Raw genomic sequence first — 72,089 nt, forward strand, 5'->3', positions numbered from 1 at the left:
CCTGCTCATCTCTATTTATTTTATTATTAATTCTTGCATAATTTTATAATAGAAAAAATATTTTCAAGGACAAACATAAGTATCATGTTTTAGTTTGATAAAAAATAATGAGATGGATGATTTTTAGTTTTTACTTTTAATTTTAATTTGATTTTTAGTTTTTACTTTAAATTTTAATTTTTAATTTTCGCTTTTCATGATTTTTGGCATAATAGCCCTAAAATAAAAAAATGAATACTTTTCCGCATAACGGTCTGCGATGTCACAGCGACTTTTCGCAGCCCCTTCCACTGTTCACAGCCCTGATTGTTTCGTCTCTCACTCTCTCCCTTCCTCGACCGTTGCTGCTGCCCTTTCGTCTTCCGAGCATCCATATTGCCGTTGGTGCCACCGTCCTGGTCCCTTTTTCTCTCTTGAGTCTCACGTTACTCCAGCAGTTCGTGCACAGTGGCTGAGCGCCATCCGGACCTCGTCCCCGTCCCCGTCCCGTCGTTCTTTTCCATTCTTCGAGTGTCGTCCGAGGTCTCTCTCTCTCTCTCTCTCTCTCTCTCTCTCTCTCAATAGTATTGGCTGTTAAAGTGTGCCTGCAATGTTTTTGTGAAAATGCCTGAGTGAATACCATTGCATCAGCTATAACTAAATGGCTCTTCTAGGGCACACTCTGTCATGGCACCGACTGTCGAAGATTTCATATAAAGGACCCTTTTTTTTGTCTTTTTAGGTTAGTGGAGATCAGTAGCTTATGGAGCTGGGGGGGGGGGGGGGGAGGGAAAGAGGTTGCTGATGGGGCTGTGCGAGTGCATGGATATGGTGTGTTTGCGAAAGTGCTTGATTGTTACCCATTGCATGAGAGGGGGGCTGTGTCTGTGTCTGTGTCTGTGTCTGTGTCTGTTTTATACAATAAAGGTGCTTAAACAGTGAAGGTACTTTTGGGAACCCCTCGCATGTACCATAATCCCGAACCCCCCTCATCATTGCCTCCCTTTCTTTCTCCCCATTCAATTTGATTAGTGTAGTTCATTTAAGGTATAATTCTTGTCAAAGAAAAAAAATCATCTTTATCTTTTTAATAGAAAAATAACTTCACTAACATAAAAAAGAGAAAATTACAAAGAACGGAGGCATGTATATATAGTTACTATAAAGAGAGAACCAAACTTTATTGCATAATAAACATGGGGGTAGGGGGGGTTTGTTTTGTCATTAAAAGCTCTTGCATTCCTTTTGATCCGTGAAGTCCAAAAAAGAGTAAAAAAAATAAAAGGCTCATCTCCACAAGACCGCCCCATACTCCTCCAAAAACCTCTACACTGTACCAACAAAAAAGCGTCAATCCATGGCAACACCATTGGCTCATCTATAACTGAGAATAGATAGGCAGAAAGCTACTTAGCCAATGGACAATGGAGAAACAATGATCGCTAGTTTCACTCAACGCTAAACACATGATAAAAATATCCAGGCTGGTATATAATGTTTCCTTACCTGCAACAAATCATTAGTATTAAGCCTATTAAGAGCTAGAATCAAAATGAAAACTCTGATCGTGAAGGGAACCCTAGCCTTCCAAAAAAAATTATTCAACGGGAAAGAAGAAGAAGAGCTTGAGGATTTTAAACAATTGAGAGAAAAAAATTTCATGGTAAAAGAACAACCTTGATCCAAATCCTCTAGTCATTTCTCACTTGAAGAACAAAAGAGTCCATCACTCTCAATAAGATGGTTAGATCTTCAATCTCTTTCATAGAGATTTTTGAAAAAGTTAATCCCAAGAAAGCAGTTTCCCTCCTAAGAATAAAATGCATTCATTGAGGCATTATGAATGGATGACAATCAAAAAAGACAAGGGACCAAAGACTCCGGCAAAATCTTGTTGACCCAGTTATCCTCCCAAAACTGAATGAGATTAACTAGGGTAAAAAAATGAGCAACCTATCAAATAAGATTTTGATGATTTGCATGAGAAGCATTGTCACTACCTTTAGTATTTGAACCGTTCTGATGCAAACCATACTTGCAAACAATAACCATGTGCCATAACGAGTCAACCTCCATGACTAGTTCCAAACCAGAAAAATGTTTTTAGACACAACATTCCCGAAGCCCAGAGTCCCTTTAAATTGAGGTCTTATAGTCTTATTCCAACTAACAAGATGATCCTTTTTCTCTTACCCTATACCCGATCACATAAAATCTTTTATAAGCCTATTTAGGGCTATAGCCACACTTATAGGAACTCCAAAAAGAGAGAGAAAATTAATAGGAGCATTAAAAAATGCTGCATTGATGAGAGTAATGCAATCCCTTAATGATAAATGCACTCACTTTTGATCCTCCAACCTACTTCCTAGTTCCCATTCTTTCCATCACAGGATCCCCTAAAGGTAGAGGAATTAGGGTTCCCTCCAAGAGGAAGACTCAAATAAGTTAGAGGGAAGCTAAAATGCTGTGACAAGATAAAATGGAAAAACCCTTTAGCTCATTGCTCCTTGCATGAATACTTGCCACCCCACTCGTAGACATGTTGTTCTTCAATCTTAAAAATTTTCAAGGTTAAAAAAAAAAAACCTTTCAAAACTTCACTATTTTTGAGAAAAAGAAGGGTGTTATCAGAAAATTGAAGATGAGACACTACAATCACATCTTTCAAACCTTAAGGCCCTAAATCACATCAAAGCCTTCAACATGGCTAATCATCCTACGTAAGACATCTACTAATGTAAATGAAAAAGAGGAGAGGGGATCCGTTTGAACATTGTGAAGCCTTAAATCACACACTTTGGTCGACCTTTTGTGCTATTATAGATATAGACACCATGGGTAAACACCCTTTGATCCATTCCCTTAAGGCCTCTACAAACCCATTCTTTGCCATCATTTGGTGCAGAACGGCCCCACTAACCATATCATAGGCTTTTCCAAAATCCAGTTTGAGCAAAACCCCTCTCCCTTCCCTTCTCCTTACATCCTCCACCACTTCATTGGCAATCAAAACAATATCTAAATTCGTTTTCTGTATTAATAAATTAAATCTAAGTTAATATTTCTAAAGGATAATTCCTCAAACCCGAGTTTAATATAGTAATAAATTAAATATAAGTTAATACTTTGCTGATTACATCACTCAATTTTTCATGAAATTATACTTTGAGCAACAAGTTAGTCGATCATTCCCAGAAGTCTTAGTATTTCCAAGAATATCCGGTGATAATGCAGATTGGCTAGATAGACCATTTGAGGAGGAATTTTTGATGTCATACAAAATTTTAATGGTGATAAATCGCCTGGACTAGATGGATTTGCAATGGCTTTCTTCCAAGCTCGCTAGGGGATTCTCAAACCTGATCTTATGGCTGTGTTCCATCATTTTTTTGCTAAAGGCCAGTTTGAGAAAAGCCGGAATGCTACTTTCATCACTCTCATTCCTTCAAAAAAATGAAGCAATTGAAGTAAAGGATTTTTGCCCTATTAGTCTTGTTGGGGGGGGGGGGGGTTATAAGATCATTGCTAAGGTCTTAGCCACCAGACTTTGCACGGTTATGGAAGATATAATTTCAACTTCACAGAATGCTTTTGTGAGGAACAGGCAGATTCTTGACCCTGTACTTATTGCTAATGAATGCCTTGATAGTAGATTGAAAACTGGGGTGCCAGGGCAAATTAGATGTTGAGAAGGCTTTTGATCATGTAAATTGGGGTTTTCTTATGCGGTTACTAGAACGGGGTGGGTTCTTTGCCAAATGGAGGCGGTGGATTTTCTTTTGTATATCTACAGTTTGTTTATCCATTCTGATAAATGGCACACCTTGTGGGTTTTTTGAGAGCTCTAGAGGGTTGAGACAAGGTGACCCATTGTCTCCTTTGTTGTTTTTCTTGGTTATGGAAGCCCTGGGGAGAATGTTGGATAAAGCTGTCCATGATGGTCACATGACAGGCTTTGGTGTGGGGCGTATAGAGGGAAGAGCTTTGGTGGTGTCTCATCTTCTCTTTGCGGACGATACTCTAATTTTTTGTGACGCTGATCTGGATCAGATTTTGTTTCTCCATGTGATACTTATGTGGTTTGAGGCGGTCTTTGGTTTAAAGATAAATTTGGGCAAGTCAGAGTTGGTTCCTGTTGGTATGGTGTTTAATTTTGACTTATTCTTGAATGTCCTTGGCTGTAAACAAGGTAATCTTCCTATGAAATATTTGGGTCTTCCTTTGGGAGCCAAATTCAAGGATAAGACAATATGGAACCCAATTTTGGAGAAGATAGAATGAAGGTTAGTAGGGTGGAAATGTTTGTACTTGTCTAAGGGAGGTAGAGTCACGTTAATTAAAAGCACTTTATCTAATTTACCCACTTACTTTCTATCTTTATTTCCTATTCCTGCTGCTGTGGCTAACCGTATTGAGAAACTTCAAAGGAAGTTTTTATGGGGTGACATTGGTGATGAACCAAAATTCCATTTGGTTAAATGGGATACTGTTTGCTCTCTCATTTCTTCGGGTGATTTGGGGATAAGGAAGGTAAGACAGTTTAATGAAGCTTTGCTTGGGAAGTGGTTATGGAGATTTGGGATGCAGAAGGCTGCTCGTTGGAGGCAAGTGATAGAGGTGAAATACGGCTGTGAATGGGGTGGTAGGTGTACTAGGCCTGTTAATGGTCCACATGGTGTTGACTTGTCGAAAAAATATTAGTCGGCGATGGCCTTCTTTTTCTTGCTACGTTCTATATGATATTGGAAATGGGTCTAAGGTGAAATTTTGGCAAGACCATTGGTGTGGTGAGATGTCTCTTGCAGTCAGCTATCCTCATTTGTATAGATTTTGCTGAGATAAAGAAGCTAGCGTGGCTGAGGTTATGAAGTTTGATAATGGAGTCTTGTTTTGGGATGTAAGTTTCTTCAGGGGTATGCATCTTTGGGAATTAGAGGTCTTGATTGGTTTTATGGATACCATATATGGTGCATCGGTGAAGGGGTTCGGTGAGGATAAGATGTGCTGGAAATCTGATAGAGAGAAGGGCTTCTTGGTTAAAGGTTATTATGGTATTTTAATGGGCTCCAAAGATTGTGGCTTTCCTTGGAAAAGTATTTGCAAACAGAAAATTCCATCTAGAGTTGCTTTTTTCGTTTGGACTGCTGCATTAGGGAAATGCTTAACGATTGACAATTTACGAAAAAGAAAGGTTTGGATATTGGATTGGTGCTACATGTGCAAGTGTAATAATGAGATGGTTGATCATCTTTTTATTCATTGTCCGGTTGCAATGGACTTGTGGGTTATGGTGTTGGGTTTGTTTGGAGTGAGCTGGGTTATGCCACAATCTGTAGTGGGACTTCTAGCATATTGGCAAGGCAGATTTGGTCGTTATTGAAATGGGTTTATTTGGTTGATAGTTCCTCATTGTTTATTGTGGTGTCTTTGGAGGGAGAGAAATAGTAGGTGTTTTGAAGACAAGGAAAGATCCATTTCGGACTTGAAGCTATTTTTCTTTACAACTTTGATGGATTGGTTGGCTGCTTTGCGAAACCAATGATTTTCTTCTGTTTTTGATTTACTAGATTCTTGTAATTTCTGTTTTTGATTTGTTTACCCCAGTACACTCCTTGTGTACTTGGTGTTCATTTTTGATATCAATAAACTTATTACTTATCAAAAAAATAAAATAAAATGCTTCTACAAAAAAAATTAATTTAAATTTGATTTATTTCTATACTATTGAATGTTCTTTTGGCAGAGACACTTCCAAAATCCAATCCTTGCATTCTCATTGAAAGTTGGTACTCTTGTATGTAGCACTTAACTGCCTTCTCCTTCACTCCATTCTTAGTGAAAGCTGGGCCCCACCTCCTTAGATTATTATATATGTACAATAGTTATTTTTAAAAATGGAAGCTCTGATTAGCAATCCACATGCCCATGTGGCAACTCAAGTTAGTTTTTTTTTTAATATATATATTTTTCTTGATGAGGGTTGTGGGTTTTCAACCTTTTGACAAGTTTTGTGGCTCTTTAGAAACCCAGCTTTGATGTTAGTTGTTGCTCCTGCAATATTAACTCTGCTGAATGTTTGAGGACTCTGCACAAAATTCTTTGCATGATTGATTGACAGTGTGTTTTAAGCAGAACCATATACGGTGAATGAATTCATTCTCCTCCTCCTCCTCCTCTAATTTGAGAGTTATTCCATCATATCAATAAATAGTTGCTTCTTGATGGAAGTGACATCATTGAAGAATGACTTCAAAAAGTTTGTAAGAAAGCATTTGGAGGACCATTCCAACATAAGACATTTGGAGAACAATGCTGAGAGAAAATGCAAATCTTCCTTCATAGTCTTCTTATTCTTATTCTTATTATTGTTATATTACTATTTGCACTTCCTATTGATGGATGTTAGGATTTTTTTTTTATTTTTTATTTTTTCTCTTGGAATGATGCTGTTGTGAACTTGGATTCTAGAATTTTTGTTTTTCTCAAATTAGAACCGAATTGGATTATATCAGTTTGGTCCACTTTGAAACTTAGTTCAAGGTTGTCATCTCCCGGTATCGATCCAATTTCACTTGGATAAATATTATTTTGATCTTTATGAATTTCTAACATGATCTCCATTTTATATTTCTGCTAGGGTAAGATCTATGCTGGATTTCCTTTGTTAATTGATACACACTAACTTGGTTACTTGCAATTTCACTATTACTATTATTTTGTGAAGTGGGATGGGATTAATGAGCATTAGCACTATATTTTGTTTTGTTAATGTCTTTTCCAGTTCTTTTAATGTTCCCTAGCTGGTTAGAATATGTTTTATTTGCTTTTGTTGAATAATTGGGTAAATGGGAGGCCATCTAGTGATAAGTCTTTACCTTTATTTATGTTATATGTCAAGTACATTACATACCAATGACCATAATATCCTTACAATTTCACTTTCACTTCTATTTTATGAAGTGGGATGGGATTAATGAGCATTAGCTTCATATTTTGTTTTGTTAGTGTCTTTTCTTGTTCTTTTAATGTTTCCTAGCTGGTTAGAATATGTTGCATTTCCTTTTATAGTTTTGTTGAATAATTGGGTAAATGGAAGATCTTCTTCTAGCGATAGGTCTCTCCCTTTATTTTTAATATATGTCAAGTACATACCAATGGCCATAATACCCTTACTAAGTTACACTTACCAACATAACACTAGCACATACTAATAATGCTAAATGAGCAAAATAACCATTAGCGCTCCCCCTCAAGCTGGAGCATATATTATTATGTATCATATGCTCCTAGCTTGTTACAAATGAATTTAACACATGAATCCCCGTAGGCTTTAGTGAATAAATAAGCAAGCTGCAAATTTAACTCTTCATGAGTGGTTGTAATGATATTATGAACAAGTTTCTCTCAGAAAAAGTGGTTATCAACTTCAATGTGTTTTGTTTGCTCATGGAAGATCAGGTTGGAGGCATTAGTATCTTGTGTTAAAGCTTGATATGCATTGTTGCCCCACAACCTAACAACTTAAGCTTTTAGGTAAAGTGGTATCAAAGCCATGGTTGCTCGGAGGTCTTGGGTCTAGTTTTGTTGCCCGTGATCAATGTAAGTTTGTTAAAAAAAAAAGTGTGTTCCCCCTCACAACTTAAGCTTTTAGGTAAAGTGGTAATATAACAGCTTGATTATCACACACTGACCCTATAGATTGAGAATGTGGAAACCTAGTTCTTTGAACAGGTTCTTCAACCAAACAAGTTCACATGTAATGTGAGCCATGACCCAACACTCTGGCTCAACAGTTGGCCTGACAACCATAGTTTATTTCTTACTCTTCCAAGAAACCAAATTACTACCAACAAAGATATGATACTCGATTATGGATCTTTTGTCGGAAGGTGACCCGACCCAATTTTCATCTATATACCCTTGAATATGAGTGTGACCTTGATCTGGATATAAGAGACCTCTTTTAGGTGCATCTTCCAGATAATCCAAACCATACACCTATGTATATCACTTAGCAACAAGGTAGTCCTGCAATCAAGCCATGGAACCATCGGGATTTACCTTCATGGTATACATTTAGTTACAACCAACCACAAACTTATCAAGAGAAAGAGGTACCAACTCCCATGTATCATTATCATGTAGCGCATGCATCTCTTTAATCATTATAGTACTCCACCTAGAATGGGATAAGGCTTTATCAATAGATTTTGGAAGATAAACCGAATACAAGGTACTAAGAAAACAGTAATATAAGGGTGATAAGAAATCATAACTTGCAAAAAGAGAGATTGGATGTTGGGTGCAAGTGCGTTTACTTTTTTGAACAGCAATAGGAGGATCACCATCTTAGTAAATAGGATCATTTGACAAGGGAACCAGAGGTGTAGAAGTGGAAGCTAGAGGAGGTTCTCCTCCTTTGAGTCACCGTGTGCACACTTGTGAATTGAGACGATCCAAGCGAAGAGAAGAACTCAAACTGGATGAAGATGTAGGAGGATTGGGAGGAGATAATAGGCTAGGTTCTGGAAGACTGGGCAGAGGTAGGGACTCATCAAGGTTAATGGAACTCAAGGAATCATAATTGTATGGTGTAGACTCAAAAAAGGTGACATCAACACAGACAGAATTGATGTAAAGTAGGGCTATAACATTGATATCTCTTTCTGAATACTAGAGTGACTCAAAGTAGTTAAAAATCAACTAGCTTCATGTCCTGTGCCTATAGTCTTCCTAGTTTTTGTATCTTGAATAACAATGAAATTACAAAAGAAGGTTATAGAACAATTTAGTGACTCTGTAATTTTACTAATAGACATGAGATTTAAGGGAGACTCAACAATGTACAAAATAGAAGACAGAGAGATGGAGGGAGCAGGATTTGCTGTTCCTACCCCCTTCAGTGTAGTAGTGGACCCATCAACAAGGGTAACTTTTGGTAGATTTTTAGAATAGTAAGGGCAGAAAAGAAGTTGGTGACACCTATAACATGGTTAGTAGCAGCAGAGTCGACAACCTAAGGACTAGTGGGAGGGATATCAGATGACATATAGATGGTAGGATTACCCTTATAGGGAAAAGATGTAATGTGATGAGGTGCTTGTTGGGAAGCCTAACACTGCAGGAACCTTGAGTACACCTCCTTTGAGACAGTTATCGTGCTGTTCACCGAACAAGTGACTTCTGATGGAAACACACTTTTGGGATTTGGGGACTCCATCTCAATACACAACCTTGATACAGCAGCAAATCAGAAAAGCGAACAAAATGCTTTTAGAATTCACAGACTCTGTTCCAACACACACAACCGTTGACAACTGGAGCAAACCACAAGTTTCAGGCATTACCAAACAATTCTTGGAATGCCGCATGTGAGCAACTGAAAAAGGTGAGATCTTTCGACAAAAAACTTGACAAACAACTTTATATTATGGTCTAGGGGTGGATTCAAGACATTCGGGAGGAACCCAGAGCAAAAGCGCTGCTCAAAACACTCATGTGCTGGATTGTGAAGTCCAAGCTGCTGGTTTTCGACTGGTGTGTGGGGGCTCCTGTGGCTGTCAAAGCAAGCTAGCAGAGCGGCAGGTTCTGTGGCTCGTCATGTTTTTGGTTTTGCAAAATATGAAGTATTTCTTGAGGTTTCGAAGAGGACAACAGTGTCCAGGATTTTTTTGGCAACTGCAGTGTTTCCTGGGAACTCCTCAACCTGCTTCTGGTCTTTGGTGATGCTGATGAGTCTTTTACAGCAGCTGGTTTGTGTGCGATTATGATGCTTAAAGTTTGGTTTGGCAGCAGTTATGCAATTAAGGTTTGGGTTGGATCTTGCTCTGATACCATGTTGAATAATTGGTTAAAATGGAAGACCTTCTTCTAGCCATAGGTCTCTCCCTCTTATAGCATATGTCAAGTACATTCCAATGACCATAATACCCTTACCAACTTCTGTTTATCAACGTAACACTAGCACATACTAATAATGCTAAATGACCAAAATAACCATTAACAACTTCATACTCTTCTATGGTTTTGAAGGAAGAGAGGGTCTACTAGATTCGGCATCTGTAAGTAAACCATATTCTCTATCACATCATTAATGGAAAATTTGTTTATTCTCATAGATTTTATGCTAGAAACATTGCTTCTAGTGTTGAAGGGCTTTTTGTTCAAGATGTAATGTGCAGCAATTCAGCAAAGCTCCTCTAGATTTGCAATAAAAAAAATGGTAATTAAGTATCGAAAAATGTGTAGTTTATATTTCCAATATCAAATATTGTTTCATCTCATACAGTAATGTTTTTACTTTTTAGTATTCAATTTGTTAAATCATTACTCTTCTGTTTATTATGTTGAATTTGAGTAAACAATAAGATCTAATCAATGTTAAATATAGAAATGGATTAATTTTTGGGGGACTCAAAACTGGTCCAATGGCATAATGTTGTGTTTGTTTCTCTTATTGGAGACTTGAAGACAATGCTGACAAGCACATGCTTCTCCAAATGCATTTGTATTTATTTGCTAACAGTATGCTTGGTTTGCAAAATAGAATGGGATAGGAAATGAATGGAATGGTATGAAATTTGAATGGAGAACATGACGAAATCAAGTGATAAATTTGATTCCATTCCCGGATCCCATTCCATTTTTATGCACCAAACATACAGTAAGAGTTGTTTTGTTTTGTTTTGGATTTTATGTAGTTTAATATTTATTATGCGTTATTTAAGTATCGCCCTTTGTACTTGAAATCCATTTGATTTCACTGAATATTAAATTTTAAGAATGTTTTTGAATTTACATGCACACCGGAGGGAGAGATTGCAAATTATTTAAGAATTTTGGTGGTATTTCTAGACTGCAAATTAATTAAGACTTTATAGGGTTATCCTATATCTCACATGTTTATAGTCTTTGCTTTTGTTTTGAATTGTAGTCGTATTTGTTTTTTTTTTTTTTCCCCTGATTTGGGAGTACTCTTGGCATCAGGATTTTTCGGCATTGGAGTTACAGTTTGTTCAAAGATGGGCAAAGCCTCAAGGGATAAGAGGGTGTGTTTTGTACACTATTTAATTAGCAATCCTTTTTATATTTCTTAGTTTCTATTGCTTTTCAGATTTTAATAATGGGTTGACTTGGTGGCAGGATATATACTACCGAAAGGCTAAGGAAGAAGGCTGGCGCGCTCGAAGTGCCTTCAAGCTCCTACAGATTGATGAGGAATTCAACATTTTTGAAGGTGATTTTTTTTTTTCCAGCCTCTTTCCCCCAATGCTCCACCCCCTGCCTCTCCACGTCGCTCTTCAATCCACACATATTAAATGAATTGCCCTTTTTATTTATGACTATAATAAGGAAATTGTGTGCCAGGGGAAGAACCCGAAATTGAATATTTTACATTCACTATCAATTTTTTTATTTTCTATGAAGCAGGGATTCAAATATGGGGTTATTGGGTATGGACATGGGGATACATTGACATGACAAATTTTTAAAAATTGAGACATGATACGGTGGGATTATGTTTATAATACACGCACTCACTTCACATGTATATAATCAATTTTTGACCATGTTCTACCTAAAATATGTACAAACAAATATCAAAAGACTAAATACAATATGAAATAGGTAGAAGTACTAAGATTTAAAGGATGTTTTATTTCATGACTGTTCATTGCGTTGATTATAATTTTTATAAAATAATGGTTGGGACGGGTGGAGTTTGAGCTATGGATTTGGAATTATGTGAATTAAACAAAATTCCATACTGGAATTTCTTTAAACACACAAATTGAAATCGAAATATTCAAGTGCATGCTACAAGATGCAGCGTTAATGCTTAATGTCAAAAGACTCAAAACACTAGTTATCAGAGTCCCACATTGGATGTGTGCTATGGGGATCTTGGGCTTATAAGGTGGGTTGGGGCTCTAATTTATGTGAGTTGCCTTTTATAGAATAAAATTGTGAGGCTAGTGGGCCAAAACGTACAATACCTCATCAGAGTTGGGCTCGAGACTAACAAGGCAATCCCTTTTACCGTCCACACCAGACCAGTAGAAATTTCTCATAATTTCTCCAAGGTCCCAGCCACCCTAGTGGGAATTCTACAAAGGATACCTCCCCTCCCCCCAAAAAAAGAAAAAAAGATGAGCCCTGTTCCAACCTTCTAGCCTCCTTTTCACTCTCTCAAGCATGGGACCCTAAAAAGCAGCCGACAAAGGATTACCTCTCATGGATAACCTAGGTATGATAAAGGCCAAGCCAAATAGTCGCAAGAAGCTAGAGATCTGAAACCCTCTGACTCATTAGTACTCGAATTAATACCCGCCACCTCACTCTTTGATAAATTTATAGTCAACTCCTATATCTTCTAAAAAATTCTTAACAAAATAAGGACATTGCAGAATTTCTTAACAGTATTCTCGGGGAAGAAAATAGTATATCAGCAAACTAAAGATGAGACACCCCCACCACCACTGCCCTCCCAATCAAGAGGACCCTAATCACACCAACATCATGAGCCCTTGAAATCTACCTACTCTAATCATTGACCACCAAAGTGATAAAAAAGAAAAAGGGACAGCGGATCCCTTTGTCTTAACCGAGAAACTGTATTGAAATCTGTTCATCCTCACATAAGAACAAAATTTTTGGAGTAGCCACCCAAAACCCTCCTGATTTAACAAAACCAACTGGGTATGCCACATCTCAGCACCTAAAGATTAGGAATCCATTTTAATAGAATTTAATAGATTTGCATTCCTTACATTAATTAAAATAAGTTATATTTAATAATAATAATAAAAAAAAAGAGAATGGGAAGTATAAAAAATGTACCTGGAAATAGTGATGTGTTTAAGTATTTTGTAGTAATTGCTTTGCTTATATTTCCATCCCAAAAACCCAACGAATTGACATTCCATGCCAAAGAAGCTCTGTTTCCAATTTGCAAGTAGGAGAAACATCTTGCAGTTTTTTTTGTGTGTGTGTGTATGTGCGTGGCTTTTATGGCTGATATTTGGTACTTAGTTTTCATTTGGAATAATTTCTCATTTTAGCTATTGGATACCAATATGAATTGCAGGAGTGAAACGGGTGGTAGATCTATGTGCGGCGCCAGGTAGCTGGAGTCAGGTACCTGTGATTTGAGAGTGACAATTGCATTGTATTTTGGTATAAATCATTTCATAGATTATTATTTCTATGAAAAACACTTAAATGCGGGCGAATTAACATGGTTTATTATTTAATTTTGCTTTTTTACCATTAACTTTGTTACTGGCTGCTTCCACATAAAATGTTGCTGTATATGAATTCAAATTTATCATAATCTCATTAAATATTCTAAAGTAATCCTTGTACTCTGTTTTATGGTGATCTTTGTTAAATATGGAAGGTGAAAACCTTCCCATACATGTTCTCATGTTGCATGCGGGACATTTGATAACATGCCTTTAATCTCTGGAAAATGAGTATCATTTTCCCTTGTTTTCATGCTGTTTTAGGTGGTGATGTTAAAAAGTTTCAGCTAGTTTTTGTTAAGAAATGTCTTATGTGTAGGTGTTGAGTCGTAAATTGTATCTCCCAGCAAAGTTTTCACCTGATTCGAAGTAAGTTTCCTTCCTTATATTGAATGTTCTTGATATTATTATTATTTGCACTTCTCTACAAGGTCGGAGTTTAGCCATATTTTTCTTTAAATTTTTTTTTAAGAAAAGGAGGAGATATTTCACTAGAGAAGTATGTATGAAATGGAGAATAAGAAATCTTCCGAATCAGAAAAGAATACAAAAAATAAAGAACTACAAGGAAAAAAGCACAGCCTACCAATCTCACTGTATACCCAAGAAGTACGCCTCTTTAAACAGATGGATGCAAAAGACCAAAGCAAGGCCAATTAAAGACTCCTATCCCAGACCAAAGAACATGTCATCTTCTTCCTTGTAAACACACGTGCAAAGAACACCTTACCCCTAATGCTGAAGCTATCAAACTGATCTGACATACTTACCTCTCTCACCTTCTCTCTCTCTCTCTCTCTATATATATATATATATATATATCAATATTTGTGTGTGTGTGTGTGTGAAAATTAATTCAAGGATTGAAGTGCTTTTGTCTTTATGCTGTCTTCTTAGAGGATCATAGAGAATCCTTTTTTTTGAAAATCCTTGCTGTGTTCAGAATTTTGGTCAGATTTCTGTGTTCAGAATTAATTTTGGGTGAAGTGGGATTGAAGCTATTAATCTCAGTTCCAATAGAATTAACTTTGTTTGCTGGTTTGGAGTTTTAGATGGGCTTTACTTATTTGGTAATCCTTGATATTAGACTTTTGAGATCATGTGAATAGTTAGGATGTGAATTTGGGCATTAGATGTTGTTCTGGGTTCTGAGAGTCCTTGGAGGTTTATTTCACAACTTTACCCTTTATTCTTTCCTTGCATTAAATACAAATCGGATGAGAGCTCTCACATCTGATTTTGAGATGATACCTAGTTGAGTGATTTTGCCTTACCTAGTATTTTTCTTTGTCTTTATTGCCTTTCCATGATCCATAATGCCGTTATCCCTTCTTTTTTAATCCCTAGTGATAAATTATAGAAGTTTTCATCTTAAATGATTTGAAGGTGGAGGAGCTCTCTTCTTTGCTTTCTTTGTTGCAGTGCCACCCTTCAAACAGGAAAAATGTTTGGGTTTGGGATTTGGATTCATGGAGAGTTTTTTCTTGTAGAACCCCCTTTAATCATCTGATTAGATCTAATAGTTCTTTTCTGATCCGTTGTCGCATTTGGGAGGCCTAATTTCCTTTGAAGATTAAAGCATTCATTTGGTTGCTGGTTCTTAATAGAGTTAGTTCCAACAATCTGTTGCGGAATAGGAGATCTTGGAAGGCACTGTCTTCATATATTTATTTTTGATGCTTTAACAGTTCATAGACTATTTCGCATTTCTTTTTGCACTTCTCATTTACCTGGGGCATGTGGACCAGATTATTTGGACTTCTTGGAGAAAATTGAGTTTGTCTGAAGACATTAGAAGATCTTTTGGCCATTTCTTTTAAAGGGTCTGAGTGGAGTAAGGATGCTGGTTGTTTGGGGAGATGTTCGGTGTTTGCTGTTTTTTGGGGGATTGTTTGGAGCAGAATGCGTGCTGGAAAGGGATTGAATGTATCTTAGATTTAGGACAGGGTATGATATATGACATCTCATTGGGCATTCACAGTGGAGTGTTTTAAGGAAACCTGTTATTTGGATGTTCAGCAGGATTGGCATGCATTATTTCTTATCCTTCTGTCGGCACATTCCCTTTGTTTTTGTTTTTTTTTTCTAATATCAACTTTTCTTTTTCTATCTAAAAAAGGTTAGAGCAATTGGGTATTTTTGTTGGTCTAGTCTTAATGGAACAACTATGTTTTGTTCATTACATAATTACATATTCAAATGTGAGGGATACTGCACCTTAGGTTTCTTTGCATTTGCTACTTTGTAGTTGTAACACACGATTCAGGTGCTTAGGAATTAATGTTCCATAAACCTATTGTAAGGATAATTTGTGAATTTAAATTCCCATTTAATTTTCTCAGGCATTTTTTTTTAAATTTAAGTGATTCTTCATTTTCTTAATTATTGGAAGAAAATTCAAAATTTAAATTATTGTTGTCCTGATCATTCTTTTCATTTATGCAATCATTTATCAAGAGTCGAGATTATATGTTCTTACTTGGTCAATATGAATGTGTAGGGATAGCGACCTTCCTCTTATTGTGGCTATTGATTTGCAACCCATGGCTCCAATTGAAGGTGTTATTCAAGTGCAGGGGGATATAACAAATGCTCGAACAGCTGAACTGGTAAGGACAGGTTTTTTTTATCTAACATTTTTTTTTTCAATGCTGAGTATAGAAGCAATTTAAGTATGATGTTTGAAATGCTATAGCTGCTTTAGTTCATGATGATTTAGAACAATTTGAATTCTATTAAGTTAAATGTTGACCATTTATGTCCATTGTTGAGGTTATTATTCATTAGCATAACTTGGATATTAACACTGTAGCAGGAAGCAATTAAATAGCGTGCAGATGATTGATTTTTGTTTGTTTGGCAGAATGGATGCATCTACTCATGTTATGATTGATGATTTTAGTCTGTGTAGCATAGAATAGCATCATTTAGAATGATTGATATGGTTCAAGTGGATTGTTCTGTGGAAATTCTAAAATGAATTTTGATTTTTTTTCTCCTGGAAATTTGGGGAGATGAATTTAAAAAAAAAAAAAAAATGCATAAACCGAACATTATTAAAGAGAGAGGGAAGAAAAAGAAAAAAATGACCTTTTCTTTTTAGCACTATGATTTTGCTTGGAAGGTGTGGAATAAGATTTTTGATCTATTCGAGAAAGTTGGCTTTGCCCTGACACGGTGGAAAACCTCTTGGAAATTTCCTTTTCCGGTTTTGGTAGAAAAAAAAAATGCTGTAGCATTATGGAGACGCACTTTTTTTTGCAGAGCTGTGGGGTTTATGGTTGGAACATAACACGAGTATTTTTTATGGGAAAAAGATGAATATTTTTCTGTTATGGGAAATATTCATTACTTGGCTTCACTGTGGTGTGTAGGTTCTGGCTTTAAATGAGTGAGCTTCTAGATATCCAATGGGATTGGCTTCATTTGTTGGTTTGATTGGTGTTTTTTGCTTCGCTTTTTTTTCTACCTTTTGTTCTTTCTGTCTTGTTTATGAGGATTTCTTATTCTCCTTCTTGTACATGCTGAAAAAATAAAAGAAGGGATAAAACAAGATAGGAGGAGGACAAGAAATCCTTGAGTATACAACAGAAAAAAGAAAAGTAAACTACAATAAAACTCTAATGGAACTCCAATGTCCCTGCAAGTCTGCTGAAGAAACATTGCTAGTTAGGCCAGGAACTGCACAGCATAACACAAGGAAATCACAATGCTCCATACCAAGTAGAAAATACGAAGAGGGTGCTTGACTGCTTGTTTGCACTGAATGGCTCTAAACAGAGCTGGTTCACTTAATGGCCTCCAAAATAAGAGACTGGTTTGGTTTGGTTCAGTTTTTTTATTAGTGAATTAAATATTTTAATTTATACTTTGAGCCCTAGCTGCATGCCTGATGCCCTTTATAGAAAAGAATTTAATTTTAATTTTAATACTTTGGGCTCCAAAATTTTGGGCTTTTGCTGCATGCTTATTGCCCACCCATTAAAAGCAAGCCCAATTATACTGCCAGCAGATGCTTCAGCCCAAGCCGACTGTCATGAAGCAGAGGGAGTTAAGATGGCATTTTATAAGGAGGACAAGGCTCCCAAATTTTGTACGCATCTGATGTGGGACATAAGGCCGCTGCACTGCCATCAGAAGTTCTGACTTCTGTGTTGTGAACGAACTCATCCACTGGAATGAAGTATGGGACTTGCCCTTGTTCCACGTCATTTATGGAGGATGAAATAGCCCTCATCCATATCTATATATACTCCATGCCTATTTCAAAGCCAATATTAATTCTAGTTTGGATAAAAATGAAGTTTAACAGTAAATTATTTTAGGAAATAAAGTCTTCAGAATTAACAAAGAAAAAACATAAATTGTGGTACTATATAGGTCATAATATAGAAAATTGAAATAATATTGATTATATTTCGTTTTTTTTTGGTTTGGTTCTTTTAAAAAATCGAAACTGAAACAGAAAACCGAATCTGAAAATTTAACAAACGGAAGCCGAAAACCATAATATAAAAATCGAACTGAAATGTCAAAGGGCTCAGTTTTGGTCTAGTTTCCGGTTTTTTGGTAATTTTTGTACACCCCTATTCTTAGGAAATGGTTGGGCCTTGAGCTCTCTCTTCAAGTCTGCCGCAATCTAATTGTACTTGATATGCTGCCATAGCTTAGCATCTCCACTCAAGTACATTGTTGAATAGATACTTTCGCCCCCTCCAAGTCAGTCCTAACAGCATGAAAGTATTGCTTCATATCAAATAAGAAGTCCTCCAACTCCTGAGCATCATGGGTAGTCCTACCTACTATGGGTTCTAGCACCCTTGCTCCAATATTCTATCCATGTGGAGTTCCCAAGTGCATGAACCATTAGGCAAGCTCATCCATATAGTGTTATAGCACTTCTAACCTACCACGGTAATCTTCCATTAATTCCTCAATGGAATCTTGCTGCTGTTTTTGGGATCACTTTGATAAGTCAACACATTTAGAAAGTTGACCTATCTCTATGGCCACCTAATTCGCAGTCTTAGCCTGCACCTCTGTTGCATCAATTCTCTCGGTATTAGTGTGCAACATGGTTTTGTCATCGATGCTTCACACAATCTCTGAATTCGAAGGCAACTGAACCACAAAGCAATTAAATAGCTTTGATACCAATGGTCATGGTTGAATGCTTGGCACCTTGTGAAGGGCTGTGCTTCCCTAGTTGCAGCCCACTAGCATAACTAGGTTAGTCGAAAGTGAACTGTGGTTTCACCACATGAACAAATTCAAACCATTGAATACAAAAAAAGTGGAAGTAGTAAACAAACATGTAAGTAAACACGAGACACGCGGTAAACTGTAAAGCAATGCAATTCACTAATCACACCTTCGTAGGCCACATGTGTTTAGCAAGGGAAGTGAGTAGGTTAAAAATGTTTACTAGCTGGTGAGTTTTACAATGATTGAAGAACTACACTCACCCTCCTGTGAAGAGCTTTCTATATTATTCTCGCTCTATCACTCCATGACTGAGTAGTCATGCTCCTTATTTTCACTAACGCTTTATCCTACTCAAAGAATAAAATTTACGCTAGTATTTACATGATGGTTGCAATCCCGCTTGTACAAGACAAGTGGTCATGGGCAAGAATAAGGCCTTAAACAATCTTGGCTCATTACACTTGGGTGTGTTGTTTGGGGGAGAGCAGTAAGGTTGTGTAAGGCCATTTATGGTTTTAAGCAAACTCCTAGGGTCTGGTTTTACAAATTTAGCATGATGATCCTCTGCATTTTAGTTTTATTTAGTGCTTCTTATCATTTGGTTTTTATTTTCAAAAAGGAGACATGAGTGGTATTTCTAGTAGTTTACATTGATGATATCATCATCACTAGTTATGATTGAGATGGGATTGCACGTGTCAAGCAATTGCTTCAAGAAATTTTTGAATCAAGGACTTAGGTACTTTGCAGTACTTTTTTGGCATTGAGATTTTATTATGTAAGATAGACCCATTGTGGTCCGCCCCTTCCCCAGACCCTGCATGCGTGGGAGCTTTGTGTACTAGGCTGCCTTTTTTTTTTTGAGAAAGGGTTGAACATGTCTTCATTTACCTTTGACTTGCTAGTGAGATTGTTGTGTTGGGAGCTAAACTAGTTGATACCCTTAGATCTTAGTGTGAAGCTGTCTAGGGATGTTGAGCTGGACTAGAAGACAAATGTCATTGTAGGCAGTTTGTGGCCAGTTGACCACTTGACCGTCACTACACTTGACATATCATTTGTAGTTGGGGTGATTAGTGAGTTTATGGAAGTCCAAAGTAGCTTCATTGGGATGCTGCTTTTAGGATTCTTTGGTATCTCAACAGAGCTCTCCTGGCATTGGATTGATGTATAAAATGTAATGGAAAGTGTCAGATTATGGGCTGGCTTTGTTGAAGATTGAAGATCTACTACCTTGATATTGTGCACTTGTGGGTGTTAGTGTTGTTACTTGGAGTAGAAGAAACAAACTTATTGAGATTGAGTGCTGAATCAGAATACTGAGCTAGCTCATACAATTAATGAGATCATGTGGTTTAAGTCCCTTGTGTCAGAGATGAGCTTCTTTATAACAAAGCCCATATATATGTTTTGTGTTAATAAGATGCCATTTATATTGTTAGCAACCTAGTCTTTTATGAGAGGACAAAGCACATTGAAATTGATCCTCATTTGTGAGGGATGTTGTGTTGAAGAAGGTAGAAAGAACTCCATTTGTGAAATCTGTGGATGAGTTAGGAGATGTTTTCACAGTGGTTTTATTTAAACCTATTTAATTGTTGTAACAAGATGGGGTTTGGTGATATTTATACACCTGGGGGGAGTGTTAGAAGGGAATATATTACTTTAGTAACTAGGTGATCTGATGGGGGATATTTTTGTCCTTCTAATCTTATAGTTATTAATTAATTTATAAAAGAGTAGATCTAGAGCTGTACATAAACGCCCCAGGATTGGTGACTACTGCCTCTCCCTCTCAGCTCTTTGTCTCTCTTCTTCTGTCCTATCCTTCAATCTTCCCTCCTCCCCTCTCTAAATCAATTTATTTCATATTTGTGACACATTATATTTAAGAGAGTCCAAGCAAAAGGGCAATTACGAAAAGATGCACACAATTCTCCCTACTCCTAAAACAAAAGACAAACATTTGATGCCTTATTTGGGCTCCGTTTCTGAACTAAATTATTAGTTTTGATTTTCTTGAGGATCATAGCCATAGAAGTCTTTATCTTTATGGAACTTTAGCTTTCCAAATAAAAGAATGGAAGCCAAAAGGATTATCATGAGGATCATGAAACAATTTAGAGAACAAAGACTTGCAACTTGTTAGAGAAATCCTTATAGGAATCAAACCAAATTCTTCTATCCCTCCCCAGGTGATTACATTCAGTTATTGGATAGGAGATTGTAATGCTTGTTCATTTGACTAGAGCATTGGTGCTTCCCTTTTCATGTTCATTATTTTCCTTGTGGTGAATATGTTAGGGCCTGATCATAAGTTCAACCCATGTAACATGTATGGTTCATAGCTGCAAAATATCGGAGGTGTACTTTCTTACATCCTACCATGAGTAATTGGTATAATTTCTAGTGAGAAGTATACATACCCGTGTGTGGGATCTACTTACACCTGGTATAAACACGGTCTAAATTACATTTCTTGATAATGATTTGTGGGTCTATTTGCCATTTGATTGACAACGTCATCTTGTTTTTAAAAGGTATCGACTAAAACATAAATTTGGAGCGATGCTTTGATGCAATGATACATAATATCCAATCTTCTTGACATTTTACATGCATGACAAAAATAAGATGATAATAGGATCTGATGGTTGGGTTCTAGGAAATGTGAACCTATGAAAAATTATTGACTGGCGTAATCATAATTCATGACAAGATTTACACTAGGGGGTTGTGTGTATGCTATTTTGAAATTTTTACTGTAGCAAGGTATATTGTCTTCTAATATTTATCTTGTTCTTTTTACAGGTCATTAGACATTTTGATGGATGCAAGGCTGACCTGGTTGTGTGTGATGGTGCTCCTGATGGTAATAGATATGGTTTTAGTTTCACTTTTTATTCAGCTCCTTTTTTGTTTCTGTAGTTTTTTCATTTCAGAATTTGATGTTCTCCATGTTGATTTGCAGTTACAGGACTTCATGACATGGATGAATTTGTCCAGTCCCAACTCATACTAGCAGTGAGCATTCTAAATTTGTTCAAGGGAAATATATTATTTTAAAAATTGGGATGATGATTAACATATGGAAGGATTATTCTGGAATGGTTAACACATGCATATTATGATGCTACTATGCTATCTTGATACGTTTATTTTATATGCAGTCATTGGGTGTGTTTGGATGGTGAGAAATGCTAGGTCTTTTAAATATCTGTATCAAAATTTCAGAATTTGGGGTTTGACTAATTTTAGTGGAATTGAAAACATTACTTTGTTATGAGTTTTGTGTTTCATTTGGTAGTTGCTCTGTTATTTGCTAATGCTTAAGCTCCTTTTGTCCTTCTATTTTCTTCCTTTCCGTAAAAAATAATCTTACCAATATGCCTTTTATTTGATATTTATTCAAGCAAAAACACATTTCATTCAGTTTCTGTTTTTGTCATCAACTAATTTTCTACTAAAGTAATTACACCTTGTTCTCCTGTTCTAACTTCTATATAAGAATAATACTTGTCTACACATCTCTGTTATTTTCTAGGCATGATGAATAAACTATATGTAGGAAATGATAAAGAAAGATAACTCTTTAGAATATGTTTGGCAGTTGGGAAGAGAGTATTAGTTTAAATGTTCCTGAGCATGGTTGTGATTATCACTTCCTATGTCTTCAAACCATGGGATCCATAATATTACTGCTCTTGTAATTCAAAGCATTTATACTACCTCAGCCACAAAATTCTTCTTGCTTCTTTGTTGTTTGCCTGATGCCCATAATGTTATATGATAAATCAAGCACATTGTTTGGTTGGTAGGTTACTTCTTATTGTGTGTTTTATTTATTTAATAAAAATTACTTTAACTTGAGCACATTAGATTTACATTGAGGGGGCAAATTTTAGATTTGTCTTCCTATATGGGGATGCTTGTGAATCTTTTTTATGTTTGTGTTCTAATTGTTACCAATTGACAAATGTACTTGTAGGGTCTAACAATTGTTACTCATGTACTTAAAAAAGGTGGGAAATTCATTGCAAAAATATTTCGAGGAAAAGATACAAGTCTCCTTTACTGCCAGGTGAATTAAAGACTTTGTAGAGCTATTATATTTTTTGAATTGATCATTTTAGAGTTCAAAAGCTATTTCTTGTGACAATTTTGAATGATATTCTTTTGTTTTTGTACTTATACGATCTTCTTTAGACACCATGTTTTTCGGAACCATATTCTTTTTAGCTACAATTTTCAAGCCCACTTGCTCTATGATCCAGTAATTTAATAGCTGATGTTCAACTTTCACGGTTCTAAGTTGAATCACCTTTGGTGCCATTTTTATAAATCATAAAAAACACTTGGAATTATTTTAATCATGTGAGGGTAATTTTGGGACTAGATTAGCAAAACTGGAAGGATTTAGACAAACATTTTCTAAAATTGAAAATCGCAAAAAAAAAGAAGATAAAACTGATGAACTTTCATTTTTCACGGTGGTGCTTATCTGGATGTTGTGTGGCCCAAGTGACTACTATGTGGCACTACATCTCATTAACATGCACTTTCCTTGTTTTGCATTGTTTTTTCGCACTCTCTTCTATTTTGGTGTTGCATGCCAAGTAATGTTTTTTTTTTCTTGAGACCAAAGATCATGTTTGAATTATTTTAGATCCTGGATGCCTTGCTTGGTCACAAAGGCAAAATCCTAGTCTTAGAGCTTATTTTTATCTACAATTAGGGCCTTAGGGTGCTTCCTTTGATTCATTAAAGAAATTTAGGGGTTTAGAGTGCTGGATTGGAAAGAGAAATGACTAGATAAATGAAGTCTTGCTTGAATATTGTTACAAAAGAAGAAAGAGTTTTCTTGGAAGGATGTAAAGCTTATTTTCCCCCCATCATATGGTTGGAAAATTGGGTATGGGGTTTAATTTTCATTCTGCAACAAATTCTGCAATTGGTAGGAATGTTCCTAGGAAAATTGTTTTCTTCATGTTTGATTTGAATGATAATTATTGGATTAATAGGAAAACATGCTTTAAAATATTGACCAAAATTACGCATGATTGAATTTTTGTTCTTTCTTTCTTATATAGAGAATATAAGCTTCCATTGGATTTGATCCCCTACATGATACAAGATGGATTGGCAATTAGGAGTATTATTCGTAGTGCAATGCCACTATCATCAATTCATTATTTTGAGTAATCCATATTCTTAGGAAATGATTAGACATTTGTTAAACAATTTTGCATGATTTAGTAATTATTGTGTGATAATTGTATGATATGTGTGTGGTTCCGTTGGTATTTTGGCTCCACCTTTATAGAGATGATGCTGAACAGTAAGATGTTACTGGGAGAGAGAGAAATTAGGGGGATAAAAGGAGGAGAGAAGAGGGGAATAAGAGGAAGAAGAAAGGAGAGGGGGAAGAGTGGGAGAAAGCAGGTAAAAGGGGAAACAGACGTTTAACTTCTTCAATTATTCACACTCATACATGATATCCACACACTAATATACAGTGAAGACTAAAATACAAGACATTGCAAACGAACCCTAAAAGACACATCTATTACAAACAAACCACAATTGCACATAATCCTACTTCTCTAATCTGAACACATAATAACTACTAAATGATAATTAACTGAATGCATTCGGGTACATAATTAACTACTAATTAACTAAACACATTTGGGTTTATAAATCAACAATATTTTGACTCCATTCTTTAAAATTTGCCTCCAATTTGGGTCAAAATGATCCATCCAATTACACACCTCCCATCCTACATCAATTCCCTCTTGCCAAAAAGAACTTGACTATGTTAAAATGGGGAAAGCACCAAGGAATGCATCACCATGAAAGGAGTCATCTTACTTCATTAGAAAGGAACCAATGTGCCCTTCAATTTATTAGTGGTAGAGCTCAAGAAGGCATCAACTTTATACCTCTTCTTGGTGAGGGAGAAGGTATTTAAAATTTCATAAGAATCATGCTTAACCCACCTATCAGACAACCATGGATGTACCACAACAATGCAGAAAATCTTGAGAGGAAGGGTTTCACACTCCATAATCAGACCAATCTTAAAGAAAGCAAGCAACAATGATGGACTTTAAAGTTGTTGTTCACCCAAGCAATCTTATATGGATCAGGATGTGGTTTCAACCTTTGAATTCAACTTCCTCACAGCTTCTTCAAGAACTACATTTGTACAACTGCCATGTCCAATAACCAAAGCACAAAGCTGCCGATGACAAATCACCAGATTTTGAATTATTCCGATAAGGATGCTTGGTCTTGGTCTTTGGATCATTTGGGGGTGTACCCTTGTAAATCATTTTTTGTGTTTTTTATCCACTCCAACTCTTATTTTTTTTCCTTTTACGTTCATTTATTTGGAAGATCAAAGCTCCCCCCAAAATTAAGGATTTCATTTAGATGAATTGTGCTTAATAAAAGCAATACTAATAACATGTTGCAGATCAGGAGACCTTTGAAGGCTTTATCTCCAGATGTGTGTGTGCTCTGTTATTTGAATTCTGAAATAGCACATCATCTATTCTTTTACACTGTGATTTTGCTTGGAGAATCTGGAATAAGTTATTTGGTGTGTTGGGTGAAAATTGGGTTTGCCCATTGTCAGTGGAGGAACTGTTGACTATTTCTTTTGAGGGTTTTGGAAGAAGGAAGGATATGTCTGTACTTTGAGAATGAGGGTTTTTTGCAGTGTTGTGGGGGCTATGGTTGGAGCATAATGCATGGATTTTTTGAGGGAAAAATTAATTGGCAGCTGGTTTGGAAAAGGTCCAATATTTGGCGTCTTCGTGGTCTGTTGGTTCAATAAGGGAGTTAGCTTCATGGAAGTTTGGCGAGATTTTAGAAATCTTTTGATTTGATTTTTCCTAGTTTTATTTGTTTTTATAGTTTCTTTCTTCTGGTTTGTTCCAAAATTTTGATGGTGGATGTTTTATTCTCCTCATTTTAAAATCTTCTCCTATTAATGAAATATCTTCTTTTTTTATTAAAAAAAGGGGGGGGGGGGGGAAGAAAGAGCATCATATGTATAAAAAAAGAGAGCATGATAATATTTTTATTAGAGAAAAAAACATAAAAGAAAGATGTCAAACTTATTTCAATAAGCTATTTAATGAAAATCAAGTAGAAGGCTAAAGATTTGAGATTTGTATGCAAAATAGAATGTGATGAAGTTTAATATGCATCAAATAAGATGAAAAATGGAAAAGTAGGACCAAAATGGCATCTCAATTGAAGTTTGGAAACAAATAGGTGATAATGCAATAATATGCTTAACTGATTTATAGTTTGTAAGGGTAGGGGGAGGGTCGTCATAGTGTACACAGCTGTACCCCTGCTTTAATGCAGAGAGGCTGTTTCTCAACTACAAGAACTAAGAATATGTTAGGTTAATGAAGGAAAAAGCACTTCAATTAATTTATCCTAAAATAAAGGAGATATTCAAAATTGTAATAATTATTGTGGAATTAGACTTAAGAGTCTTGTGATGAAACTTTTGGAATGGGTAATTGAACAGGGGTCAAGGTTAGATATGAGAATTTCATAAAATCACTTTGGTTTAATGATCGTGAGATAAACTTTTGAAACCATATAATTGTTAAGAAGATTAAAAAGAAAAGTTTACGGAACAGAGAAGGGACTTGCCCAATCTCTATGATATGGTACCTTGGATATTCCATTGGCGGGTTCTAGAGAAAAATGGAGTACGTAGTAAGTATATAGATGCCATTAAGTTTATTTCCAATGGAGTAATGACTAATATGGAGACTATAGGTAGATAGTTTAGAGAATTTCCTATCCTAATGTACATAAAAGGGTCTGCTTTGAGTCCTTATCTTTCTACATCAGTGATGGATGAACATATTAGGATATACCCAAAATGAGGTTCCATGGTGTATAGTGTTTGTAGATTATATTGTCTTGACTCTTGATTGATGTAAGTAGAGGTGGAGTAGAATCTAAGTTAAATTTTATTTTGTGATGCTTTAGAGTGTAGAGGTTTCAAGATAAGTAGAAAAAAGACAGAGTACATGAAGTGTAATTTTAGTCATTTTAGGACGAATATTGTCAAAAGCATTGACCCTGATGGTCAGGAAATTATTTTTAGTAGATTTTTATACCTTGGATCTATTATGCAAGCTAAAAGATAAATTGAAGAAGTATGTAATATATAGAGTTGATGCAAGATGGATGAAATAGAGAAGTACTTTAGACATTTTGTGTGATTATAGAATACTCTTAAAATTAAAAGGGAAAGTTCTATAAGACATTAATAGATCAGAATGTTGGAAAGTAAAAAACAACATTTCTGAAAAAGGGCCTTTTTAGTTGTGGAAAACAAATTTCATTTTCCATTTTAGTTTTCTGAAAAACTAAAAATAAGTTTGCTAAATTTTCATTTTTACAACATTTGTATGAAATAAATGAAAAACAATAAACAATTTTGGCACTATTTGCTTCTAGGTCTAATTTTTTAAATAATTACAAAAATGCCACGTTTCACAAATTTCCAAATTTATATAGAAAAGTTGGAAAACATCTTTTATGTATGTAGGTTATGCACAGAGTTTATCCTAAATCCCCACAAATTCAAATTCAAACCCCAAAATCTTTGATCCCGTACAACAACAATGACAACAACAATACCAAGTCTTAATTCTCACTAAGTGACATCGGCTATATGAATCCTTTTCCGCCAATGATCCCTAATATTACATTATATATGCTATGGAAAATTCAAACCAAGTTGCCGTTTTTGTAATTATTTTGACATCTAGAAATAAAAAATGGAAACTTCATAGTAAATTTGAACAAACTCTTCATTTTCTACCTTTTTAATATGATTCTTGAAAAACTAAAAAAGAAAAGCTAAAATTTTTATAATTCTTTGGAAAACTGAAAAAATGGAAAATGGAAAATGTTTCCCACAATTAAATGGTTTTCCAAAATGAGAATGCTAAGGTGAGTAGTAAAAGCATAAATTAAGGGATGAACTCATTCGTGGTAAGTTGGCGTAGCTCTTGCAAAGATAAGATAAGGGAAAGGCAGTTAAGATTGTTCTGACACTTGTAACGCAGGCCAAATAATGTTTCAAGAATGAGCTAATTAATGTTGGTGGGAGTTGGGGGGAGGGGTATACCTAGCAACTTGGACTTGAAGTAAGGATTCGATAGCCCTCCTATCGTTAGAGGATAGTCATCTGGATTTTGCAGAATGACAGAAGAGAGCTGCTGCTGCTGGTGTTTGTCATTGTCATTGTTTTCTTGACTGGTTTAGCTTTGATTCAATGGGTGTAGATACTTGTTGTTTTAAGAGAGCTGGAATGTGTATGTTACCTGATTGATTATGTTATTCATTGTGCATTTTCTTCTACTTTTTTTCCTTGTTCTTAACCCAGCTGCCAAATCATTTTTCTACTTCATTCCTTTGTCTAGTTTTTGGAAGTGTTGAGGAAGTGTCCATGCCATGGTATATCTTTGTTCTTTACAATAGTTTAATAATAAAAGAATGTATGTTTATCATAACCTCTTGTAAAATTGTTGATACATGCGCGCACACAATAAAAAATAAAAAAAGAAGGAAAAAATCTGCTTGGGATTTTTTCAATAAATTTTTAATTAGCATAAAAAATTAAATATACTTATATACATAATTCACTTAAGGTTATTTTTTGTTTGACTAAACATTGCATGACTAAAGCTTTAATTATTAAATTTTTGACTTGTGTTATTGCCTTGATGCTTTTCTTTGCAGCTAAAATTATTTTTCCCAATAGTGACCTTTGCAAAACCAAAAAGCAGCCGCAATTCAAGCATTGGTAAGTAAGAGTCTCTGATATATATATATATAGTTGGGTACCTCATCAAGTTTGTGTATGTGTTGTGAATTCTTTAAATTTCTGTCTTTAGAATCCAGGGTTAAATGTTACTTGTTCCTGATTTATGAATTGTTAAAGTCAAGGAATAATTTGGGCATATATTTAGAGGGATATGGGCATTCCATAAGAGATGCAACCAATTTGGAATCAAATTTCTGAAAAAGAATAATAATTAATAATTTTCTATTGTTGGAGTGGCCATGAAATGATAACTAAAAGGTTTAATTGATCTATTTCACTTTATGTTCAATTAATTATCCATTACATAACATGGGTCTTATTTATTTATTGATTCTTTCATTTTATTTATTTGGCCTGATGTGAAAAAATGGGTCACATGCCATCACATGCCCATCCACCTCAAGAAATGCTGGTGATGAAATATTGCTTGATTACCATGTGGTGCTGCCATGGCCTGAATGACAATGATATCCCATGGAGTTTAGCTAGGGTACCACTCAACAACAAAGCCAATGCAATAGACTGATTTTAAATCCCTAGAAAACCTAAAAGATTCATCTGGATTGTGTTGACAGTGTCAAGTAAATGTTTCAGCCTTACTGTGCTTAAAGCTTATTCTTTTGTTGTTGACAATGCAGAGGCATTTGCTGTTTGTGAGGATTATTCCCCACCAGAAGGATTTAATGAGAAAGATTTGCATTGCCTCCTCGAGAAGGTGGGGAGTCCCTCAGGTGGAGAAGATCTTGGTAAGTTTAATGTTTAATGTTGCATAGAAGCTTTTCTGTACTTAGAAGATCCACTTTTGGCATCTCCGTATTAATGTATTTTTATTATTTTTGCCGCTCAAAACAAACTGGTGTTACATATAGTGAGCTTAGTACATATTTTATTATTGCACAACTTTTAATTGCATTCTTCACAATATGTCCTTTTTTGACATAGAATTTGCGGTAACCTTTGTCTTTAATTAATGAATTTATTATCTGGCCTTCAAAGCTTATGGACAAACAGTCATGTGTCCTGTCTCTTTGTTTCTTTTAAAGGATAATTTATTCTTGATTGTCTTCCCAGGTGTTGTAATTGTATTTTCTTTATCTCAAGTCCTTTCGTTTTTTTCTTTTTTAATGTTACTCAAGTCCTTTTGTTTGAAAGCTCTCGTTGTGATGCATTTAGTGTCTTAATTCTTTCCGCACATAGCCAGTCCCAAGCCTTGCATAAAGGAGGACTGCATTAGGTAGCTAGCACACCCAATTTTCCGATTGGGCGGTTCGATCTGTGATTTATCATTCATGAACTTTGATAAAATCCTTCCATTTAGCATAAAATTTGTTCTCTCCATGAAATGAATATTTAAGGGTTCTCATTGAGGTGTCCATAGTGATGTGTTCCACTTTTACTGCCTAGCTATAGTGAAAAATGTTACAGAGATAATTTAGGATAATTAGGCTGTAAATAATTTAGTTTAGTTAAAATATTTTAGTTTATATTTAGATTGTATATAGCAGAAAATTAGGCTGTAAATAATGCTGAAAATCTGGCAGCATTTAGGTACTGAAAATGTGCTGAAAATTAGGCAACAACTATGTAAATTTCTTCTATATATAATGAAAGCAAACCCGATGTAAAGGGCATTCAGACCAAAATTAACTAGTGGTATCAGAGCCGACCGTTCGTAACTCTGAGTGAGCGACATCGTAAAAAAAAAAAGTCAATGCATGAAGCTAATTGTCCTGACGTGCTAATAGTTGAGGACCAAGTGTGTGACCAAGGCCATAAGGATCATCTCGGCTTGGAAGATGGATCCGAATAGGGTCAAGACGTGGGAAGTAGGATTGGTAAGACCCACTTGAGTAACTGTTGGAGAGTTGGGCTTACTCCCATAAGGGAGATGGTTTCCGTTTAAGGGGGAGCAGTTGGAACTCACAAGTGAGGGGGAGATTGTTGAGAATTCCACTTGTGAGTTTGTCCCACATTGAAAAGATTGAGGAGATGATAGGTGCTTATATACATGGTTGGGCCCAAGACCTAATAAGCTTAAGCTTTTGGGTCAAGTTGGTGTTCACCCATGCGTATCAAACCTATCTATGGACTCCTCTGGTGCTAACAAATGGTATGAGAGCCCCTCTTTTGATTTCGTCATTTTGATCTTAATCACTGGGTGCGATTCTCATCGCTGCTTTTTTTTTTTTTTTAAATTTCTCTCGGTTTCAACAAGTTCTTTCTTACTTTTCATGGGCTTTGACCTTCTTTGTGGTGTCCACTTTGATGGTTTTGTTGGGGGTTGCCGGAATTTTTTTAAATTGCGCACGTTGTCCATGGTTGCGGGCTACTCATCTCAGTCTTTTTCTCGTGGTGGCTGTCGGTAGTTTCTGTAGTGGTCAGCAGCTTCGACTTCTCCTGGTGTGATCGACGAAGGTGCTGTGTTTCTTTGTCTACTACGTTGTTTTTCACATAGGGCGGATATTTCGAGACTGGCTTCTGTGTTTGATATGGGTTTTTATTTTATTTTATTTTATTATATTTTATTTCTATTTTTAAATTTGTGCAGGGCTTTTGTAATCTGGTTGTCTGTGGACCTCTTATTATTTGGATTTGGGCCTGATTTGAGTTAGGCTTGCCATTTATTTGGTTGACTGCTTGGGCTTATTTTTTTAGTGCCTTTCATCATGTCTATTGAAAGGACTATTGTTTGATTTACTGGAAAGAATTTCTCTATGTGGGAATTCCAGTTTAAAATGTTCTTGAAAGGGACCGAATTATAAAATCATATTGATAGTTTTGCTCAAGTTCTCACTGATGAAAAAAAATTTGCACAATAGGAGGTCAAGGATGCTAAGGTTATCTCTTGGTTGTTGGGGATGATTTAGTCTCACCTTGTGACCAATCTTAGTTGTTTTACTACAACTCAGGCTATGTGGGATTATCTCCACCGTATTTACCACAAAGATCACAGTGCTCGGAAGTCGGAAGTTTAAATTGGAGTTGGAAATTAGTAATTACAGTCAAGGCAATTTAACTTTTGAACAATTTTATTCTGGTTTTATTAATCTTTGGAACGAGTATTCTTTTACTGTTCATGCTAAGGTTTCCCCTATGGCACTTGCGACTCTTCAAGCGGTTCATACTGAGAGTCAACACGATTAGTTTTTGATGAAACTTCAACCTGAATTTGAGCTTGGTTGAGCAAGTTTATTGAATCGTAATCTGGTTCCTTCTTTTGATATTTGTTTGGGAGATTTATTGCGTGAAGAGCAGCGGTTATCCACTTAGATGGGTATGACTTCTGAGAAGGTATTTTTTGAGGCCATGAATGTAGCATATGCTGCACAAGGGAGAGGGAAGAACAAGTTGCAGTGTTTTAGTTCCAAGGAGTTTTGGTCATATTGCTCGCAACTGTCCTAAGAAAGTTTGTAACTACTGCAAGAAAGAAGGCCATATCATCAAAGACTGTCGAGTGCGGCCTTAAAATTGCCAATCCCAAGCTTTTTAGGCTGCTGTTCAGTCCTCTTCTTCTTCTTCTTCTTTTGCGCCACCCACTATAAGCTCTAATTCGTTTGTTCTCACACTAGCAATGGTCCAACAGATGATTGTGTCTGCTTTTACGGCCTTAGGCCTGCAAGGTACGATTACTAATTCAACTTCTTGGATTGTTGATTCGGGCACTTCTAATTATATGACTGGTAATATGACGGGTCTCCATGGTGTCCGTAAGTATAGAGGCACGCAAAATATTCAGATTGTTGATGACAGTACTCTTCCAATTACTGCTGTTTGTAATCTGGGCTCTTCATTACGCGATGTTTTTGTCTCACTTGGATTGTCTACCAATTTGATTTCTGTTGGACAATTGGTAGATAATAATTGTGACGTTCATTTATCTCGTGGTGGTTGTCTTGTGTAGGATCAGGTGTCGGGGACGGTGATCGGGAAGGGGCCTAAAGTGGGACGTTTATTTCCTTTATAGTTTTCTATTCCTAATGTTGTGTCTTTTGCTTGTCGACTACTGGCAATAATAATGAAGTTTGACATAAGAAATTGGGTCATCCTAATTCTGTTGTCTTGGCTCATCTTATGAAACATGGTTTTTTGGGCAATATAGATTCCTTTCCATCTTCTCCTGTATCTTTTGATTGTGCTACTTGTTGTCTTGGTAAAAGTAAAACTTTATCTTTTCCTGCGCAGGGTAATCGTTCTTTAAATTGCTTTGAGATTGTGCATACTGATGTTTGGGGTGTGAGTCTTGTTATTTCTCATGGTCAATATCATTATTTTGTGACGTTTATTGATGATTATAGTCGATACACTTGGATATATTTTCTCCGCTCTAAAGCTGAAATGTTTTTTGTTTTTCAAAAATTTGTTGCGTTTGTCGAGAGACAGTTCTGTACTTGTATCAAAACTTTATGCTCCGATTCATGGGGGGAGTACATGTCTCATTCTTTTCAGAATTTTGTTCAACAAAAGGGGATCATTACCCAGCGTTCTTGCCCTTATACCCCTCAACAAAATGGAGTCGCTGAGCGTAAGAATCATCATCTCTGAGATGTCGTTTGTACTTTGTTTATTGGTTCTTTTGTACAATTGATCAATCGTTTGCCTACTGCCACTCCAAATTATGATTCTTCCTATTTTCGATTATTTGGCATATCTCGAGTATCAATCCTTTCATACTTTTGGGTGTGTTTGTTTTGTTCATCTACCACCTATTGAACGTCACAAGCTTGCTGCTCAGTTTGCTACGTGTGCCTTTATGGGGATATAGTCATATCTAGAAAGGATTTGTTTGTTATGATGCTCATGCAAATAAATTCTAGATCTCCTGGAATGCGATTTTCTTCGAGAATCAATATTTCCTTTAGTCTCAGGTTATTTTTGATACTCCTATTACCGTTCTTCCCGATTTTGATGATGTGTCTTCTTCTATTGAGCTATTTAAACCAAGTGTGGTGTATCATCGATGTTCTCCACCTTCTTCAACGCCCCTTCCAGACATTGATCTGTCATTTAATTCTGCGGCCACCCAAGCATGTTGGCAGCAGTCCATGTAAGAAGAAATCCAAGCTCTTCAAGATAATCACACTTGGGATTTTGTGACTTGTCCCTCTAGTGTCAAACCTATTGGTTGTAAATGGGTGTACTCGGTCAAGTTTCGGTTTGATGGGTCACTGGACAAATATAAGGCCCGTCTCGTGGCTCTTGGGAATTGACAGAAGTATGGTATTGATTATGAAGAGACCTTTGCACTTGTGCGGACTATCTTGGCACTTGCTGCATTGTAGGGGTGGTCTCTCTGGCAGATGGATGTGAAGAATGCTTTTCTACATGGGGATTTGAAGGAATAAATCTATGTCTCCACCTCCCGGCATGTTTGCTTCACTTTCCTCAATGGTTTGTCGGCTACGCCGATCCTTGTATGGACTGAAACAGGCTCCGCGTGCATGGTTTGATAAATTTCGCTCTACCCTGCTTGCTTTTCATTTTACAAAGAGTCAGTTTGATTCCTCTCTTTTTCTTCACAAGACTCTGGAGGAATTGTATTGCTTTTGGTATGTCTTGATGACATTGTGATTACTAGTTCTGATGCTGAGTTAATTATGCAATTACAACATCTCAAGGCCTCTTTTCACGTGAAAGATCTTGGTTCCCTGCAGTACTTTCTTGGACTTGAGGTGCATCTCAACACTGTTATGTTGTTACACCGGCACAAATACACAAAGAAAGTGATTTCATTGGCTGGCCTCCAATCGGGTAACTCTGTTCTTACTCCCTTGGAGGTAAATCTTAAGCTTCGTCAAGAGGAAGGCGAGCTTCTATTAGGTCCATCCTTGTATCGGCAGCTTGTTGGGAGTTTGAACAACTTAACGATTACTCGTATTGATATTTCTTTTGCTATGCAGCAAGTCGATCAATTTAAGCAGACTTCACGACATCTTCATTTAGCCGCTGTCTACTGCATTATCCGATATCTGAATGGCACCTCTACATGGGGGTTGTTCTTTCCTAAGGAATCTTCTTTACAGTTGGTGGGGTATAGTGATGCTGATTGGGCCGGATGTGCGGATACTCTTTGCTGTGTTACTGGATAATGCATGTTCTTAGGCAATGCACTCATTTCTTGGAAGAGTAAGAAGCAAGACAGAGTTTCCAAGTCCTCCACTGAGTCTGAGTATCGTGCTCTGTCTTCCACATGCTCTGAGATCACATAACTTGGTTTTTTTCAGCTTCATTCCACTCCTCTTCATGCTGATAATATCAGTGCTATTCAGGTCACCGCTAATCCTGTCTTCCATGAGCGTACGAAGCATGTCGAAGTCGATTGCCATTCCATACATGAATCCTTTGACAAACAAGTGATTACTCTTCCTCACATTTCCACCGTACGTCGAATTGCAGACATATTCACTAAATGATGGGGATCAACATGCACCTCTAGTATCTTTTGCGGATAATGTGACACGTGGACGACCGCCTGAAGTCCACCATTGATGTGAACTTTATTTGCAGCAATTGAAGCTTATCTTAGAAGCTTGCTTGGAAAGAGGATGACAACTTGCAAGTCAAGAGTCTTGGGTTTTCAAGAAGCATTTATTTCATTTTAAGTTTTTAGACTCCACTATCATACTTATTCTAGTTTCTAGGCACCTATTTCCTATGACAAACTATTTCTTAGGAACCTCATTACCTATATTTTAAATGTTTTATTTTACTTTTGTATTTTCTTTAATGTTTTAAGAAGCCATGCTCAAGTCATGTGCATGTAAGGCTATAAATATGCCATCACTTGTATTGTAAACGGCATCTTGCATTATCAATTAAAAAAAAGAAGCTTTTGCTTGAACTGGTGAATCTTGTTCCTCTCCTTGTGAGTGAGTAGTGTGAGGCTACGTTTCTTCTCCTCGGAGATTGGGTGGTGAGAGACCACGACAACATCAACGTCATCATCAACACTACACACCCACTCCTTTTTCATAGCTCACAGCCACAACCACAACCACCTCAAGCTTCATTCTTGTCTCAAGATTGCTAAGGATCAACAAGCTTGATCGTGGTGCGATCAAGTACTTGAGTGTCTTGGTGTTTGACATTCCGAACCTTTTGGAAAGCTCATTTTAACTCCTTGTTTGTGACCATCTAAAACAGTCCCTAAAGGTACTTTGTAAGCCTTGAAACTCTACTCGAATCCTTGATTGAAAAACGTTGTTCATTGTCTTTGAATCTTCCTAGATTTTCTACATGAACATGCTTGCTAGAACCATGCTTAGGGATATTTGATTTGTACGTTGGGACTTGTAATCTAAGACTTCTAAAATAACATTTTTAAAGTGAACTTGATTACTTGAATGAAATAATCAACTAAGGGCTTTTGAACCAAATCATATATGCTTTCAAAATCTCAACAACTTGTGATGATTAGAATATGTGTGTGATGTTCATGCTTGGTTAATTCAATTCTTCTCATAGATTATGATATTCTGTGTGTGCTACAAAGAGGGTCAACCGTAGGACTAGGGCTACTTAGAACCGTCCTACATCACTAAAGCTCTTTCACGGCACCAGCATCAGTTCTTGGTTGACAAATTAATGCTTCTTTATCTACCAGCATCAATTTGAGGGGGGATGTTATGAGATAATTTAGGATAATTAGGCTGTAAATAATTTAGTTTAGTTGAAATATTTTAATTTATATTTATATTGTATATAGCAGAAAATTAGGCTGTAAATAATGCTGAAAATCTGGCAGCATTTAGGCGCTGAAAATGTGCTGAAAATAGGCTGTAAATAATGCTAAAAATCTGGCAGCATTTAGGTGCTGAAAATGTGCTGAAAATTAGGCAACAACTATGTAAATTTCTTCTATATATAATGAAAGCAAACCCGATGGAAAGGGCATTCAGACCAAAATTAACAAAAAATATGCTCTAGGTTGTCACTGCAAAGTGATATGCTATATTGGCACCTGGTTATGGTGTCAAATATTCAAGTGCTCTCACATAATTTTGGACTTGGGTGGGTAGTGAAGACACTAGGAGACTGGGGTTAGATTAGCAACATAGAACCCTTACTCAAAAGCATGGAGTTAGTTGACACAATGATTAGAAGAACAATTAATACAATTTGGCTTCAAGAAGCTAAGTGGGCAGGGATTAAAGTAATAGAAATTAAAAGTCATGATTTAAACTTTAGAACATTGCAAAAGAAAAACATAAGAATGGGGTAGGTGGTATTTTGAGTCGCTATGAAAGATAAGTTTTCCCCTTGCAACTCTTTGATGTTGGTTTGAAAAAATTAAACTTTTTGAGTGTTTGGCATATATTTTAGTTTGGGAAAAAATCTAGTTATTTTTGAATTGCCAATGTGTTTATGGTTCTATACTCGAAGGTTGATTGGTGATCCTTATCAACACTTAAATTGTGTCGTATGTGTTAAGCATGTTCCTTTTGAGTCCGGATCAAATTCTCCTTTTGGGAAGGAAGAAGGGAGAAAGAGCACTTCTTCCATTAACATGCCAAGCTAAAGGGCAGAATTGATCAACTACCTTTTCCTTTTGTATGAAATTCCCAGAAAAGTGGTTGAATGGGCAGATTGACAACTGAACTCTTATTTGGAAGCCTTACGACTGCTACTGTAACAACCCGGCCCTTTACACGGACTTAGGTGTCACTCACATACATCAAATACCTATACCTGTTCAAGATATGGAAACAACCGGCCCTAAACAGGGGCGTACGAGTGTAAATCATACATAATCATGATGTAAATGTCGCGGAAAAACATAAACATCCATTGGGATTACTACTAGCCTTATACCAGAGTTCACTAATACATCCATAATTTACATACATTCGGACTTAGAGTAATCGTCATATTACAACCCTCCAAAAAGGGCTTTCATCAAGTTTAGTACAAAATTTAGATGCTTACGTAAGCTAACCAAAATAACCTCCCCAGTCCCTTTATCTACTAGGACCGACGCACGGACGGACCTGAAAACAATGGTTGTAAGATAGGGTGAGACACCTCTTAGTAAGGAAGAAGGAGGTACAACAGTGTGTGACTGCATACATGCATATTTTCATTCAACATCTGGAATATAAATCAAATATTTTCAATACAGTAATGCATCAGGTATATCATTATTCATATTACAAAATTCCCACATCTGTCTTTCGACCATTTAATGATTTATCAGATGACCAACAGTAAAATATCCCTCTAACCAGTTTTACCCCGTGGGTCGGGTTGTGCACTGATACTCGTCCAATGCCCTGTTCGTGCAGGCACTGTCGAGTACCTATATACGATCCGACTGCCTCCATTGGCCCAATATCAACCAATGGTTTCACCCTGCTAGCCGACCATCTTGGTACCCACATCGTTTAGTACGTGTGGTTGCACGTGTACATCTAGCTACGATATCGTGCCGTATCATATAACAATGGTTTCATTTCACCCTGCAAAGAAAGTATTTTTCAACCCTCCCGGGACTCTCAAGCTGTGGTTCCGTGTATCATAAATTCAATTTATACAAATATGATTTTATCTCCCATAATCTATATCAATAGTATAGAAATAATTCCATCGGGTTCAAACCGGCATCTTTCCACTCAGTTTACCCCTCTTTGTTTACTGATGCGGCTCGGTGTATCACCAGCCTCTGTTTATCACATTATCAGTATAACAAATTGGAATTTCATTCCCATATTCTATATCAGTAGTATAAAAAATACATTCATTTCTATTTCAACATATATCACACAAGTTTAATACAAAAACTCGCTAAATGATAGAAATTCAATATACATAGTTTAACTAAATAAATAAAGGAATCAAGCCTCTCCTACTATAGTATAAACACAAATAACGATGTTTGTAAAATTTGGAGATCATACGTCGAAATCCTTGTTTTTACCAAAAACCGTAAAATCATCAAACCGGCATCTCTGTTCGGTAGAATTTCACAAATAAGCAGTTAAATCATAAATAATAACATAAACTAGCTTTTTAGCGGTTTAGTTTTCCAAAATAGCTGTTGTAATCAAGTTCCCCTTACCTTATATTCGAAATGAAACTTCGTACGAAAACGGTCCAAAACGACAACCTGAGATCCCGAAAACCTAAAATTACAGAACATAACCTTACTATGTTTTCTACTGCTATCCAAATATCCAATCAAAATTAGGATCAGATTCCTACCTCGATTCTTGGGAAAACCCGAAACTCTCCAAAACGACGATTCGATTCACTAAAAGTGTAGAGTTTCCTCTTTTGATCCACGCAGTACCCTCCGTTTTTGGAAACGGATGATGAACGGAGAAGGATCTTAGAGAGAGAGAGAGAGAGAGAATGAGAGAATGAGAGAGAATAAGAGAATTTATAGAATAAATCCTAACTTAGCCCTTAAGTAATCTAAATAAATATCTCCTCCAAGATATTTATATATAAATATCTCAAAATATCTCTTTTCAAAATATCTTCTCCAAAATATCTTTTTTTTTTTTTTTTTTTGGGGTCGGGTTACTATAGCTACGGGTAGCTCTCAATAGTGAATGTCAATCCCCTCACTATGGTGCCATCATACTCAAAGATTGATTGGTGATCCTTTCCCTGAGCTCTCTAGCAAGTCTAATCAATAAACCAACGAGGCTTCTTGCAAGAGTTCCAAGTGATGTGGGATACCAAGGAAGTGGTAATGGAGTAGCTGTCAAAGTTTGTAATGTGCGTTCATTCTATAGTTAGGGTTGAGGGGAAAGTCTTCAACACTTGTATTGACCCTGCAATGTTTGGGATCTTAGAACTATGTAGGGAAGCATATTTCCTTCATCTTGCTAATGATAGAGGAGTTTATGCGAGTTACAAAAACATTGGGGGTGATTTGCAAAGGAAGTTGAGGATTTGAAGTGGTGAGTCAGCGGGATTTGCTTTGCAAAAGAGGAGGGCAGGTTTCTTTTAGGTTGTGGTTAAATAGGAAGGGGATCTCTACCTTGAGAAACTTTTTGAAAGTGGGTGTGGGCAAGCTCTACGCATCCTTGAGGGCAAGCAAAGTGATGGATGGCAAAGCTTCCTTGAAGCTCTATTGAGGTTGGCTGCAAAGGTGATCTTGAAAATCCTAGATTTGATGTGCAGATTGCAATTCTTCGAACATCACTTGACATGCGAAGTAAGAGATGATGTAGAGTGTGTTCCTCGGTTCTCAAAGAATTGCTCTTTCACCGATGTTGTCACAGTAGCGCTAAGGAGGGGGAGGAGGATCTTCAGTAGGAGCGTAGTCCATTATTCCGGGGTAGGAGATGACTTCATTTGCCATTCTTGGATTATGATTTAGTTTCCCATTTTAAATATGGTTTTGGGCAAGCAAGCATTGGGCCTTACCATAGTGGGCCAAGCAAGGTCATTTCCAAGTGGGTTGTTAAGGACAAGGATTTAATTAGATCTAGCCGATGTCAGGGGGTTGACTTGAGACCTTAGTTTAAAGGGGTTGGACTTGCATAAACTAGGCCCTATTAGTAAAGGAAACATGGGCTGTGTTTTGGGGTGGAACGATGATTCTTTAAAAGAAACTAGACATTTGGGGAAGAGTGTTCAATTGTTCTCTGACATTCTGCAAGGGGGATGTAGATGTTTTAAAAGCACAATAAGGGGTCTTTGCACTCTGTTCCTAAGCCTACTACTGAAATGGTGGACTTCTAAAAAAAAAAAAAAAAAAAATTCTTTTGATGTTTGGAGGGATAAAGATGAAGAGGCTGCTGTACCTTTGGTTACTTTTAAATTGGGAAATGATATTCTTCCCCTTCTTGTTCAGCTCGTTCTTTCTTTGATCTGTTATGCCATTGGGAGGGTTTTGTTGAGGGTAGTGCTTTTAGATTTTGTCTACGGGTTAGGAAGGGAGACTATAGAGACCCAAACAACCTCCTGGATTACTTGGGCTTGAAATTGGTGACTCCTACAAGGGTTGAGGTGAGGTTGGGCTTGAGTCCTAGAATGTATAAGAGAAGGTTCAAAACTGAAAAATCTTTCTCTTCTATCAGTTATAGGAGTGGAAAGAGTGTCAGTGAGGGAGGTAAACACGTTAGATTATAAAGATTGTCAATTGGAATGTTAGATGTCTATGGGATTTTAGGAAGAGAAGCTTGATTAGGGAGGTTTTGCTTTGATCTTCACCCACTATTGTAATGAGCTAGGATTCCAAACTTGACATAGTTGACCCTTTTTTTGGGGGGCGGGGGGGGGGGGGGGGGGGGGGGGTGTTAGAGATATTTAGTAAGGGAGTTGTATGGATTGGGCTTCCGTACCTTCTCAAGGTGACAAGGATCAGCATGCTCCACCTATCTTATTTTTAGATGTTGTGACACGTGGACGACTTCCGGATGTCCACATTTCTTTTGTTGATATGCTGACACATCGAGGACCTCCAGATGTCCACATCAGCTCATGATTATTTTGATAATGTTTGAAGACTTTTTAGTGTGAGAAAGACCCCAGTAGAGATGCCAAAGACTGAGTTCAAGACCCATGTGGGCCCCACACGGTTCCATTGGGCCCCACACGGAATTGGGTCTTCCTTTGACTTTTGTTTTATATTTAATTTGTAATCTTGCAAGACAACTTGCTTGCATGTGTATGTTAGGAAATTGTGTTAGTGTGTCTAGTGAGTTGGAGTGTTAGTAAGTTGTGCTTGGTATTTATTGTGTCTAGAAAGTTGGAGCATTTATTTTGTTAGTAGCTTATAAGAGTAATTAATGTGTCTAGTAAGTTGGTGTCTTTATTATTTGTGTCTTCCATGCTTGTGTGGGAATTGTTAGTTGTTTAATGTCTTTGTCCCCCCATGCTAGCTATATATATACCCCTTCATTGTAAGAACTATGTAGAGAGAAAAGTATTGACATTAAAAGGAAATTCCTTTGTTGAAGCTTGTTAAGCTTTGTCCAATCCTTGTGATTGTGTAGTGAGAGGCTATGTTGTTCTCCTCGGAGATCAGGTGGTGAGAGACCACTATTCTATCCAGCGACTCCATTCCTATCCCACCTATACGACTTCCCTCCATCACCCACACGGTCATCACCAAGTTACACCCTGAGGCCACAAATCCATCATTTCATTTGCTGAATACATATCCATATTTCAAAGTGTGCACGAAGAACTACTATCCTCCAACGCATCCCCATGGCCACACCAAAATACCCCCCACATGGCCACTTTCCCTCCATTACATTGCTGCGTTTTTCTCGGTGTTTCAAAGCTTGTTCCAAGGAATTTTTTGGCGTGGTCTAAGACTTGTGTTGAACAACGTCAAGCATCCATAGATTCTCGTGGTAACTTTAGTTTCTATTTGAACCCCTATTATATCTTACAGCCCCTACTATTACTAAACCTTAGTTTCAAATTCTGCATTTTCATATTTGATAAACCCTTTACCTAAAATTCTGAATTCCAAAACTTGAATAGCATATCTGAATCCTTAGACTTTCAATATTACTGGTTGCTAGTCTAAAATTCTAAATCAATTGTGGAATACTGCTGTGCTAAACACAGAACTTATTTCTTGAAATATTGAAATAACTTCTTTGTTGCATATAGCTCGATTCCTTTGTGAAAGAACTCTTGGGACTTATTTTAGAACAACATCATAAACCCTGTCAAAATCCCAAAACATGTGAAATGTCCTCTGGTTTATTGTATTTATGTTCGGATAATTAAATTCTTAATTTAAAGTGTATTGAGTGTACGTGCTTGTGAGGGTTGAACCGTAGGACTAGGCTACCCTTTCTCGTCCTACATCACAGGGTTTGGCCGACTACATCACAAGTTATCCTCGCTGTTTCCAGAGTGGGTAGTCTCGTAGGTTTTTTCTCCCTCTCTGTCTTCTAAGAAGTGAAAGGTTAGGGCCAATGGTGGGTTTCTTCAGTGTATGGTCCTTCTAGAGCAACTTCTAGGCGTTCTTTTTAGGATGAGCTGTTTTTGGCTTCTGCGCCCCTAGATGGATTTTGGGAAGTGATTTTAATGTTGTTAGGTTTCCGAGGGGAAGAAGGTGGGAGGTAGGGTTAATGCTACATTGCAGAATTTTAATATGCTCACTAGGGAGTGTGGTTTGAGAGATCTTCCTTTGGGGAATGCTAATTTTACTTGGTCTGTGGGTGGAGCTAGGGCGGTGGCCAGTAGGCTCAATATGTTTTTGTTTTGTAGCGAGTGGAAGGGTGAGTTTCCTAATTTCTCCCGTCTTGTTTTACTTGGACCAACATCCAATCACTTTCCTATCTCGTTGGAATCAAGTAAAGTTTCTTGAGGTCTTATTCTCTTTATGTTTGAAAATATGTGACTAAATCATGACTCCTTTCAGCCTAATTCATGGAATGAGGAAGTGAAGAGGGGTTGGGAAGGATTTAGGTTTATGAGTAAGTTGAAGAGGCTGAAAGAGAAGTTGAAAGAGTGGAATAGGGAGGAATTTTAGAGATATAAGGCTTACAAAGGCTAGCATTTTAGGCGAGTTGGACGTGTTAGATAGGAAAGAAGAAGAAGTTAATCTTTCAGGGGGCGAGGAGGTGAGAAGGGTGGTTTTTAAAGTAATGAGAAGTTGGAGGCAAAAGATGAAGTTTAAATGGATTAAAGATGGTGAATGCAATTTTATATTTTTTCCATAGGATAGAAACTGGGAAAAAGAGGAAGAATTTGATTAGGGAGTTGGATGTGGGTGGGATGAGATTATTTTCTTGTCCTAGTCGGATTGCCTCCAAGATAATCAAGTTTTATTATGATTAGTACACTGAGGTGGATGTTTGAAGACCAATGATGGAGGGTTTAGAGTGGGATCATTATTTGGAGATAAGGTGGCTTGGTTGGAGAGACCTTTTGAGGAGGAAGTGAGGCTACTATCTTTGGGATGGAGAGGGATAAAGCTCTAGTGCTGGATGGATTCAATTTGGTCTTATTTCAAGATTGTTGGGAGGTGATTAAAGATGACTTGCTTAAGGTTTTTAATGATTTTTATTGGAATGGGATTTTGAGCAAAATTCACTTTTATAACTTTGTGCCAAAGAAAAGTAGGTTTATAAGTCTATCAAGACCATAGAGTATAAACCTATTAGTCTAGTTTTTAGTGTTTATAAGATTATCACCAAAGTACTAGCTAATAGGTTGAGTGTTGGTCTTGATAAGGCTCAAAGTGCATTCATGGGGGATCTAATTATTGTGGATGCTATTTTAATATCTGATAGAGTTTGTAAAGGATATTCAAAGAAGTAGGAGTTTATCTTTAAATTGGATTTTGAGAAAGCTTACTATAGTGTGAGTTGGAATTTTTTGGATAAGATTTTTGTAAGGGGTTTGGAAAGAGATGGCTTTAGTGGTTGAGGGGTTGTATGTCTAATGTGATATATTTGGTTTTTTAGTGAATGGCAAGCCTAATTCTTGGTTTAGGACATCAAGGGGGATTGGACAAGGTGACCCTCTTTCCCCTTTTTTGTCCATTTTGGTGGCCAATGTTTTGAGTAGGTTGGTTGATAGGGAAGTGGATAGGTAGGGGGTGATGGTTTCTCACCTTCAGTTTTCTTATGATACAATCTTCTTCCTAGTGGACCATAGACCTTTTTTTCTTTTTTGAATATTTTGGGTATTTTCCATATTATTGAGAGGGTTTCTAGGCTTAAGATTAACATGGGGAAGGGTGGGATTGCTGTTCTTATGTATTTAATGCTTGGATATTCATGTATAGAAGTTATAAGACGATTAGTGGAAAAGTTTAGTTAAAAGTAGAGGGATGGGCACATAGCTTTTTTATTTACCTATAGAAAGCCTATGATAGTATACCTAGGTATTGGGCAGTTCTATGGTGGGTCAAGAAAAAAGAGGGCATTTAGTTGGTATATAGATTATGTATAATAGAGTAATAATTAGTGTTGGAACTACTAGTGGAGAGTCTAGGTATTTCCAATCATAATAGTTGTATATCAAGGATCTGCTTTGAGTTTGTAACTTTTCTCATTAGTGATGGATGACCTTATTAGGAATATCTAAAATGAGGTTTCATGGTGTGTTGTTGTTTGTAGATTATATTGCTTGAATGATGAAACCAAAGGAGTAAACTCTAAGTTGAATTATTCTAATAAGCTTGGGAATCTAGAGGTTTTAATATAACTATAAAGAAGACAACAAATTAAATGTAGTCTTACTCATTTTATGAGGAATGTCTAAGAAAAGATTAGATTTCTATTCAATAAATTATTAGCATATTCGATACCTTGAACCTATTATGCAATCTGGAGGAGAAATTGAAAAATTTGGGAACATTTCATATGACCACCACCATCTCTAATTGAGGATTTGGATTTTGGAGGAAATTCCTATTTTTAAGGAAATGAACTGGGTAAATTGCAATGCTGTAAGGATGGGATTTTTCCTATTCCTGTGGTGGAAATTGGTGGGTAGGATGTAGAAGCCCAACGACCATTGATAGGATGTGGTTGTGGCTGTCTGGTCCTGTTTGGATGAGGGCACAAGAAAGGTAAAGAAAGGCCAATGGGATAGCAAACTTCTAGTGTTCTATGAATTACAATGGCGAATGATTAAAGAGGGTTTTCATAGCTAGTATTTGTTACTTATTCTTCTTTTTTCTTTTTTGTTTGCTTTTTTTTTTTAAAAAAAATTTCTTTTGGTTGTTTTTCTTCTTTTTGAGGATTTCATGTCCTCTCTAAGATTGTAATATTCTTCCTTAATATATATGTATTTTTCCATGAAAAAGAGTCAAAGCAGGTAAGAATTTTTTTTCCCCATGTGTGTTGTATGATTGGAGAATAGTCTTAAAATTAAGCGGAAAGTTCTATACGACGGCTATAAGACTGACTGATATATGTGGATCAAAATGTTGTGCAGTTAAGAAACAACATTGAGGACGTTAATGTGAATAAGTGGTCTAAGTATAAAAGATAAATTAAGGAATGGGTCTATTTTGTGGTAAGTTAGGCTTAACACCTATAGAAGATGATGATAAGATTAAAGGTGGTTGAAATGGTTTGGGCACTTGCAATTCGATATAAATACATTAGAGAGGAGTGAGCTAGTTAATAATAATGGCACTGCCTGGGAGATGGGTAAACCTAGAAGAACTTGGACTGAAGTATTAAGGATTTGATAGTCCTCCAATTGTTGAAGGATTCATGTAGCCAACCCCAAAGGTTTGGTTTTTGTTAAATCCTTGTTTCTGAAAATTCAAAATAACTCAGTAAGCAAACTTCCACATTGCTCATTGGATTTCATTGGAAGCACTAGGATCCAGAAACCTTGTATAATGAATAGAACTTTACAAATATGTGGTCTTTCTCTGAAACTCTGGGAAAAGAGGGCAGAAAGCATCCAGAAATGAAACAACAGTGTTCAAAGACCAAGTTGTTTTCATTTAGGAATATTTAACTGTGGAAATTACTGGAACTTTCTTACATAGATGACGTATGAACAGGTTTATGAAAGATCTCCATATTGCATTAGAAAAACTACATTTGTAGAAGAAATATTATGGCATGCTTTTTGATTTTGTAAAAGAAAAGCATGTTATACCCAAGGTCTTAAATTTTGAAGCTCCAAATGTATGGACGATTCTCAATTTCGATTTCAATTTGAAAAAATAATGGAAATCAATAGTAAAACATGAAATTCTTTTATGATACTTTAGAAATGGTTAATAGACTTAATAATATAAGTTTTACGACTAATATGTTATGCGTTAAATATATCTATGTTGTGTATACGGTGGAAAAGTAATAATATAATTTGTTTATTAAATATATTTGCAAGATAATGTGCATTAAACATATTTAGTTAATACAAATGGAATTCCTAAATCATTTAAATATTATTTATTATACAAATAATGATAATTTAGATATGAATGTTTAGATAAAAAGTGTTGTTTGAATTTTATTTTTTCGTATAATTTCAAAAGTGCTTGTAATAGTCTTGTTGTTTCAATAAAAAAAATAAAAATAAATTAAGAAATTTCACTTCACTCATAAATCTATCATTTGAATCTTGAGGAAAATTCATTCTAGAGTTAAAATTTCGACAAATTTTGTCAATATTTCGAAATTTCAATAAAATTTGAAAGATTCATTTAAATTCCGATGGAAATTATGTAAAACAGAAATCTACTGCCATTTCGATTTCGAGGGTGATGGAAATTGAAAATTTTGACAATTTTATGGAAATTTCAGACCATGGTTATATCCCTCCAGGGTCAACCCAAGTGGATAATCCATGATGTTGGTTGGCGTTGAAATGATCGTGGAGTAGCTAGCTAATTTATAGCTATTCCTACTGTTACCCATAAGAGAAGGAAGTACATAACTCATGGTTTGGGAGCATGGAATTTGGACCTTAGATTTGAATTTGTAGTGATTTGGATAAAGCATAGTACAGAAATTGTATGGATAGTTTTTTTTTGTCCAAATTAGCACAAATCCAATCCAAATCCGGGAATTCACGCCTCCAAACACAACACATGCCCTGATGAAAATTTTTCGACATGAAACAGTGACATTACTGCCTTACATTTGTTTCATACAGATTGCAGCAGCGGATGGTTGGAAGGGCCAAATAAGGTGTACATTCCATTCCTGGCTTGTGGGGACCTAGGTGGGTATGACTCTGATCGTTCTTATCCACTTCCTAAGGTTGCAGAAGGAACCTATCAGAGCTTAGACCCTGTGCAGCCCCCAATTGCTCCCCCTTACAAGAGGGCTCTAGAACTGAAGAAGGCTGCAAGTCAAGGAATTCGAGAGCTCGAAAAGCTTGCCCTTGATTCTTAATCTTTACTGTGCAGTACTGAATTTTCTTCACAGTTGACCCTCTCCAGATCTGAAGATAGCGACCTTTTTTCCAAGAAAAAAGAACAGAAAAGAAAAGAAAGGCAAAGCTGCTAAATTTTATGTAATTAATTGTTATGTTGAAGATGCTTGCAAATTTGTAGTGGACTTTTTTAAGTATCCTGAAATGCAAGGAGCTAGTTTGTGCTTGACAGCTTGAGTGACTTCCCACTGGCATTTGTAGGTTTTGATCTTGTCAAAGATTTTATAATGAAACGATTGTTGAAGCAGAGATGAGCTGGGTTCGGCACAAAAAAAAACCTACCCTGTTGGTGACTTCTCAGTGTCAGCATTAAATAAGAGGAAAATGGCTGTACACCAGGGCTTTGGCCCCAAGGCCCCACACTTAGAAGAGTTAGTAGTCACTGCCCCATGGCCATGAGGCTTGTGCTGCACCATTAAAAAAATTTATTGAAGAAAAATATTAAATGAGTCTACCTCATAGATGTTTATTTTGTTGCCAAATACTTTTTTGGCATGTTGAAAGTGTATTGTTGCAACTTGCAAATTTGCAATTAGAAGAGAACCCAGGGAACCCTTTCCCGCGCTAGCATCATTGTCATAAAATTGAAAACAAAAGAGAACAGAAAAATTACCAATTTTAAATTTCGAGTGTCGTCTCATCCTCCAATCAGTATAAACATTTTTTTGTATTATTAGTTGCTAACCGGTTTAATGGTGTCTATATTAAATTTTAACATATTGGCATTTGAAATGCATGCACGACTCAATTAAGACATTATTATCGTAATAAATTATATAGAATGATTCAAAAACAAAAGTAAGAATAATTTATAATTAAAACAAAAGAACATTCTTTTTTTTTTTTGCTGATGTTCTTGTATATTTTTTATTTGGAGAAAATTTAGGGTATTTTAGTTTTAATTTTAACTTAAACTCACATGGCAGAGGCGTTTTCATTAAAAATTATACATGCAATGATTTAATGTGCAAAAATTAATTTGAACAGTGAAGTATCATAACAATAAACTGCCACAAACAGGTTTTAAAAGATTGATTTTGGGTATCCACAACATATAAGAACTACAGCTGAAATGAAAAACTAAAACAAACAGGTTTTGCTGCATTTTAAAAATGAAGTTAAATGAAGTTAAATGAAGAACGCTCCTAATTTGACTAATGGTAAGGATGAACTTGTGATTTTGGATATTCTAAGGTCATGGGTTCGATTCCTTCCCGAGGCGTTACGCGGGAGTCTCGAATTATAAAAAAAAAAAGAAAAAAAGAAAGAAAAGAAAAGAAACTAGTAAGGTTGCTAGTAGTTGGTAAGAGCATTGGGAATGATATTTTTGTCATGGCATTGCCCCACCATTTTTATTATTCTTTCCAATGGCAGTACTTTTGACTACTGGCTTCCTCTTAATTACAATTTTTTTTGTTTTCAAAAAGGAACATGATAGTCGGCACTAAACTGCACCTAAACACTTAAATCAATGCATAATTAAAAAAAATGTCAATAATTAATTCACTTGAGTACATTTGTCAACATCTACATAGTTTTTTAACAGTGAAATGATAACCATCTTTAAGCAAAATTCAGAACAGCATTTAAGTTTCAAATATTAGGGCATTTATTATTGTGCAATTTCCTAAGAAGTATTCTTCTCATTAATCAATTTAAGATAGTTTTTTTTTTTTTTAAAAAAAAAAAATGGAAGAAAATGCCAGTATGGAGAAGACTCAGAACTTGCTAAAGTCAAGTTCAAGTTTGTTCAACCTATCAACAGAGGGGGGAAAGAAAAACGATGCTTGAGTATATGAAAATGGCTGCCAACGAATATTTATGGAACTAGGCAAAGTTTTTATATATATATATATATATATATATATATATATATATATATATATATATATTCTTTTGATACCACACCAACGGATTTAATTTTAAAATTTGAATTCTAATGAGTAATGTATCAAGAACCCTAGTTTGATTCTTTCATTTACAAAGTCAGCATTACTATTCATATATCAGAAGGTGGAGCAGGAACAGGAAGTAACTGAATTCGATCTCTGCGAGGAAGAAGAAGAATTTAAAAACTCGATACAGTCTTCTATGGCTTCTGCTCGATACGAGTCGATCGGATCCGCCATCGACCGCGACCTCGCCAGAGTCGTCGTTGAAGAAACCTTGCGCGACGATCGTCTTCTCCTCATACTCGACACCAAGCGCAGGGTTCTCGCCACCTTGGCCCCGAGACGCCTGAGAAATCTCACCGGCGGCCTTAATCCCGACCCTTTCAGCAGCCGGAAGCTGCAGACCACGGAGACCCTCCTCATGCTTCCGGCGACTCTGCTTCTGCTGCTCCGCTTGAGAAAGATGGTCTGATGATCGTTGACGTCGGGGCTGAAACTCACCCGCTTACTCCCTTTTCTTAACATTTCCGATCAGACTATCAGAAATTCAATTGATGAAAGAAAAAACCCAGAAAAACAATATAAGATTTGGAGAGATTCAATTGATAAAAATGGGTCTTCCTCAGAGAGAGAGAGAGAGAGAGAGAGATAGATGAACAGAACAGAGGAAAACAGAGCAATGGAATGGTAAATATAAGTGTGGGGCGTAGAAAGAAAGGGCAGTTGGCGTAGTCGTGGGGGAGCATTCACTGATATGAATTAATATCACACTAACAGGGAAAAGAGGAAAGGGCGAGGAGAGTGAATGGAAAAGTAAAGGTTGGCTTCCTCTTTCTCACTCAAATATATTGAAAATTATTTAATTTTGAGAAAAATTAATTTTGGGACAGAAAAAAAAGGGAGATTTAATTAATTATAACCCTAAAAAAATCAGTCAATATAGTAAACGTGTTTATTTTGAAATTAGTGGTATTTGTTAGCTATTGATTTTTATAAATTATCCGGTCAACAATTGCTTAATCAAAAAATTGGTCAGATGTCACACTCAAATTTCGTATACTAAAAATGATAGTAAAAATGTAATGTCATGTTTTTTTTTTTAATTTTTTAAATAAATATTTATTTATATATATATATATATATATATATATATATATATAATATTTTCTGATCAATCGAGTGGACTGACAACTACGCGTTTTATTTTATGAAGAATTTGAGTAAAACTTTTGCGCCTATTTCGAATTTGTCATTTTTTTTTTATTAAAGCATGTCACATGCATAGAGAAAAAAAATAAATTTTATTGAATTTTAGTTTCTCAATGCCAAATGATGGGCTATTATATATTAAAAGAATAAGACTTAACTCTTTTATTGTTTTATTCTATTTTATTTTTCAATTGATATAAAGTGAGTGCCAATGTATGTTTGTGAATATTTTTTTTCATACATACATATGCACATAAGTCACGAATTAAGTTAGATCTTTTGAAGCCTCCTATGGGGCTATCCTAGCACTATCAACTCCTAAGAAATATTTAAGTGGTTAAACCCTAAATGTTATGATTTTTATATTCAAGGTTTTAAGTTCAAATTTTGATATTATATGCAATAAGAGATATACTATCTCCTATAATATAACCAAAGTCAATGAGTCTCAAACAATATACATCATTTGCTTTATTCTTCTTCTTTTGGTCGAATTATTAAGTTCTCTAACATTCCTTGAGTTAATTTTGGCTCCCATGGGCATACCGCAGTCGTATTTGTAGACTCTGTTCCTTTCTCAATTTCTGTATACTGTCAGCAAAATTCCAACTGTAGTCCTCCTATTTGTCCTTGACTTCCTTACTGATTGACTTTCACGACTTTGTTTATAATCTAATCCTTATTCCTTGCTTCTGTCTGTGCTTAAATTAAATCCTAAAAAAACCACAATTTATCCATAATTTTAGTTGTTTGGAAGACTTACTTGTTTAATTGCAGGGTTCTCATCGAATTCGGAGGTGATGATGGTGTTTAGATTGGGAAGAGTTTTATTCTATTTTCTTTGATATGGGAGGATGTTTTTTCCTCGCCTTTATCTGTAGTCTTGTTCAGAGATCTCAAACATCTTGCTTGATTTCTTCTCTTTTAATGATATTATCTTTTTTAAAAAATATAATAAAAATAAATAACCGGTGAAAATTTTGGACCTTTAATTTCAAAAATATTAAAAAAACAAACACATTTCAATTTATTTTTTAAAAAATTTAATTTCTAAATTAAAATAATAGAGTGATGAATGAAAATATATGCCAGCTCCTAATGTGTAAGGTGGACAGAATACAAAGGCCATATATATATATATATATATATATATATATATATATATATATATATATATATATATATAATATGTAAAGATGAGATGCAAGAGATGAGCCATTTTTCCTCTCTCCTTTCTTCTTTAGTACTTTTTTAGTCTATTTATTTTAATGGCGGGAGCATTTTACATAAATGTCAAAGCCATCAATTGTCCCTCTACGCACCAAACAATGTAAGACCTAGGAAAAAAAAGCCTACCTTTGACTAACTAAAACTCTACCAAGTTATTATTATTATTATTATTATTATTATTATGTTCTTACTATTTTCTAGCAATTGCAAAAAAAAAAAAAATGTTTTTTTTTTAAATTATGATGGGAAATGACGTGAAAATATTACTCAAACATACACATATTATATACGTTTATGTATTTTTGAGAAGAAAACTATTAATATCAGGCATACACATAGTTCCCAAAGGTTCATCACAAGGGCCAAGATGTAAGTGTCAAGACACAAGTTCCGTCAAGTAATGAGGTGGTCCTCAATCGGTTTAAGTTGTAATATTTTCGCTTCATGTGCTTGCCCTATATGACTTGTTTGGTACTACTGTCCATTAGTTTGGCGATGTTCAGAGTATATAAAATGCAGAACGCTTTCATTGATGTAGAAATATCCTATGTATATGACTTATACAAGGTGTAGTCGTTACAAATTCAAAAGTATTTAAATAGGAAATCAAGAAGATCCTACACTATCAAATACAAACAAATATTCAAGTAAGAAAATTAGATATCAGCCAATTTTCAACTGTTAGGATTCTCGGCAATTCAACAACCGGCAGAACCATTGGCGGTTTTCTCCTAGGAAACATTCTACCTGAAACTGTCGAATAAACCGTCGAAGGGTATATAGATACTGTCGACGGTTGGCTGGAAAACTATACAATTTCCATTATACAGAGAGTCTGAAGGGTTCCTCTGGGGTTCGGTACATGTTTGAGGTTACCAAAGAAAACAGATAGATATACATATGATGCTAGCTGCTTCTGCTCAGCAACATAAATCAAATGAAAAAAATTAGATATGCATAAGCCTACTATTAAGTATAATGCCAACACAAAGAGGTTGTCTGTGGCAGGGACAACTTTGGCATGTCAACCCCCATAAGCTTAATGGGCTCTGTACAATTTAATTGCCTATGCAATCCGCTGCTATAAGCTATGGACTATGGGCGGTGCCTAACAATAATGGTTAAGTAGACACCCACTACTACTACTACTATATGCATGGTTGGGTTGGGAGATGATGTTGTGAAGCTTGTACATGTGTTGTCTGTACTAATGAAAGAGGAAATATTAGGTGCTCTATATTGCTCTTAATTATTTTGATTAGTTGATCATTTAAGTGTAAAATTTTAAAATTTATCATGGTTGAAAATTTTAGGTCATGGACTTAACTAAACGCATATTCTTAAGTATGTTTTGATGTTGAAAATACAATTATTCTTCATATATATATATATATATTGGGTACAAACATGTTAAATTTATAATAATAATCTTCTTGAAATGCCAAAGAGAATTCCCATGTTGAACCAAATATTGACATGAGAATCCTATATATATGTACATCACTGAGAATCTTACAACACACATCAAGCAAAATATTCACATGAATCTGGCATTCCATTCTTAACAATAAGATTCGTGAAAATATCAATATATGAGAATATTGTTGGTGCTGCAAACCAAACACACCCCCTAAGGTTTGATGAAAAAGGAATACAAATTATCTCTCTTGATTTTTAAAAATTATGGATCCATTTTTATATTTGATTTCTTGAACACTTAGGCACTATTTGGAATTTAGAAAATATTAGGAGAAGGGAACTTTTTTTTTGTTGTTGAAGAATTTCACTTTTTCATGTTTGATTATCAAGGGAAGTGAGTAAAAAAATAAATAATATATCGCTAATTTAAGAATAAAATTTTGATTTTACACATCATTAACATTTGATTTTTCTTAATTTTTAATCATATTAGAGTAGATTTTAATTAAATATTTAATGTAAAAAATATAATAAAAATGTTTTTTTTTTTTTAATTCTTATTTTGCTCTAATTTCTTTACCTAAACAAAATCCTTGATCCAAATGGACCCTTATAGTCCCTTATTCGATTTACTATAAAGTAGTCAAGTATATTTTCTTATATATATAAAGTATATTTTCTTTTATATATATATATATATATATATATATATATATGTATATTAAATTTTCGTCCTTAATTTTTTTGCTCTAAAAACCGAGCATGAATTAGCAAGAATATTGTTCGAATTAAATATCCACAAAACTATAAATTTCCCTAAAGAATTAAAAATAATCTTATCACATCAGGATGATAAATTTCTTACTCATTATTATATATTTATTTCATGCATGCCAGGTGTTAGAAATACTAATAATATAAAATGATAAATTTATAAATAAAAAATAAAAAAAATCATGATTCACAAATAGGCCGAGACACGGATATCTCGATCTCTTTAAGAAGATGCAAGCCCTTTGTGGTTTATTGGCTTAACCCACGAATCGGTGCAGTAAATTTCCGCAAGACTTGTCTCCCCCAGGATACAACAGCCCGATCTGAATCGTATGACTCTCTCAAATTCTATACAAACAGAGGAGTCGAAAACTAAAAAAAAAAACACCTTTCTTTACTTGTCAAACTCTCTAGATTCAAGATAAAAATTATATGATGAGAATGAAGAGAAGCAATTGGTGTATTGTGCTAATACTTCAAAGGTCTATTTATAGGTACAAAATGACCCTTCATTTTCCATGTACATAATAAATATGATATGTATATATTAAGTAAATACATACTTAGATCTAAGGTAAATTCATATAATTAATTATGCATTTATCAAATACATGAATGAATGACCATGATTAAATGTGGATGCATCACCCCATCCAAGGTACATGATTTTTTCCAAGATAACAATAAAATAATATAATAATATTAAAATACACCAACAATTCCTCCCTCATTTTAATATTATGTATTTATCATGCATGTAGAGAGTTTAACAAACAAAGATGAACAATTATGCATAATGAAGGTGTGCTCTGCATTGAACCTTCACTTAGTGAACAATAATCTTTATTCCAGCGTCAGTAGTGGTCTCAGACTTGAACTATGACTGCTTAAGGGAAATAAAGTATTACTGCTCACACATAACCACTCATGTGTTGACATGAGTTTTAATAGCCAGCACGTTTTGGCCTTGTGCTTATCCCAGTTTCATAAGCATATTTAATAATATGCTCAATTCTCATAGAGAGCGGCCCCACTCCCATGCTCACATAAGTTCAATCTATCAAGGATGCTCCTATAATTCTGACACCCCATTCATAAGAGATATAGATTGTAGTGATCCAAAAAATAGAAAAAAAAAAAAGTAAATTAAAATTAAATTTTAAAAAAAAAAATTAAATTCATTAAATTATTATTAATTAAATAATATAATATAATAATGATATAATATTAGAATAGTCTATAAGATATATATAAGGTAATCAAATTCAATCAGGATTGAGATGCTGAACCCCCCCCCCCCCTCCTCACTACTGCGCAACTTTCATATATATATATATATATATATATATATATCTCTTGTTAACTTTGGTGTATTCCCAAGAGGAGGGGGGTGAATTGGTATTTAAAATTTTTCTACTAGGTTAATCTATTCAAAAGCGGTATTTACACAACCTAGTGGTCTGTCTATGCAATTTCGAAATGCGCAGATAAATATGATGTGGAAATTAAATCATACGCATCATTCACACTATAACATATACATGCAGTAAATATAAAGTCCAGAAATATAAACAGACACATGATATGTTATCGGGGTTCGACCAACTATGCCTACATCCCTGCCTCTAGCTCGTAAGCTCGATGATTCCACTAATGCTCACTTAATGGGTAGAGCGGCACCTAATACAACCAGGTCAATTAGCACGGGGCTGACCTCAACCTTTACAAATTCTCTTTGTAGGGCGGAGAAGGCCCTAGGTCAAATTCAAAGGGTTGACCCCAACTTGATCCTCCTGGGCTAGATCAAACCCCCTCAGGCCATGCCTGAAAATACAACAGTATTTTTCATAAAGTAACTGGTACATTGATTATGCTTTCATGTAAAGCAGATATGTACCCAATACGCGTAATCATATACACATCAATAATGTAGGCAAATGTAAGTTTAGTGATGTGTATTTTTGTGCAAGCCACACTCAACAAGATATGATGACTAATATGCTCAAGAGTGTTCTAAACAAGCAATACCTTGGAATTTAAGTAAAGCACAAATTAATAGCAAATTAGTATTTCAAAGATATCAATCAAATATTCAAACTAGTTCAAGAAGATTTTCTTCAATGAACTAAGCACAATACTAGTTTGAAAATGTTTTGCTTGTTTAAAAGAAATCTTTGCACAACCGAAATCCAAGCTATTGGACACTTGCAATAATGATGCAAATATCTTAAGCTCACTAGGTTATCCCAACACAAGATTTGTAATATGAAATATGTGGGATAAACCTAAGCTAAAAACTCCCCAAGAAAAGTATAACAATCAATCAATCAAATGAGAGTATTAGCACTATCTAATAAACACAAGCCACTCAATAAACTCTCACAATATCAAAATGTATCAAAGGAATAATTATTTGAGAGTATTTTGAGCAAAATGGGATTTTGAGATAAAGGGGATTTTTGCTAATTATTTTTGGCTAATCTCTGCTAATCCTCACAAATGAACCCATATTTATAGGCAGAGGTAAAAATATAACCGTTTGAGACCTAGTGGGAATTATTAGAAAAGATTCAAAATGTTTAAACACACTTAACCCAACTTAACCTATTTTTACCTCAGTTAAATTAATTTTAACTCGGCAAGGTTCGGGTGGCTGAACCTTGGTTCGGTCGCCCGAAAAGACACAGGGATAAAAGTAATTTAAATGAGTTTGGTTGCCCGTGTCATGTTTTGGCAGCCTGAATAAAATTCAGTAGCATTGTTTCGTGACTTCGGGTGCCTGGTCATATATTCGGTGGCCCGAATCTGTGCGTTTGGTCGCCCGGGGCTCATTTTGAACTAAATAGTTTAGTCGCCCAGGTTGGTGAAAAGCACTCTGACAAGGGTTCGGGTGCCCGAGGAAAATACACTCAAAATGGTTTGGGTGCCTGAACAAAAGTCAACAAGTTGACTTGTCCAGGGTTTGGTTGCCTAAAGCGTTTTAAATGCAATGGGTTCGATCAGCTGAACAATCTCAATATTTTTAATTAAGTTCAATTTCAGCACAGATTAAACATTCCTATATATTATATGATATGTGTATGAGTGTTGGGACCTATAGTCATACTAGGGTCTTACTGAGGCCGTTTTGAGATAGTCCCAAAAATTCGGCGTCAGTTGACCGAACCCTAAGGTCATTTAGCCCTGTGGTCATTTTGAGCTTACAAAACCTATATGCATGATATGCAAAGATTATTACAAGCCGATATACCTAGTTACTATTACAGACCCATATAATATAAATTACAACAAGAAATATTTGGGGTCTTCAGGGTCTTTGGACTTTGAGTCTTCATAAGTCTTTAGTTGATCTGCTAATTATATACCTGCACACAAATTCGAAAGTCATCAAATACCAAGAGTATTTGTCATTATCAAAACCGGGTATGACCTATCATGTCAACATCTCTCCTCCATCTTCCTCCTCTCTTTTCTCAATTACTCGGCGGATATTCGGCTGATGGGGAAACGAAAGGTGCCGTTGGGTTCCTAACTTCGCCGCCAACATTTCTACTGGAGCGGATTTGTCATCGGAGTAGCGTAGGCAACATTTCTCAATTTCTTCTTTGATATTTTCAGCCAAATTGACGATCAGACACCACCACATGGTCCTAGTCGCGATCATCATCATTTTGGCTCGAGTAAATTTTCAATTTGGGTTTCCTAAGCACCACTCAGCAAGGGTGGGATTTGGGGAATTAAGTAAATTGGTTATATTTGAGGGTATAATTATTTATTTGGAATTTATTGGCCTAGGAAATATTAAAATAGTCTTTTATTTAGGGTTGATTTAATGGAACTAGAATTTTTATTTCAAGATTCGGGTGAGCGTCGCAGGTATCTTTTCGGAGTCCCTATTGGCGTGGTTCAAGAAGTCAGGTAAGGAAGAATATATATATATATATATATATATATAAAACCAAATTTTTATGAATTAATTGGGAAATGAAATATGTTATGAATATATGTGTATATGTTTTTCTATGGGTTTAAAATGCCAACCGTTTAAATTACGTTTTCTGAGCCTAGGGTTATTTTATTAGATACGTATATGTGAAATTAAACTAATGAAAGTGAAAGAAATTTTCAAGATAATTATGTAAGAAATGAAAGGTATATTTTTAGCATATACATGTTAAATGTAGGTTGACTTACTTTACAAGAAATATATATGAATTTTACTACTAAATAGTGTAACATGAGTAAATAGGAATTATGTGTGGAAATAAGTTGTATGCATAAGATGCAGGATATAGAGGAAATGAACTAAGTATGAAAATGTTATATGAAATATGCTGTACGTGAGTGTTAATGCAACCATGTAAAACAACTGAAAAATGTTGGGTAAAACAACTGAAAAATGCTGGGTAAAACAACTAAAAAATGTTGGATAAAACAGTTGAAAGATGTTAGGTAAAATAGCTGAAAGATGATGGGTATATAGCTGAAAAATGTTGGGTAAAATAGCTGAAAGATGTTGGGTAAAATAGTTGAAAGATACTGGGTATGTTATGAAATAAAATGAAAATGGAAATGAATGAAACGAAAATGAAATGTAAAATGTGAATAATGTAAAATGGGAAATAGTCAAGTAAAGTGAAACACTACGAAATGACAAAGCTGAGAACATGAACAAATGTGAATTACAGAATAATGACAGACAAAATAACGTATTATGGTATTATCAGCATTTATGCTAGTAGAACATGTTATGTTTGTGCGAGGCAGACTTTTCGTCTGAAGGCTTGCTGAGAAAGGTGAGTGCCTTGGTAAGTATTAGAGGTAGCAGTATGCAGCATAACATAGTAGGGTAGAGGGAAACTATTTGTATGGGTGGGTAGATTTCCCTATTTTCGGGAGCCTTCGCTGGTAAACTTTTGTATGAACTGTGTGAGTACGAGATTAATCTATCACTTGAGGGCTTACTGAGTAAGGTGAGTGCCCTAATATGCTTCAGTTGTGACCTTTGGGTTGCCTATTGTATCAGAGTAGAGGGGTGCTACTTGTATGGGTAGGTAATCACCCCTATCCTTAGGTAACCTCATGGGTAAATTACCTTACATGTGTTTGAATGGTATCAGAAAATGATTTTAGAAATTATGTTAATGATTTGCAAAAGATGAATAATATGTTATATACAAACCTCATGTTGGCCACACACTGTTTTAATATATTGTTTTTTCTCTTATTGAGATATGTCACACCCGAATATGAACTTATCTTTTTCAGGACCTCCACGAGATCGAGCTTAGAGAGCTCGAGCTGTTATAACATTTTTGAGAAAAAGGCTATACTTTTGATAATATTTTGGGATGTATATATTTTATGTTTTATGTTTTATGTTTTAAGTCTTCTGAGAAATGGATGGTTGTGAATACTGGAAGTTGTAGATTATGTTTTTGGAGATATATATATATATATGTGGATACATGTGGATGTATGGTTTGTTTTGAATGTAGTTAGAAGAATATATTTATGTTTTCCGCTACATAAATTTCTGTTAGCAGGTAAATGAATGGATTAGTAGCACTCCGGGTCCACTTCGAGGGTCGAGGCGTTACAGATGGTATCAAAGCCTTGTCCAGCTGGAAGTGTGATGAAATTCACATCGCCTGGTTATGGAAATGTCAGAGCATTAGGTTTTAAGATTTTGCAAACCTAGGGATGATTTATACCAGAGTATAGGAATCAATTAGGATAAGGATACTAGATGGATGGGTTAGGTTGGGTGTTGAGGAGTATAGGTTTAGAGGCGAAAATACGTCGATGATTTTGTGTGATTTTTCTGAAGCAGTCGACGGCCTCAGAAAAGCCACGGTAAACCTTAGATGATTTCGTGTCTGAGCTTTGAGACTAGTCCTTATATGGAGAACTTGGATGTATATTGGATTTAAATTATATAATTGTGTTATTGGGGTTATGATATGGAATTCTTATCTATTTCGTATCCTATTTTTAAGATGGATCCTAGAGATGAGGATGTAGAGGCAGAAGGAAAGGATGATTCAGAGACTTCCAGTGAAGAGGAAAATGATACCTCTGTTGTAACGACCTACTAAATTAGCTAAGTTTTTTTTTTTTTCCTCTTTATAATAATAATAATTATTGTGAAATTCCATTTCTCTGATACCTTCCTATATAAAATTAGTCATCCACCTAAGCAGCAAGAAGCTAAAATCACACAACCACCACCTTATATAAATATGTACAATACTAGAGAGCTACAATGTTCTCAAACTATACATATATGACTGTTTCCCAAAATACCCTAAACTAGGCTAGGGCTATACATAAATACTCCCAAAAATACTCACTCTGCTGACAGGGCGGTACTGAAGCCCCTCTACCTGTGAGCTTGATCTGCTCGCCTGGCTGGATCACCTAAAAAATATTAATTTAATAGGATGAGACGACGCTCAATAAGAAGAAATATGCTATTGCTAGTGTGTGGAAAATGAGTTACAATGCTATGAAAATATGTTTCCATATTGTTGACCTTATAGGTCGCACCCTGGTTTTGATAATGACAAATACAATTGTATTTAATAAATATCTAGTTCATGTGCAGGTTTATACTAGCATATATTCAAGGACACGTGAAAGCTTGAAGACAATTTCATATTCCAAATTGTAATATCTCTAAGTGAATTTTGTCTGTAATAGTAACTAGGATGTCTGTAATAGTAATTAGGGTTTTGGTTTGTAATAAGCACACACATCACATGCATGATTTATTTTGTAAGCTCGAACCAAACCCTGAATGAAAGAGTACTGTAGAGAGACCTTAGGGTACCCGACATCAAACTTTTTCGGTGTTTCCAAAACTGGACCCCAAGTGACCTTAGGACACACACATATGCACATATGTTTATTAGGCACTTGGAATAAACCTTTTTAGGTCAATTCGGGACCGAAATGCACACTTGGTGCACTTTCGGTCGACCGGCCAATTTAGTTCAAATTGGCCCGGTCGACCGAAACCGGTCCGGGTCAACTATTTGACCCGGTCCCGGTCGACCGACCCCTTACAGGTCATTTGACCTCGGTCGACCGAACACCCTGGGAGTCAACATTTTGACCCCCCAGTCGACCGACCAAAATTGTACTCCAACTACTTGGTCGACCGAAGGGTCTTGGGAAAATTCCCAACAACCCGGTCGACCGAGCTGAGCAGTTCAAAAAGGCCTCGGTCGACCGAACCGTGGTATTTTTGAAAATCGCCCTTGTCCGGTCGACCGACCACTCAGTTCAAAATGCTCCCGGTCGACCGAGCTACTTGAGTCCTGGTCGACCGAACCACTTTTGGTCGACCGGACCTCTCGGGTTGCTCATATTTTTTTACCGAGGTTAAATTTTCTAAACAGGGTTAAAGTTTCTTAAGTGTCATTAATCTTTTCTGAAAATCCCTAATAAGTCCCCAACGGTCAAATTTTTTAGTATGTCTATATATACTCCTTTATTTGGTGATTTAAGCACTGATTAGCAAAAAGGATTAGGAAAATCTCTCTCAAGCAAAAATACCTCCTTGTGATTCCTACTTGCTCAAATCTTTCCCAAAAGCACTTTAGCTCATTTCTTCAAATCATTTGTAAGTGCTTTCAGTGTATATTCAAACAGGTTTTGCTCTCATTGTTTAAGAGTGTTTAAATCGATTTTTCTCTCGAGAGCATAACCTAAGTTTTCTTAGGAGGCTTTGCTAATAAGCCTATTCTAAGAAAACTTGTGGTAAACTTCTGAGTGTTGCATTATCATTGCAACATCTTTGGAAGTGTGTATTTGTTTTGATTTGCAAAAACATATTTCAAGCTTACTCAAATATCTTGTGGAACTTATTGAACAATTTGTGAAAAGGTATTTGTGCTTGTTACACTAATCTTTGTGGTATTATTTATACAAGTACTATAGCATTTACCGAAAACAAAGATTATCTATTTTGCCATTCAAGCATATACATATTCGTATGATTGACTCATTCTATTGATTGATTATGTTGAGGCTTGTTTGATACTCTGTGTGAATACGCTTGATTGAATATTTTAAAGTATACAGATTATTATTGACACTCTCACGTACGTACTACACTGATAGAAAACATAGTTGAGGGTTGACATATTCAGACCACACAGAGCTTACATTTTAAATCACTTGTGGTGTTTGTGTTTGTGCGCATTTGTGGTACAAATCTGCTTTACGTGAAAGCACTCCTGCATTATACCTTGTGATTGTATATTTGAGAGATTCCAGGCGTGGCCTGAGGGGGCGGTAATCCAGCCCGGTAAGGATTGGTGTAAAGGTTGAGGTCAGCCCTGTGGTAATTTAACCTGGTTTGTATAGGTGCCGCTCCACTCATTTAAGTGAGTAAGGTATTGTGATAATCCTTGTGCTGGTTAGCCAAGGCGGGGACGTAGGCAGTTGGCCGAACCTCGATAACATATCTGCGTGTCATCTTTCCTTTACTGCTTTCTGACGCTTATATGATTGTTTAAACTGCTTTATTTAATATCTGGTATATTTACATTATTTGCACTAGATTGACCCTAGGCTTGTGAACATACTGCTGCTAGGAGAAATACCTAGAAGATAAAATTTAAAAATACCAATTCACCCCCCCTCTTGGAATCACAGTAAAGCTAACACATATAATCATGTATAACTGAATCTGTAAATACAGTACAAGTAATATAAACCACCACCTTTTCCATGTTACTTAACATATCTATATTTTAGGTTTCTATACATAATACTTTTAATATATATACACATATATTCCCTGTTTTTGTGAAATTGTACATACATAATAATAACTAAAAACTTCTATGGATGGATAACTATATATCATGATTTAACCCCTCATGACAGGGTTGTGTGTCCCGTAGGTGAGATTTATCACTGGCTGACCTACCAAGATAAACCACTATACTCCGTCAATCTGATCGGCCCTCCTCAACCCATATCTAATGGGGAGCCTGTCCACACGTGGGCACGATCGACTTATCTACCACGTATTATCTAAATAGGTGGTTGCACTCTATTATGTATATAGCAACGATAGTGTGCTTTGTAAACTGTATCTGTAATGGTCCATCAGGGTCTGATACTATATAATACCTCTCTATATACAACTATTTATTTTACCATGATTCTGTAATAATTGTATTAACCACGACGATGTAGTAAACTGTATCTATATCAACTGTGTTTTTGAGATTAACTGTAAATATGTATATCATGGTATTGTAAAACTGTATAATCATGATATTCTGAAAATGTTGTAAAACATATTCACTGTCTGTATATTCTGTATAATATAACTCTGAAAAATACTGTAAAACATGTTTCAGTACTATATCTATATTTCCAAGCCACACAGTAATTTAAAACATATTAAATATACTTGATAAACTGTATAAATTTTTGCTGTGAGTAATAATCTAGTAATAACGTATAATTTATACTGAAAACATACTAGAATTTTCTAGCATAGCATATTTCCCTTACCTGATTCTTGCTAAAATCTCCTATTGTGACGGGTCTTACACCCGTAGGGTTCTCCACTCAACACCCTAAAAACCATATATCCCATAACAAAGTATTACTATTTCTACATCTATAACATTTCCTACATGTAACGACCTCAAATTTTACATCATTTATATATATATATATATATATATATATATATATATTAACTATTCTGATACCCCCTGCTATGGAACTCGAGCCTCGATAGGCACCAGGGTAAATCTGAATATAAAATCATACCTATGCAGCAGAAACATAATTCATAAATCTATACACATCATACAATACTAGGAATCTATATTTCTAAACCATAACTATATAATACATCTCTCTCCAAAATATTTGTCCCAAAATACAAAACCGTGCACAAACTTACCCTCTAAACCAGGGTATCCAATATACTCTCTACCCGTGAGCTTGGTCTGCTTGCCTAACTGGCTCACCTGAAAAATGTTAAAGTCATGGGGTGAGTCGACGCTCAGTAAGTGAAAATATGCTATTACTAGTGTGTGACAACTAAGTTAGGAATACTGTTTAAATAACAACTGAACTACAATACAATAGTAAATCTATAAAACATATCTTTCTTTTTGCAATTTAAAATATAACTGCATCATCTGTATTTTCTACTTTTCATACTACTAATATCATACTATACTCATCATATACTGTAAAACTGTATACATATATATAACTGTGCTTTATCCCTGGAACTCTGTATGTCATGACCCCTCATGACAGGGTTATGTGGCTTATAGGCGGGACTTAATCTGGTCGGCCCTCCAGATAAGTCAATATACTCTACACTAACTTAGCCCGGCCAAACTGCATACTCTCCTAGGCGCGGGACTGGCTGCTACCTCGTCAAACCGGCCCCCTCCACTTAGCAAACTGGGGAGCTGCATACTCTCCGAGTACGGTCGACGGTACCCACACACTATCTGAGATATGTGGTTGCACTTTATCTGTATCTAGTAACGGCACCGTGTTCTGTATTCTTTATCTATACTATATCTGTCTGTAATCTTCCTCATGGATTTGATACTATATATATACATATATACTCTTTTACTGTTTTCATCATGTTTCCAAAATTACCATAACGCTATCTTTTTGTATTGTAAACTCTGTAATCTTTATATTCTGTATCAGTAGTATCTTGATGCTATCTCTGTATATCTATCTGTATACTCTGTTTATCTACCCTATCTGTATGCTCTTTATGTTATGGTAATAGGAAACATGGTAAACTATAAATACTGTATATATTGTTCTATATAAAGTTGTAATATATACTGATCTGAGTAAAAATGTAATATACTATTCTAGATAAATATTTGTGATATACTAATCTGTATAAAACTATAACATAGTGATCTGAGTAAAACTGTAATATACTATTCTGGATAAATATCTGTGATATACTGATCTATTTAAAACTATAACATACTGATCTAAGTAAAACTGCAATATACTGTTATAGATAAATATCTGTAATATACTGTCTATATCTGTGTAATTAGTATAGTATGATATACTGCAAAAACTATATAAGTTATTCATCACATAAATATCTACTCAGACCACACAAGCATTTAAAACTCATATTCTGTAAAATTGGGTAATAAGCTGATATATACATATTGTAAAATCTCTGTTAACATTATAAAAATTCCTAGCATAGCATATTTCCCTTACCTTATCTCTGAAAAGTCCCTATTGTACTCTAACCCTATACCCGCAAGGTTCTCCACTTAACACCCTGAAAATCAAATCTCTCAGAACAAAACATCAGTATTTCTTTGTGTATTGTATTTCTTATAACTGAGGAAAAGACAAATATTGAATAAAATGTCTTACCCTGAGATTAGGACGAAATCCAAATCAACTCCACCAATGATCAGCTCCAGCAGACTTGTAGAGAACTTCGTTAGGAGCATTTTGGTGGCTTCAGATTGTCGATTCGGTGTGAAATGGGGCCGGAATCGAAGGGAGAAGGAGGGAGGGACGTAGAGAGAGAAATAGAGGGTTTCTTGCGCTGAAATTTTATAAAAAATCTAGGTTTTCACTATTTATAGAGCCGGATTCATCAAAGAGTCCTTTAATAATTTCGTCGACGAACTTTCTCCCTCGTCTAGGAATTTCAGACTATCCAAAAACCCTTCTCGGTATCTTCTCGTCAACGAGGTCCCCTCATGTGCTCGTCGATGAACTCCTTGTGTTCGTCGACGAGGCCCTGTGGAAAAATATTTCGGGTTATTATCTTCAAAGAAGCCTACTGCCTCCTTCTATTTCTGTTTCCATTTCCCTCTCTCTTTATTATTTAAATACCATTATTTTTCGGGTCATTACATTACAATTTCTGGAAAGTCAAATTTCAACAAAATGACTTTACCCTAAATTTGGGATGAAATCCAACTTCATCCAACCAACGATCCGCTCCTGCAAACTTAGGAAGAACTTCCCTAGGAGCGTCGTGGTGGCCTTAGATCATCGATCTGGCAGTCGACAGGGCCAAAATAGAAGAAAGAAGGAGGAGGAACCGTAGGAGAGAAGAGAAAGAGAGTGTCAGTGAATTTTCTGTGTAAAAACCTTCGTTTAACACTATTTATACTGCGAGCTTCGTCAACGAGCCACGTCACCTCGTCGACAAGGCCAAGAATAAGGTTCATCGATAAACACCATCATCTCTTCAACAAAATTCAAAACTTGAACACAATCTCTCAGTATCTTATCGTCAACGAAACTTGTCTTCGTTGATGAGGCACTCTTGTACCCTCGTCGATGAATCCCCTATATTCGTCGACGAGGACCTGATAAATTTTCTTGGGTCATTACATTCTTGCCTTTATTATTTAAATACCATTTTTATTCGGGTCATTACATCTGTGATGTTGAGGGGTATAACCCGATAGGTCAGGGTAGAAATGAGAAAGGATACTAGAGAGCAAAACTGTCCACCTACAGATAAGGGTAGTAGCATCAAGGAGTTTATGAGGTTGAACCCTCCTAATTTTGAGGGAGGACCTGATCTGGTGATTTTAGAGAGCTGGGTTTAGTAGATAGAAGAGATATTGAAGGTACTCTACTGCACGGACGAGCAGAAGGTCCGTTATGCTGCATTTAGAATGACCGGAGATGCAAAACGCTGGTGGCTCTCTGAGAAGCTACTAGAGGAACAAAGATTGGTAAATATAGCTCTGACGTGGGCGAGATTCAAAGAGCTATTCTTTGATAGGTGTTTTCCTTCATCTGTCTGAGAGGAAAAGATTGAGGAATTTACTAATCTAACACAGGGGAATATGATAGTCGGAGAATATGCAGCCAAGTTTGTTGAATTGTCGTGTTTTGCTCTGTTCCTATTTTCGAACGAAGTAAGGAAGGCTTGAAAATTTGAAAAAGGCCTGAGATGCAGAATTTACGAGTTGGTGGTGGGATTCCAAGTCTAGAATTTCTCATACTTGGTTGATAAGGCTTTGGTGTTGGAGAAGAGCATCCAGAGTACCACAGAGCCTGCAGAGCAGAAGAAGAGGCCTGCATCATCCAGTTTTCAAGCTGAGGTCAGTCAGGGATCGGGAAAGAAAGGGAAAGATACAGTGAACTTGAGACTGGAGACAGGAGAATGAGGTTATCCTGGTTATCAAGGTAATCAGTCCTACCCCGTATGCAAGACATGTAACAAGAGGCATAGGGGAGAATGCTGGTTTTGGACTCCTACCTGTTTCAGGTGCGGTGAACCAGGGCATGTTAAGAAGAATTGTCAGGAATTGCTGCTTGTAATACCTACACAGACCCAGGATTGAGGGAAATAGTAGATACCACTAGGTAGAGGTGGGCCAGCACGTGTTTATACGATGGTCTTGGATGAGACAGATAAAGCCAAGTGGGCAGGTATGAATTTATGTTTAAGATAATGATGATTTTATTTAATTATTGATGATGCAAAGATTTATTTGGGAGATATATTTACTGAATTGTATAAGGTATAGTAAATTGTAGAATTATGGAAATGAAAGATTAGGTAATGAATTTCGAGGACGGAATCCTTTTTAGGAGGGGAGAATGTAGTGATCCAAAAAAAAAAATGAAAAAAAAAATTTATAATTTTAAAAAATTAAATTAATTAAATTATTATTATTATTAATTAAATAATATAATATAATAATGATATAATATTATAATACTCTATAAGATATATGTAAGGCAATCAAATTCAATTCAGATTGAGATGCAGAAGCCCCCCCAACTACTGCCTAGCTTTCATATATCTCTCTCCTCCGTTTTCCTCCTCTCTTTTCTCAATTTCTCGACAGATATTCGGCCGATCGGGAAACGGAAGGTACCGTTGGGTTCTTATCTTCGTCACCGATATTTCTACTGGAGCAGATTTGTCATGGGAACAACGTCGGCACTATTCTTGGGGTAAGGTAACATTTCCCTATTTTCTCATTTTCTCCTTAGATCTTCAGCCAAATCGACGATCGGGCACCACCATGGAGCCCTAGTCGTGATCATCGTTATTTTGGCTGGAGTAAATTTTTAATTTGGGTTTCCTAGGCACTACTCCAAAGCGAGAGTGAGATTTGGGGAATTAATTAAATTGGTTATATTTGAGGGTATAATTATTCATTTGGAATTTATGGGCTTATGAAATATTAAACTAGTATTTTATTTAAGGTTGATTTAATGGAATTAGGATTTTTATTTAAGGCCTTAGGTGAGCGCCACAGGTGTCTTTTCGGGGTCCTTGTTGGCATAGTTCAAGAAACCAGGTAAGGGGGAATATATATATATCTTAAACCAGATTTTAATGAATTAATTGGGAAATGACATATGTTATGAATATACGTGTATATGTTTTTGTAATACATTTAAATTGCGTTTTCTGAGCTTAGGGTTGTTTTTTTAGATACGTATATGTGAAATTGAACTGATGAAAGTGGAAGATATTTTCAAGATACTTATGTAAGAAATGAAAGGTATATTTTTAGCATATAAATGTTAAATGTAGGTTGGCTTACTTTATAGGAAATATATATGAATTTTACTATTAAATAGTGTGGCATGAGTAAATAGGAATTCTGTGTGGAAATATGTTATATACATAAGATGCAGGATATACAGGAAATTAACTGAGTAAGAAAATGTTATATGAAATATGCTGCATGTGAGTGTTAATGCAATCATGTAAAATAACTAAAAAATGTTGGGTAAAATAGTTGAAGGATGCTGGGTAAAACAACTGAAAAATGTTGAGTAAAATAGTTGAAAGATGCTGGGTAAAACAACTGAAAGATGCTGGGTAAAAAGGCTTAAAAATGTTAGGTAAAATAGCTAAAAGATGCTGGGTAAAATAGCTGAAAGATGTTGAGTAAAATAACTGAAAGATGCTGGGTATGTTATGAAATGAAAATGGAAATGAATGAAACGGAAATAAAATGTGAAATGTGAATAATGTAAAATGGGAAAGAGCCACGTAAAGTGAAACGCTACAAAATAACAAAGCTGAGAACATGAACAAATGTGAATTACAGAATAATGACAGACATAATAACGTATTATGGTATTATCAGTATTTATGCTAGTAGAACATGTTACGTTTGGGCAGGGCAAACTCTTCGTCCGAGGGCTTGCTAAGAAAGGCAAGTGCCCTGGTAAGTATCAGATATGGCAGTAGGCTATATAATATACTAGAGTAGAAGGAAACTATTTGTATGGGCGGGTAGATTTCCCTATTCTTGGGGGCCTTCGCTGGTAAACTTTTGTATGAACTGTGTGAGTGCAAGATTAATCTATCCCTTGAGAGCTTACTGAGTAAGGTGAGTGCCCTGGTATGCTTCAGTTGTGGCCTTTGGGTTGCCTATTGTATCAAAGAAGAGGGATGCTACTTGTATGGGCGGGTAATCACCCCTATCCTTAAGTAATCTCGTGGGTAAATTACCTTACATGTGTTTGAATGGTATTAGAAAATGATTTCAGAAATTATGTTAATGATTTGCAAAAGATGAATAATATGTTATATACAAACCTCATGTTGGTCACACACTATTTTAATATATTGTTTCTTCCCTTACTGAGATGTGTCACACCCGAATATGAACTTATCTTTTTCAGGACCTCCACGAGATCGAGCTTAGAGAGCTCGAGCTGTTATAACATTTTTGAGAAAAAGGCTATACTTTTGATAATATTTTGGGATGTATATATTTTATGTTTTATGTTTTATGTTTTAAGTCTTCTGAGAAATGGATGGTTGTGAATACTAGAAGTTGTAGATTATGTTTTTGGAGATATATATATGTGGATACATGTGGATGTATGGTTTGTTTTGAATATAGTTAGATATAGAAAACTCTGGTATTTGTGGAAGAATATATTTATGTTTTCCACTACATAAATGATATAAGAATATCAGTTAGCAGGTAAATGAATTGATTAGTAGCACTCCGAGCCCACTTAGAGGGTCGGGGCGTTACATAGATTATCATTAAGAGTTTTAAAATACTCAACCTCCTTCGTTATAGGATAAATGCACTTACACCATAGGGATGAGTTTTAAAAATAATAGTGCATTTCTTACGACCACCATATGATTCGTTCTTCCCATTGAACCCAATTATAGGATCTCTGGTCCTTGGGTTAGGAATCCTCATACGTGGTTCTTGATTTTATGGGCTTTAATCTCGTCCCCCTCGATGTATTCCAGACCCTTTCTCTTGCTAAGACCTTAGTTAATGGATCCGCAAGATTTTTAGAAGATTTTATATAACTCACATTAATTATACCATTACTCAAATATGATCTCACTGTACTGTGTTTTCTTCTTATAGGTCTAGATTTACTATTATAATAATGGTTGTTCACTCTACCAATTGTAGTAGTACTATCACAATTAATTAGGATAGGTTGTATTGGTTTTTCCCAAAATGGGATTTCATACAACATATCTCTTAACCAACTTGCTTCTTCACTAGCTGATGCTAAAGCAATAAACTCAACTTCCGTAGTTGAGTTAGCAATTATTGTTTGTTTTTTAAATTTCTAGCAAATAGCACCACCATCTAAAGTAAAAATATAACCTGTGGCAGAAAGAGAATCACTTGACAAAGTATTCCAATCAGCATAAATAACCTTCAAGCATAACAGGATACTTAGTAAAAGATAAGCTATAATTTTTTGGTACTAACTAAATATTTCATTACACATTCAAGAATATTCCAATGTTCTCTTCTCGGCTTGCTCGAAAATCTACTAAGTATTCCTATTGCATATGTAATGTCAGGTCTAGTTAAATTAGTTGCATATCTCAGGCTACCGATAATGGTATTATATTCCTCTTGACTAACCACTTCATTCTCATTCTTAACAGGAAATAAGTGATTACTTGAATCAAAAGGAGTAGTAATATGCTTACAATTATTATAGTCATATTTATTCAAAATTTTTTCAATATAATGCAACTGATCAAGAAATATACTGTAACAACCTGCTTAATTTCCCTTATATATATATATATATATAATACTATGATAATCTACATGCTCTGATACCATACTAGGGAAAACCCAATCATAAATCTAAGCAGCGAGAAGCAAAATCAAATAAACATATCCGTATACATTATATACAATACCAGAGTTCTTAAATGTTTTCCAAAATATACAAATATAATTGTATCCCCGGAATATCCTCAGCTAGCTAGGGCTATACAAAAATATTTCCAAAAATATACTTACTCTCTACTGACAAGGCACTATAGAAGTCTATCTATCTGCGAGCCTGATCTGCTCGTCTACCTGGATCACCTGAAAAATGTTTCAACACTGAGATGAGTCAACGCTCAGTAAGACGAAGTATACTATTACTAGTGTGTGGAAATTGAGCTACTATATCATGAAAAATCTGTTTCATATAATCATGTATAACTGAAAATGAAAGTACAGTACAGGTAATAAAATACCCCACCCTTTCCATATTGCTTAACATAACAGTATTGTAAATTACTATTCAAAATAATTCTAGTGTACATAGGTATGTCCCCTGTTTTTATAAACCTATATATACGTAATAGTAACTGAATATGTTTCCTGTGGATAACTGTGTGTCATGATTTAACCCCTCATGACAGGGTTGTGCGGCCCGTAGGCGGGATTTACCCTGGTTGGCCAACCAGAAATAAATCACTATACTCCATCGGTCTGATCTGCCCACCTCAACCCATATATGATGGGGAGCTTGTCCACGTCAAGGGCCTAGGTGATCGACCTACTACCACGTATTATCTAAATAGGTGGTTGCACTCGTAACATAACGTAATATCTGTAGCAACGATACTGTGCTCTATAATTGCATAGTCCAACAAGGTCTGATACTATATAATATATCTCTATATACTACTATTTGATTTACCATGATTCTGAAATAATCGTAATAACCATGATGCTGCACTAACTGTACTATAATTCATACGTCGTAATACTAAGAATTGTATAATCGTAATACTAAAACTGTATAATCATAATACTAATATTCGTATAATCATGGTACTGAAATATCGTAAAATCAAGATACTAAAATATCGTAAAACATATCTCCGTACTATATTCATATTCAGAAGTCACACCATACTTTAATACATAATTTTCATAATTTAATAAATTGTTTAATATTTTAAAAATACCTAGCATAACATATTTCCCTTACCTGAATACTGGAAAGCCCCTATGGTACACTAGCCTAACACCCGCAGGGCCTCCTACATAACATCCTGAAAATCATAAATCTCAGAACAAAATATCAGTATTTTGCGCCTACATCATTTCCTATAACTGTCAGAAAGCCAAAAACTGACTAAAAGGCTTTACCTTG

General features: G+C 35.7%; 1 protein-coding gene across 1 annotated transcript; it reads left to right on the forward strand.

Moving 5' to 3' along the window:
- Positions 1–236: 236 nt before the first annotated feature.
- LOC131168418 (putative tRNA (cytidine(32)/guanosine(34)-2'-O)-methyltransferase) lies at positions 237–47,383 on the forward strand. The gene is made up of 12 exons (XM_058127819.1): positions 237–522; positions 10,969–11,030; positions 11,125–11,218; positions 13,070–13,119; positions 13,546–13,595; positions 15,727–15,835; positions 21,243–21,303; positions 21,403–21,455; positions 22,420–22,512; positions 28,221–28,284; positions 28,944–29,051; positions 46,855–47,383. Exons 2-12 carry the CDS (start codon positions 11,004–11,006, stop codon positions 47,094–47,096), a joined length of 951 nt encoding a protein of 316 aa, XP_057983802.1. The 5' UTR covers positions 237–522; positions 10,969–11,003; the 3' UTR covers positions 47,097–47,383.
- Positions 47,384–72,089: the final 24,706 nt, after the last annotated feature.

This window comes from Malania oleifera, chromosome 11, assembly GCF_029873635.1.
Source record: "Malania oleifera isolate guangnan ecotype guangnan chromosome 11, ASM2987363v1, whole genome shotgun sequence".
NCBI lineage: Eukaryota > Viridiplantae > Streptophyta > Magnoliopsida > Santalales > Ximeniaceae > Malania > Malania oleifera.

Coding starts and splice junctions, on each gene's coding strand:
- LOC131168418 (XM_058127819.1), top strand. CDS start 11,004: ATGGGCAAAGCCTCAAGGGATAAGAGG. Junction 11,031..11,124: donor AAGCCTCAAGGGATAAGAGG/GTGTGTTTTGTA, acceptor ACTTGGTGGCAG/GATATATACTACCGAAAGGC. Junction 28,285..28,943: donor CAGCCGCAATTCAAGCATTG/GTAAGTAAGAGT, acceptor TTGACAATGCAG/AGGCATTTGCTGTTTGTGAG.